Here is a 68,958-nt window from a genome sequence, read left to right as displayed (position 1 = left end):
TGATGAAGGCAGTATCGCCAGCAAATAGTATTGGTTTAAGGATGTTAGAGACATTTGGTAAATCATTGATGTATATAAGCAATAGGAGAGGTTCTAAGATGCTGCCCTGTGGCACTCCTACGGTTACAGTAGAGATGTGGGGGGGGGGTTATGTCATTAATGGCTACATATTGGTGTCTATCATTAAGATATGATAGAATATAGTTATCAGGAAGGCCTCAGATTCAGTAATGATTAAGTTTAAGTAAAAGGTAGGTATGGCTTACAGTATCAAAGCCTGACTGTCAATTATATTAACCTGAATCTAGCAGTTATATTATCCTGAGACTGGCAATTATAAAACTCATATACAGTATATATATATATATATATATATAAAAATAGCATAAATATGTTAATTACATTATCTTGAATCGGGCAGTTTTATATTTATATGGATCTAGAAATTCGATATATGTATATATGAATCTGGCAATTATATATGTACTGTATAAGTAGCAAGCAATTCTATATATATATATATATATATATATATATATATATATATATTATATATACAGTACTGTATATGAATCTGGCAATAATATTAGCCTGATTCTGATATTTGTATTATCTTATTCTGGTATTTTATAAACCAAAACTTTGCATATATATCCCCCTCCCCGCTCAGCTCGTTGTCGCCTTGTGGGGGCTTAGTGGGCGGCTGCCAGAGTGTGATGCTCCTTGGGACAGTCCTCTGTCCTTTTCTAGCCTTGTGCTCCTGCTGCCGTCCTCTCCAATTCTGCTGGGCATCTTTTCCTTTTCCTTCTGTTTCGTTTTTCTCCCCCCTCTTCTCCTATCTGCTTGCCGTTTCCTGCCGACCTTTTGCTCGTTCTGGTTCTTCCCTTGGACTTCTTCTATTTTGACGCCCGGGTGCTTGAGGAGGCATACTCATGCACCCGTAGAACTGCAGTACCCGACGTCGAGAGCGAGGGGAACCTTTTATTGTCAATCCCCACTTCGTCACTGAACCCGATCTCGACGGACTGTCGGTTTCTTAAGGTGGCGTTTGTGGGGCGTATACTCGCAACGCACCCCTAGGAGGCCCCGACAAGATCGGCGATAGCTTCTTGTTGGGTGTCCTGCCTCTAATTGTGGCTCCATGGTGGGTGTGGGGGCACATTCGTGAGTGAATTCTTCTTTCGTCAAGATGATTACCCCTGCTTCGGCTTCTTCTGGTTTACCTTCTCAGGCTCGTGGGGTGGGCGACCAAGCCCCCGAGTCGGTCCGTATTGGAAGACCGGGCTCTGTAGCCTCCGCTGCATTGGGCCCCGACCTTGCTCCTCCTTTGGCCTCTCTGATTCCTTCCTCTGGCTCCCCTCCCTCCTCTGTGGTTGGGTCGAGCCCCAAGCCCCCAGTGGTGACTACCTCGTCCCCTGGCGCGGCTCCTTCTCTAGTTGTAACTACTGCACCTTTTAATCCCTCTCTCTCTGGGGGTTCTCACCACCGTCCTCGTCACGGCCGCCCTCGCTCGATTCCTTCCAGTTCTGCTACCTATCAAGCCTTGTTTGGTCCCGCTTCATGGGCCAAATATTTTGATCTCCTCCCTCTTGATTCTGCGCCTCCTGACGATTTCTCCCTCCATCGACATCTCATTGATTCCGTGGATGCCTCCATTACTTTCAACCCCACTCGTCTCGGTACACGTGTCGTTGCTGCTCCTTCTCAGGATGCTGCTTCCCGCTTGGCTGCCTTATCCTGCCTTGGCGAGACCCCCGTTCGGGTCTCGAAGAACGCTCAGTTGAATGCCAGTGTTGGCACTATTTTGCTCCCGCCCCATGTTGCGACCGGTGTTCGGGACCTGCGCGACTGCCACGACGATATTCGACATATCCTCGCTGCCCAGGGCCATTCTATTCTCCAGGTGGACACGTTTACTCGTCCCCCTCGTGGTAGTCGCCGTCAACCCCTCCGGGTTGTGAAGATTACCTTTGATGGTAGGACCCTTCCACCCTCTGTCATTCTTGCTGGTGCCAGGTGCTCTGTCCAGGAGTACATTCCTTCTCCTCGGCTCTGCAACAAGTGCTGGAGGTTTGGGCATGGTGCCCTCCGCTGCTCCGGGACTGTCTCTCTCTGTCCTTTGTGTGGTGGCGAAGGTCACTCTAAGTCGGAGTGCGCTTCTCCCCAGGCTCGTTGCCTCAACTGCGGTGAGGCCCATCCTACCTTCTCCCGTGCGTGTGTCCATTACAAGCTTGAGGCAGCCGTCCTCAACTTGAAGCACCGGGAGCTTTTATCTTTTCCTGAGGCGAGGCGCCAGGTTCGCCGGCTCCCGCCTTATGCTAATATCTCTTATGCTCGCGTGTTGCGCTCTTCCTCTCCTCGTCCTTCCCGCCTTCCTCAGACTCACAACCGTTTCCGGGCCTTGGACCCTGATGCGCCCACTGCCCCCTCCTCTGTCCCTTTGGGTTCTCTCCCGAAGGATCCTCCTCCTGGTCCTCTGTCTGGGGTTCCCCTTCCTTCTACCCGGTCTGTCGTGTCTTCTGTGTCTTCTTCCTCGTCCCCCTCCGATCCTCCTTCCCATCCTCTTCCTCCATCTATCGGCTCTCCCCACCACCTGTCGGTGCGGGCGGATGTCCATCGCTCTCCTAACGGCCGTCGTGTGTGCTCTCGTTCGGCTTCTCCTGTTGAGACACTGGAATCCGTTGCCCGGTACGTGGTTGCTGGGACACCGGTCTCTTTAAGTCAGAAGCGTAAGCCTGGCTCCTCTCCTTCCTCTTCCCCGGCGGGTAAGAAGGCTTCGCTTTCTTCCTCAGCTCCTCCTTCTGGCTCTGTTGCTCCTTCCCCTCCCGTTTCAGTGCTTGCGCCCCCTGTTCCTGCTATGGAGGTTTCTTTGGCCCCTGCTTCCCTTTCGGTTGCTGCTCTTGCTGGGGTGCGCTCCCTCTTTCTACTCCCCCTCTTCCTGCTGCTGTCCTTGACTGCTCCTCTCCGTTGTCTCCTCCTCCTCCTCCTCCTCCTCCGGACCCTGCCCGCCCACCTCTGATCTGTTCTCCCGTTTCCTTCCCTCCGTCTTTGCTCAGTTTACCCATGCCCCCTAATCATGACTTTGCTGACCCTGATCCCGACCCTGATGTTCTTTAACGTGCTCTGTTGGTCTTTCGCCTTTGTTTCTTCCTTGTTCTCTGTTTTTGTCCTTTCTCTTCTCGTCGTTGTCCATTCTTCAATGGAACGTTCGAGGTTATTACGCCAATTTCCTCGAACTCCAACTTCTGGTTTCGCGGTTTTCGCCCCTTTGTGTCTGTCTCCAGGAGCCAATGCTTGGTGCTCGTCCTGGTCGTTTTCGTGGCTATTCCTTTCTCTCCCCCCCCCCCAGCCATTGCTGGGGCTTCTAATTCTTCTGCTCTCTTGATTCGGGCTGGTGTTCCCTTTGTTCCTTTACTTTTTCCTTCGCCTCTCCATTGTTCTGCTGCTCGTATCTTTGTGGGGAAATGGTACACAGTTTGTTCCATTTATCTCCCCCCGAGTGTCCCGCTCTCTCTTCCTGATTTGAAACACCTCCTAGACTCCTTGCCGGAGCCTGTGCTCCTGCTGGGTGACTTCAATTGTCGTCATTCTCTTTGGGGTGACGTTCTGACGAATACCCGGGGTCGCCTCCTTGAGCCGTTTCTCCTCTCTTCTTCCCTGTCTCTTCTGAATTCTGGTGAGCCCACTCATTTGGACTCACGAACTCGCACCCTTTCTTGTCTTGATCTTTCTCTCTGCTCTTCTTCTCTTTACTTTGATTTCACGTGGCAGGTTCTTGATGACCTCCATGGAAGTGATCATTTCCCCATCCTTGTTTCCTTTTTCTCTTTTCGCCCTTCCCTCTCTTTCCCTAGGTGGCAGTTTGCTAAGGCGGACTGGACCCTATTTTCCCTCAGTGCTACTCTCTCTGACCTCTCCCTTCTGCCACTCTCTCGCTCTCCTCCTTTTTCATGACACTGTCTTCGACGCTGCCCTCCGCTCTATCCCTCGCTCTTCCTCTCGGGGTCCACGGAAGTGCGTTCCCTGGTGGAATGCGGACTGTGCTCGGGCTGTCCGCTGTAAGCGTGCAGCCTGGAAGAAGCACCGCCGTAGGCAGACGACCGATTCTTTTCTTTTCTTTCGGAAAGCGAGTGCGGTGGCCCGTAGGGCCATCCGTACGGCTAAACGTGAATGTTGGGCATCTTACGTCTCAACAATTACGTCCGAAACCCCTCTGGCCCAGATCTGGAAGCGTATCCGCAAGATAGCGGGTAAGTTCGTTCCCGATGTTTCACCGGTCCTTCACCTCCATGATACTCTTGTGGCGGACCCGTAGCAGGTCGCTTCCGAACTGGGTTCCCACTTTTCTTCTGTTAGCTCTGGTCTTCATCTTCCCCAATCTTTCCTTCTTCGTAAACCTGTCCTTGAGTCTCGTCCTTTAGATTTCTGCACTCATCTTCAGCTTCCCTATAATGATCCCTTCTCTCTCTCTGAACTTCGTTCTGCCCTGGCCCTCTGCGGTTCTACGGCGGCGGGCTCCGATGGTATTCATTATGAGATGCTTCGCCATCTCCCTCCGAGCACGTCTCAGTATTTACTGAGTCTGTATAATCGGATCTGGGAGTCGTCGTCAGTCCCTGAGGACTTGCTCGATGCCGTTGTCCTCCCTGTTCGCAAACCGGGGTCTCTGGGTACTTCCCCTAAGGACTTTCGCCCTATTGCTCTCACAAGTTGTGTCTGCAAACTCTTTGAACGTATGGTTAACGTTCGTCTGATGTGGTTCCTGGAACACCATCACCTCCTCTCCCCTTCTCAATTTGGTTTCCGCAAGTGCCGCAGCACGACAGATGTCCTGGTGAACTTGGAGGTCTATATTCGTACTGCTTTTGCTGCGAAGACCTCCGTTGTTGCCGTCCTTTTTGACCTAGAAAAGGCTTACGACACCACTTGGCGTTATCATATCCTATCTCAACTTCATTCTTTTGGCCTTCGTGGTCATCTCCCTCTCTTTCTCCGCAGCTTCCTCTCTCGTCGTTCCTTTCGGGTGCGCCTTGGTACCGCTCTCTCTCCCTCTTTTCAGCAATACGAAGGTGTGCCCCAGGGTATTGTTCTGAGCACTACTCTTTTTCTGGTTGCCCTCAATGGTCTTCTTTCCTCTCTTCCTTCTGGTGTATTCTCCGCTCTCTATGTCGATGATCTTACCCTTTGTTGTCAGGGTGATGATTCGCCTTTCCTTCAACGCCGGCTTCAACTTGCCATTGATGCCGTGTCGTCTTGGGCCACAGGTCATGGCTTCAAGTTCTCTACTTCTAAGACTTGTGCCATGACTTTTACGCGGAAACAGGTTGTTCTTCGTCCCTCTTTGTCACTTTATGGTCATCCCCTTGAATACAAAGATTCCGCGAAGCTTTTGGGGTTATTCCTTGACACTCGTTTGTCTTGGTCTCCCCATATCTCTTACCTCCGTGTTGAGTGCTCTAAGGCCCTTACCCTCCTTCGGGTCTTGTCCCATACTTCTTGGGGGGCAGATAGGCGCACTCTCCTTGCTTTACATTCCTCTCTCGTCCTGTCTAAGCTCGATTATGGTTGCCCTGCTTACTCGTCTGCTTCTCCTTCTACTCTTCGCCGTCTTGATGCTTTGCACCATACTGGGTTGCGTCTCAGTTCTGGTGCCTTTCGTTCGACTCCCATCCTTAGCTTGTATGTTGACACTGGCTTCCTGTCTCTCCAGGACCGCCGTGATCGCTACTGTCTTCGCTATCTTGCGCGGTCCTTGCAACATCCTTCCTCTCGCCTCTGTCGTGCTTTAACTTTTACCCCTCCTGCGGTTCCTGTTCCTCTTCACCACCCTCTTTCTGTCCGGTTATCTCGCCTACAGGATTCTCTTTCCGTTCGTATTTCTGATGTTTCTCCTCGTGTTGTTCCTTCTTTGCCCCCGTGGAGGGTCCCTCTTCTGCGGTTTTGTACATCCTTGACCCGTATCACTAAAGCTTTTACCCCTCCTACGGTTCTAAAACGCCTTTTCCTCGAGCACTTTTCTTCTCACTCCCGCTCCGTTTCTGTCTTCACCGATGGGTCTAAGTCAGCGGACGGTGTTGGCTACTCTGTTGTTTTTCCTGATCGCACTTATATGTGTCGCTTGCCTCCGGAGACTAGCATCTTTACAGCGGAACTTTATGCTATTCTCTATGCTCTTCGTCTCCTACTTTCTCGTTGTCAGTCTTCCTTTGTGGTTGTTGTTGACTCTCGTAGTGCCCCTCATGGCTCTCGGGTCCTTTAATCCGGTTCATCCAGTAGTTGTCGAGATCCAGCATTGGCTGTTTCTCGTTCACAGTAAATTTAAGTCGGTTGAGTTTTGTTGGGTTCCCAGCCATATTGGTGTGTCTTTAAATGAGCGTGCGGATGCTGCTGCCAAGGAAGCTGTCCGCTCTTGTCCCATCTCTCGCAAGGGCATTCCGTATTCCGACTTTTACCCGGTTATCCATTCCTCAGTCCTTTCCCGTTGGCAGGCTTCTTGGTTGTCTGTTACTGGTAACAAGCTCCGTACTCTTAAATGTTGTGTTTCCTCGTGGCCGTCCTCCTTCCACCGTAACCGGCGGTGGGAAACAGCTCTGGCGAGGTTGCGTATTGGCCATACTCGCTTAACCCATGGTCACTTGATGGAGCGCCGCCCTTCTCCTTATTGTCCTAGTTGCATTGTCCCTCTTACGGTCGTGCATGTCCTTCTTGAATGTCCTGACTTCCAGGACGAGCGTGTGTCTTGCTTTCCGACCGCCCCTCGCGGTCACCTGTCCCTCGATAGAATTCTTGGTGACTCGGATACTTTTGATATCGTTCGCCTTATGCGTTTTTGTTCTCGTATTGGCATCCTTGGTGATATTTAGCGCCCTCTGATTATTTTGCGTACTTGATGGTGCTACATAGCCTTCCCGGTTTGGTGCCTTCTTTTGATAATTACTTACTTACTTTGCATATATATGAGTGACTCCAGAATTTGTATTATAATGCGGAGTATTTCATCGAAGGCTTAATTTCTAATATTTATTTAATTTGTTTACAGATGCCATAATCTGACAATTTATTAATATAAAAGGATGTCTGCTTTTAAATTAGTGATTTAAAAAATTTGATGTAAAGTCCTTAGTTTGAATATTGTTTAATTGATAAGTATATTTATGATCATTATTGGCCTGTATTATGAGGTGTAGGAGTAACCTATATGGTTTTCATTGGTCGTTTAATTTCTTGTCTTTATGGGTGTAAATGATGTTTAATTATTATTTATTTAGGCTCAATTATTAGTTCAAATTATTTATAGATTTGTGTATAGTATTGTATTACAGCATAACATATTAATACAGCTGTATTACAGCGTAACTTATTGGTTTCACAGTATCATTACATAGATAGAATAATGTGCAATAGATGGCTCTTAAAACCTGTTAATTATTATATTATTATTACTTGACAATTGTCTCAACATTCCAATTTACTGTCCTCTTACAGTAAATCTTAGTGTTGTTTTAATTAGCACATAAATGATCTTCACGTAATATGGTTTATTTACCCCCATGACAATGCTTCAGTATTTGTAAAGTTATAATTCCCGGTTATTAAGGTAATTAGAGAAATAACAAACCCTGAATATATGAACGTTAAAAGCATTTTGGTTTGTGCAAAATATTCTTGTTTTGCAAGAACACTGGCTTACATCTTATGAATATCAGAACCACTTCAAATTTATTGATAGTTCTTTTTCCACTGCCAGTATTGACATGTCTATTGACTGGTCAGGTCCTGGAAGACCCTATGGTGCTGCTGCTATCCTGGGCATAACAATATGCAATGTAAAGTTGAGGTTGTCAATATTGTATCAGGGCTCACTCCTTCTATACTTGTGTCCTATAGTTATCTGGAGATGATTTCGGGGCTTATCATCCCCACGGCCCGGTCCTTGACCAGGCCGCCTTTTTGTTACACAATCCCAAGGAAGCAGCCTGTAGCAGCTGTCTATCTCTCAGGTACATATTTACTGCTAGGTGAACAGACTCATCAGGATGAAAGAAACTCTGTCCATTTGTTTCCGCCTCCACCAAGGATCGAACCCGGAACCTCAGGACTATGAATTCGATGCAAAGTCCGCTCAGCTGTCAGGACCCTTTGCTCAGGGGCCTGAAAGGTGCTCAATACAATACAATACAATACAATTTTATTTAGGTAAGGTACATACATACAATAAATATTTACAAGGATTGTTTAACTTATAGGTATAGCTAGTACATACAATGCCTAAAGCCACTATTACGCAAAGCGTTTCGGGCATGATAAACTTAAATGACAAGCTTAATACTAATTGAACATAATGAGTAGAATGAAAACAAGAAATGAAAACATAGATGAAAAAGCAGCACAAATACAATTATGTCGACAAACAGCGCTCTTTAAAGAAAAAAAACAGACATTGGTTGACAATAGAAGGGTAAGGTAGGTTACAGGGAATTTATTAGGTATAGCTTCGCTTTTAACTTAAACTGGTTGAGAGAGGTACAGTCTTTAACATGGTTGGGAAGGTCATTCCACATTCTGGGCCCCTTGATTTGTAGAGCATTTCTAGTTTGATTAAGTCGTACTCTAGGAATATCAAAACTGTATTTATTTCTGGTGTGATGCTCATGGGTTCTGATACAACCTTCTGTGAAGCTTTTGAGATCAGGATTGGCATTATAGTTTAGCGTTTTATATATGTATAATACACATGAAAGAATGTGCAGTGACTTAATGTCTAACATATTCAGAGATTTAAGTAGGGGTACCGAGTGATGTCTGGGGCCAGAATGGCTCAGCAGTATTTGATTATGTGTGTGTGTGTATATGCATGGTTTCCACAAGCAATATCAACTGTGCAGATGAGTATGGAAATGTATGATCAGAAATATATCATTTGACTAATTTGTATCATAATGCTGAACTCATGGGGTGGTAGGTGATTTTTAACACTGATTTTACCCGCTAAGATGTATACTTAAATTTGTTTAATGCATTCATAAATACTGAAAATTTTCATAATCCTGCTATTAATGATTAATTTACTATTAACTATAGCTTTGTCTTGAGATAGGAATGGAAGATCTCATATTGGTCATTTTCTTATTGATGATATAACTGGTCACACCTTTAAGTATAAGGCTGTCAGTGATGACAACCTGTCCTGGTATCATCCTGCCATGGCCACCTCCAATATACCTCACTCACAAGTTGCTGCTGCCAAAGATAACATAAACCTCCCTAGAACACACCTAAACGTAGGAAGGCCACTCTTGCTGACCTGGATAATTTTAAATGCCTGCTTAACGAATACTCAAATCACAAGTGATGCAATTGCTTGCAATATTATTCAGTGCAATTTGCATCAGAACAATCTCGAGGACTTTTTCACATCAGTCGTTTAGTGCTAGATAGGGCAGGGGAAGAGAGTATTTATCTTATAACCAACAAAAGAAGTAGTATGCCAGGTTGGAATAATCATGTTAGGGGAAATTCAAAATAGATCTACCTTTTGGCATAACCTACAGAAAGATGCAGGGTGCCCCAGATCTTTTGGCATAACCTATGAAAATATGCAGAGTGTCCCAGACCTTTTGGCTTAACCCACAAAAAGATGCAGGGTACTGCAGACGTTTCAGCACGACCTACGGAAAGAGGCAGCAGGGCCCTAAACCTTTTGGCATAATCTGCGGAAAGATGCAGGAGTGCCCAAGACCTTTTGGCATAACCTACGGAAAGAAGCCGGGGGAGCCCCATTCCTTTTGGCATAATTTACGGAAGGATGCAATGGGGGCCCAGAGATGGTTGGTGGCCCCAGCTCGGGTGTGGCACCAGGGCTCAATATCATCAAGAAAGAGGATTAAGAAAGTTAAAGATAATATTGTGAGATCAAAAGTTGCCGATAATATTTCAAGGAAATTTTTTTATTATTTTTTTGGGTGAAATTAGAAAAAAAAGGTTCATGCAGAGGAGTAACAAAAGTTATAGATGATGTCTCTGGGGCCCAATAATATATGAAATGGTTTAAAAGAAAAATCTTTAACATTGTAGAACACTGCGAGGTGCAGGACAGATGAGACTGAAACTGACCTAATTACAGCTGTATGTGAAACCTGCATGGACCCTGCCCCCCCCCCCCCTAATGTTAAACACCTGCACACAGTAACCCATGTAATGGTTGAGAAAACTTAGAAAGCTAAACAATGGGAATTATAAAATTTTACATAATTAAGATATAGTAATATATTATGATATATTACTGTATTTTTTTTCGAATACAAGGGTTATTACATTCTTGGGCACGCATAGCTTTTTAGGTGAATGTCTATGTGTCTTACAGGCCACACTCTCCCATGGTACATCACCACCATGTGTCTTACAGGCACACTCTCCCATGGTACATCACCACCATGTGTCTTACAGGCACACTCTAACATGGTACATCACCACCATGTGTCTTACAGGCACACTCTCCCAGGGTACATCACCACCATGTGTCTTACAGGCACACTCTCCCATGGTACATCACCACCATGTGTCTTACAGGCACACTCTCCCATGGTACATCACCACCATGTGTCTTACAGGCTCTCTCTCCCATGGTACATCACCACCATGTGTCTTACAGGCACACTCTCCCATGGTACATCACCACCATGTGTCTTACAGGCTCTCTCTCCCATGGTACATCACAACCATGTGTCTTACAGGTACACTCTCCCATGGTACATCACCACCATGTGTCTTACAGGCACACTCTCCCATGGTACATCACCACCATGTGTCTTACAGGCTCTCTCTCCCATGGTACATCACCACCATGTGTCTTACAGGCACACTCTCCCATGGTACATCACCACCATGTGTCTTACAGGCTCTCTCTCCCATGGTACATCACCACCATGTGTCTTACAGGCTCTCTCTCCCATGGTACATCACCACCATGTGTCTTACAGGCACACACTCCCATGGTACATCACCACCATGTGTCTTACAGGCTCTCTCTCCCATGGTACATCACCACCATGTGTCTTACAGGCACACTCTCCCATGGTACATCACCACCATGTGTCTTACAGGCATACTCTCCCATGGTACATCACCACCATGTGTCTTACAGGCACACTCTCCCATGGTACATCACCACCATGTGTCTTACAGGCTCTCTCTCCCATGGTACATCACCACCATGTGTCTTGCAGGCTCTCTCCCATGGTACATCACCACCATGTGTCTTACAGGCACACACTCCCATGGTACATCACCACCATGTGTCTTACAGGCTCTCTCTCCCATGGTACATCACCACCATGTGTCTTACAGGCACACTCTCCCATGGTACATCACCACCATGTGTCTTACAGGCACACTCTCCCATGGTACATCACCACCATGTGTCTTACAGGCACACTCTCCCATGGTACATCACCACCATGTGTCTTACAGGCACACTCTCCCATGGTACATCACCACCATGTGTCTTACAGGCACACACTCCCATGGTACATCACCACCATGTGTCTTACAGGCTCTCTCTCCCATGGTACATCACCACCATGTGTCTTACAGGCACACTCTCCCATGGTACATCACCACCATGTGTCTTACAGGCACACTCTCCCATATGGTACATCACCACCATGTGTCTTACAGGTACACTCTCCCATGGTACATCACCACCATGTGTCTTACAGGCTCTCCCATGGTACATCACCACCATGTGTCTTACAGTCACACTCTCCCATGGTACATCACCACCATGTGTCTTGACCTTGGCACAAGGCGAAGCTTGAAAAACTTCAGAGGTATGCCACTAGACTAGTCCCAGAATTAGGAGGCATGAGTTACGAGGAAAGGCTGCGGGAAATACATCTCACGAAACTGGAAGACAGAAGAGTAAGGGAAGGCATGATCACTACCTACAAAATTCTCAGAGGAATTGACAGGGTTGATAAAGATTAACTGTTTAACACGGGTAGTACGCGAACAAGGGGACACAGGTGGAAACCTGAGTATCCAAATGAGCCACAGGGACTTTAGAAAAAACTTTTTCAGTGTTAGAGTAGTTAACAGGTGGAATGCATTAGGCAGTGATGTGGTGGAGGCTGACTCCATACACAGTTTTAAATGTAGATATGATAGAGCCCAGTAGGCTCAGGAATCTGTACACCAATTGATTGACAGTTGAGAGGCGGGACCAAAGAGCAGAGCTCAACCCCCGCAAGAACATGTAGGTGAATACACACAAATCAATTCAAATCAAATATTTATTCAGGTAAAGTACATACATACAAAGTGAGATACACAACGTTGATGGATTTATAGATAGAGCTAGTACATACAATGCCTAAAGCCACTATTACGCAAAGCGTTTCAGGCAGGAAAAACACTGAGGACTGAAACTTAATACTAATTGAGATTAAAGTATAAATTGTGTTGAGAAAAAAAAAAAAAAAAAAAAAAAAAAAAACGGGGGAACATGGCAGAAAAATAGCAAATATACAATTTAGTCAACAAACAGCATTGTTTAAAATCGTAGACATGGGTTGGCATTTAGGGGTAAGGTAGGTTACAGGGAGTTAATTAGGTAGTGTTTAGTTTTTATCTTAAACTGGTTGAGAGAGGTACAGTCTTTAACATGGTTGGGAAGGTCATTCCACATTCTGGGTCCCTTGATTTGTAGAGCATTTCTAGTTTAATTAAGTCGTACTCTTGGAATATCAAATAGGTATTTGTTTCTGGTGTGGTGCTCATGGGTTCTGTTACAATCTTCTAGGAAGCTTTAAGGTCAGGATTGACATTACAGTTCAGCGTTTTATATATATAAAATACACATGAGAGGATGTGCAGTAACATAATATCTAACATATTCAGAGATTTGAGTAAGGGGTACCGAGTGATGTCTGGGGCCAGAGTTAGATATTGTCCTAATAGCAGCTTTGTGTTGAGTAATTAGAGGACGTACACACACGCACACGCCTCATATCTGTCATTACTAAGAGGGTTAATACCTCCCTCCCCCTCCTCCAACGAGGCAGCGGAAAGCTGACTGGTAATCCGGATATCCGTTGTCTCTCGGGCCAAGGTTGAGACATATTAGAGATATTGATTCTCTTTCGCGCCAGTTTACCCTATTAGTGAAACCTCCGTTCTCTAAATTATAGAGAACGGAGATCGGAGAACAATATAGATGGTAAACTATACCATTCCAGACCTTCCCGGAGACCTTGGAAAGTAAGTCTCACCACGTCATGGTCAGGAATTACAGCTGGCAGCTGAGTGACAGAAAAAAAAATGATTTTTAATTTTAATTTCTGTCTATCTTTAATTCTGTCGGCCTCTGTCTCTGTCTGTCTGTCTGTCTGTCTGTCTGTCTGTCTGTCTGTCTGTCTGTCTGTCTGTCTGTCTGTCTGTCTGTCTGTCTGTCTGTCTGTCTCTCTCTCTCTCTCTCTCTCTCTCTACCCAGCCACTTGGGGTGGACGGTAGAGCGACGGCCGGCCCGGTCTGGTTTCATGCTGTTTGGCGTTCAATCCCCGAACGTCCACTGGAGGTTGGGCACCATTCCTTTCCCTCCGTCCTATCCCTAGTTCTTATATTGACCCCTTCCCAGTGGTTGGACACCATTCCTTCCCCCCGTCCCATCCCTAATCCTTATCCTGACTCCTTCCCAGTGGTTGGACACCATTCCTTCCCCCCGTCCCATCCCTAATCCTTATCCTGACTCCTTCCCAGTGGTTGGACACCATTCCTTCCCCCCGTCCCATCCCTAATCCTTATCCTGACTCTATGCTCTTCAAGATGTTCATTGCTATAAATATTTTTCTCAGAAAGAACAGAAGAACTCACAGAGGGTGCAGTCTTTTGGAACCATCGAAAAATTGATGGACTGGCTCGTGCATTAGTTACTCGACTCAGAAGGGTACTAAAAATAATATATATTTATTTTATTTATTTGTATTTATTTTGAAACTTATTATAATGCATTTATATGTGAAAGGTATTATAATGCATTTATAGGTTAGTTATGTGTTCAGATCATGTACTACATATATTTTCCATTATAAATTAGCGACCATTTCCTTGAATTAACTGCTTGAACTTTTTCAATATATCAATAAGGTTAATTTGTATAAAGTATATAGTATTTAATTAACCTAAATGTATGATTCCGAATTATATCAAATGTGTTCACAGAGAAATCACAGTATCGTGATATATCACGGGAACTGTGATGAGGGTTTGAACCCCATGCACTGAGTGTTCTCAGATGCATGCTCTAGTTCACTACGCCACGACATGATCAGATGAATTGCAACTTGGAGTACTACTGCACCCACAAGGATCCCAAGGCTTCCACTGAAGCCAAACCAGGTTTCACACAATTCCCCCATGAACTCGGTCTCTGTCATTCAGTAGTTCTGCCTTTGATGCCCCCATTTCAATGTCTTTCTCCATGTATTGATATATCACAATAATATGAATTCTATGTGTATTGAAAGGGCCATCAGAGGTAAAACTACTGGAGGACACAGACCAAGTACATGGGAAACTGCATGCACAACCGCCCATGGAATGGGTATGGGGGTGCATAATTAACAAAAAATGAATTGTGGGTTCATTAGTACCCTAGGTTGCAATTCTTTTGACCATGTTGTGGCGCATTCAACTACAGCAAGCATCTGGGAATGCCAAGCCCATAGGTTCGAACCACTCATCACGGTTAATGTGATTTGTTCATTAAATTTATTATATTTTCAAATAGGCCAGAGAGACGGAAATAACAGTTTCAAATGAGATCGACAAACTTGATGTTCAAAAGTCATTGATTCAAGAATGGCGATCTGACCTACAAATGATTTGTAAGGAGTTAGAGTTAAACACTGGAACAACCTCGAGGAACATCAAATATTCTATCGAGGCAGTTGCACACTCTATTAGGCATCGCAAAAATCTGATTGCCACTCATGTAGGTAGGCTTACTATTTATTTGTTAACTCTGAAGCAATTTCTATTTAGCTCTTGTCTATAATTTCTATGTAGGTAAATGATGAGGAAATTTTTTTTAACAACTTTAAAACTTTCAGCCAAAAAACTTTATTTGCAGCATCCAGTAAAATGCGCTCTTCACTCCGGCACAGAAATGAGTGTGACAGGAAAAAGTTTCAAGGCTTCATAAAAATCTACAATAGTGAAAACTGAAATTCTCAGTGAAAAGGATGCAATAGAAGGTATCCTGCCATGGCACAATTTATTGCCTCATCATAGCCAAAATGGTATGTAACTACATCTCATTTTATCAGGGGTTACAATTCGGCCTTATCAAGATAACTAACATTTAGCATGCATAATGGATAAGCTTTACTTATTTTTGAAGTAAAATATCATCACTACTGTTTGTAAAATAGGTGCAGTATCATAATCCGTAGGTTTTTATCAGGTTGATACTGCACAATAAACTATGTATAGTATGTATAATGCAAGTACCTAAACTGTAATTACATTAAATTGAGTTGTAGTTTACTTGCAGTAAATATAATTTTCCTCTTTTATTAGTGTCCCTTGCTCAAAAAAAGAAGGCAGTAGAAGATGTGGAGCTTCAGAAGAGATCCAGAGAAGAGCAACAACACACTGTTCAAGAAATGCTGCATTATCTCGCATATTACAAGAATAAGAGAGAGATTTTAACCGAACATACTGAAGAGTTGTTATGTGGAATTTTTCCTTCATATCTAAGCAAGGTAAGCTAACAGCCTAAATGTGTGTTGCAATTCAGTTCTTCATAAACATTTATCCAGCAGAATTTTATACTTGAGTAAAGTCTTGCTATTTACAACTTTGACAGGTAGACAATTCCATGGTTTTCATTTACTGTACTGGTGTGTTTTACATATATTTGAACTTTTACCGAAAACTTTATTTATTTATTCTAATTTCTTTAGTATTTTCAGGGAAATTTGTAAATGTCTTAAACCCCATTAAATAGTCTATATATTACAGGATCCTAACAAGTACACTATTGAAGAGAAGCACCTATCAACCAAAAATAAGAGTGGAATCTTGGCTCTTTTGAAGCAAGGGCAAAAGTTGTGTTCTGACAAGCTGAGTGATGCAAAGCGTTTATTTGGATACCAGGAAGAGGATGTTGATGTTTCCGAGCCCTACCTGGAGCTTTGTGACAGTGAAGATGATGATGATGAAGATGAAGATTTACTACTAAACTGATGATACAAAAGTTAAGTATAATAAATTTTACCTGATTTCTCTTGCTAATTTCTCTTACTTAATTTCTCTAATTTCTAATTATCCTAGCCCTAAGATTACTACTGGCCTCCATTGCCTTGCCTGCACTTTGTTTCCCCCTTAACCATATCACTCATTCTTACAGGTGTGAGACAGAGAGGTACAAGATCATCCAAGAGGAACAACACCTGAAGCACCCAACATTTGGGTGTTTTAATTAATAAAAACGCCCTTCATGGCTTCACTCATCCTGGCTGGTTTAATTAAAAAAACCTAACCTAAACTTAAGTCATTTACAAGTAACTTAAATACATGGTAAATAAAATCAGGTATTATCCATCAATGGATATAGTCTCTACATCATGCAAGAGGAGCCACACATCTATGGTTCATCAAATAAAACCCTGAGCCCATTCTGTGCCTCTGTAACCCTTTCCACTACCGTCCAAAAGATGGGTATGGAGTGCATAATAAATGAACTAAACTAATTAAAAAAAACTCATATATAATATAATATATATACCTCTAGAGTCAAGGGAGTTAAGTTTTAGGCTGCACAATGAAACTGCTATTGACAATTTAATAACTGCTGCTGATAATGTCTGTCCTGTGACTTTTTTGTAAGCATAACCAAAAGGCTTAACAATCCCTTGCTTACAAAGGGAATACTTAAACCCATTAATAAAAAACATGACCTTGAGAAGAAGTATAGGTTAGGAATTGTCTCCAAAGAATTCTCATGCTCTTCAACAGGTCACTTGAACTCCAAACCTTTCCAGTTATCCTAAAAAAGCGAGTTACCCCCTGTACACAAATGTGGTGATCTCACAGATGTTAACAACTACAGACCTATATCAATCCTGCCTAACTTGTCAACATTTTTTGAAAAGCTACTTGAACTTGAACTCCAAACCTTTCCAGTTATCCTAAAAAAAAGCGAGTTACCCCTGTACACAAATGTGGTGATCTCACAGATGTTAACAACTACAGACCTATATCAATCCTGCCTAACTTGTCAACATTTTTTGAAAAGCTACTTGAACTTGAACTCCAAACCTTTCCAGTTATCCTAAAAAAAGCGAGTTACCCCTGTACACAAATGTGGTGATCTTGTGGTGATTTAGAACTTACCGTTCTAAATACCCCTTCTCCATCTTCCGCAAACATTTCCCCTCATACATCTCCCCCCTTTCCTCCTGTCCCCCCTGTCCCCCTTGCCCATCTTTGTCCCCCTGTCCATCTTTGTCCCCTGTCTCTCACTTTGTCCCCTTGCCCACATTTTCTGTCCTCTGTCCCAGATCCCTTTCCCCCTCTCTGTCCCCCTGTCCCCCCTTTCCATCTCTCTGTCCCCCTGTCCCTCTCTATCCCATTGTCCCTCTCTCTGTCCCCCCTGTCTCTCTCTGTCCCCCTGTTCTTCTCTGTCCCTCCCATGTCCCCGTCCCTCCTCTGGCCCTGTCCGTCTGTCCCTGTCCCTCTGTCTCTGCCTCTCCTCGTTTCTGACATTCTCTGTGTCAGCCTATCTCTCTGTCTCTTTCCTCGCTCTATCTCTGTCATTCTCTCACTGACTTTGCATATCCTTATCTATACGTCTCTGTGTCTAACATTCTCTCCCTGACTCTGTCTATATCTATTTCTCTGTCTCGATCTTCATCTCTTTCTCTCTCTCTCTCTCTCTCTCTCTCTCTCTCTCTCTCTCTCTCTCTCTCTCTCTCTCTCTCTCTCTCTCTCTCTCTCTCTCTCTCTCTCTCTCTCTCTCTCTCTCTCTCTCTCTCCCCTTACATACATACATACATACATACATACATACATACATACATACATACATACATACATACATACATACATACATTTATTTAACACATGTGGTACACGCACAAGGGGACACAGGTGGAAGCTGAGTACCCAAATGAGCCACAGAGAGATTATAGAAAGAACTTTTCAGTGTCAGAGTAGTTAATAAATGGAATGCTTTAGGCAGTAATGTGGTGGAGGCTGATTCCATACACAGTTTCAAGTGTATGGAAAGTGTATGTATTCAAGTGTATGTATTCAAGTGTATGTATTCAAGTGGCGGGACCAAAGAGCCAAAGTTCAACCCTTACAACCACAACTAGGTTAGTACATACATACATACATAAGATATAAAACAGTGGAGGATTCCCAGGTAGAACAATCAACCACAATGCCCATTACCCCTTTACCCTGATGTCCTTAACTACACAACTATACAAGAGTCATTAACACGTGTAATGGCTGATCCCCCATCACGATAGCATAAAGACCAATTGCTTGACCCGCAGTCTGTCTTGCTCCTCAAATAATTTTCGGGTTAACATGAAAACGTCTCTCGAGTTTATCTTTCTAATGTTGTTTTCCCATCTTTCATTTTATCAGCTTAGTTCCTTTATTATGCCCCAATTACTCATCCCTTGAGCAGTAGTTAAACTGAACCCAAATTTAAAAAAAGTTCCTTTTGCTAAGCAAGCTACAGTCTTGATAAGTCAGATATATTGTTTGTTAACACATTTCTCAACAATGAACAGTCAGTTTTATCAAGCTAACATATCCTAACACAACGAGTGAGAGTATTAACTGGTCGAATTATTTTATTAGACCAGTATATATTATTAGATTATACTGGTATAATTATATATATATATATATATATATATATATATATATATATATATATATTATATATATATATATATATATATATATATATATATATATATGTATATATATACACATATATATATATATATATATATATATATATATATATATATATATATATATATATATATATATATATATATATATATATATATATATATATATATATATATATATATATATATATATATGTATGTATGTATGAGTGTGTGTGTACATGTGTATACAACATTAATAATTTTGTAACTAGCGTCAAACATTGTTATTTGCTTAGCTAAACGAACTAGAGGGTTCAGGTCCTGAACCGATTACGTGCCTCTGTAATCCTTTACACCACGGCCCACGGGATGGGTATGGGGTGCATAATAAAGAAAGCAATAGAAGAAATTGAAATTGCATAATACGGTTATTGGCATTCAATAATAGTAAGATAAAGCAATGAGGACCAAATGGGAGACCAGTGATCAGTGTCTTGTATCCCCTGCAATACCTCAAATCCTACCTCACTGACAGGCTCCAGTATGTTTCTGTGAATAATTCAATTTCTCCCACCCTACCCATCAACATTGGTATTCCTCAGGGCAGCATACTTGGCATACTTGGGTATCCTTTGGAGGTGCTTATCCAGTTCTCACTTGAACACTGTGAGGGAATTGCCAGTTATGCCATGCAGTTATGCAATGTATGAATCTATCTATAAGTCCACCAATCTTTGTAAAAATTTCTTGTATGGATGTACCTTACCTAAGTAAACATTTATTTATTTATTATTTATATTTAGGATTCATCAACTGCCAAAGATATTCACATGCCAGTATAATTCTGGCGAGAGAGAGGTTTGGGAAAAGCCGTTATACCAACTAGTCAGCAATAAGGGTGATATTTGTGGGGCACAGGCACGCTCGGCCTGGCCCATTAACCCCCAACTGACACTATAACTACTAGCTACTAGGTACATGAACATAATTACATAATTTACGTACATAATTTAAGGTACATAATTACTAGGTACATGAGGACTGGCCATTGTACTATATAGACCTGAAAAAGTGTAACTTAGCGACAACAAGAAAATATTGAATCACAAGACCACCGACGACCATTCCCTTACCCTGCCATAAACACTGAAATTTGACACCCTACCTCTGGAGCCACCCTGACCACAGGTCCACCAACTACATTTCCCTCCCTCCAACTCTGCCTCCACTTACATTGTACACACACATATTGTACACCACGCAAGTGTGGACTAGTGTGTAAATCTTACTGATACCACACTTAACCTTTATTCTTTCTCAATGTGTTGAATAAAAGGATCTGATTATACCGTTTCATTTCTAACTCCTTTTCTTGGAAGAATGCCACATATGATCGTACACACACACAAGGTCTGTATAGGGTATAGGCAAGGTCTGACAAGGTATACTAGGTGAGTACTAGTTGAGTACTTACACACAAGATATTCTAGGTGAGACTAGGTGAGTATACACACACACGCAACATATACTAAGTTAGTACACCCAGAAACAAGATATACTAGGTGAATACACACACACAAGGTATACTAGGTGAGTACTAGTTGAGTACTTACACACAAGATATTCTAGGTGAGACTAGGTGAGTATACACACACACGCAACATATACTAAGTTAGTACACCCAGAAACAAGATATACTAGGTGAATACACACACACAAGGTATACTAGGTGAGTACTAGTTGAGTACTTACACACAAGATATTCTAGGTGAGACTAGGTGAGTATACACACACACGCAACATATACTAGGTTAGTACACCCAGAAACAAGATATACTAGGTGAATACCCCAACACCAACCTCCTACAGTACACCTCCCACAGTAACCCCAACACCAACCTCCCACAGGTAACCCCAACACCAACCTCCCACAGGTAACCCCAGCACCAACCTCCCACAGGTAACCCCAGCACCAACCTCCCACAGTACACAACACCAACCTCCCACAGTACAGTTCCCACAGGTAACCCCAGCACCAACCTCCCACAGTAACCCCAACACCAACCTCCCACAGTACACATCCCACAGGTAACCCCAGCACCAACCTCCCACAGTACACAACACCAACCTCCCACAGTACACCTCCCACAGGTAACCCCAGCACCAACCTCCCACAGTACACCTCCCACAGGTAACCCCAGCACCAACCTCCCACAGTACACCTCCCACAGGTAACCCCAGCACCAACCTCCCACAGGTAACCCCAGCACCAACCTCCCACAGTACACAACACCAACCTCCCACAGGTAACCCCAGCACCAACCTCCCACAGTAACCCCAACACCAACCTCCCACAGTACACCTCCCACAGGTAACCCCAGCACCAACCTCCCACAGTAACCCCAACACCAACCTCCCACAGGTAACCCCAGCACCAACCTCCCACAGTACACAACACCAACCTCCCACAGCACACATCCCACAGGTAACCCCAGCACCAACCTCCCACAGTACACCTCCCACAGGTAACCCCAGCACCAACCTCCCACAGTACACCTCCCACAGGTAACCCCAGCACCAACCTCCCACAGTACACCTCCCACAGGTAACCCCAGCACCAACCTCCCACAGTACACCTCCCACAGGTAACCCCAGCACCAACCTCCCACAGTACACAACACCAACCCCCCACAGTACACATCCCACAGGTAACCCCAGCACCAACCTCCCACAGTACACAACACCAACCTCCCACAGTACACCTCCCACAGGTAACCCCAGCACCAACCTCCCACAATACACCTCCCACAGGTAACCCCAGCACCAACCTCCCACAGTACACCTCCCACAGGTAGCCCCAGCACCAACCTCCCACAGGTAACCCCAGCACCAACCTCCCACAGTACACCTCCCACAGGTAACCCCAGCACCAACCTCCCACAGTACACCTCCCACAGGTAACCCCAGCACCAACCTCCCACAGTACACAACACCAACCCCCCACAGTACACATCCCACAGGTAACCCCAGCACCAACCTCCCACAGTACACAACACCAACCTCCCACAGTACACCTCCCACAGGTAACCCCAGCACCAACCTCCCACAGTACACCTCCCACAGGTAACCCCAGCACCAACCTCCCACAGTACACCTCCCACAGGTAACCCCAGCACCAACCTCCCACAGTACACAACACCAACCTCCCACAGTACACCTCCCACAGGTAACCCCAGCACCAACCTCCCACAGTAACCCCAACACCAACCTCCCACAGTACACCTCCCACAGGTAACCCCAACACCAACCTCCCACAGTACACAACACCAACCTCCCACAGTACACATCCCACAGGTAACCCCAGCACCAACCTCCCACAGCACACCTCCCACAGGTAACCCCAGCACCAACCTCCCACAGTACACCTCCCACAGGTAACCCCAGCACCAACCTCCCACAGTACACAACACCAACCCCCCACAGTACACATCCCACAGGTAACCCCAGCACCAACCTCCCACAGTACACAACACCAACCTCCCACAGTACACCTCCCACAGGTAACCCTAGCACCAACCTCCCACAATACACCTCCCACAGGTAACCCCAGCACCAACCTCCCACAGTACACCTCCCACAGGTAACCCCAGCACCAACCTCCCACAGGTAACCCCAGCACCAACCTCCCACAGTACACCTCCCACAGGTAACCCCAGCACCAACCTCCCACAGGTAACCCCAGCACCAACCTCCCACAGTACACAACACCAACCCTCCACAGTACACATCCCACAGGTAACCCCAGCACCAACCTCCCACAGTACACAACACCAACCTTCCACAGTACACCTCCCACAGGTAACCCCAGCACCAACCTCCCACAATACACCTCCCACAGGTAACCCCAGCACCAACCTCCCACAGTACACCTCCCACAGGTAACCCCAGCACCAACCTCCCACAGTACACCTCCCACAGGTAACCCCAGCACCAACCTCCCACAGTACACAACACCAACCCCCCACAGTACACCTCCCACAGGTAACCCCAGCACCAACCTCCCACAGTACACCTCCCACAGGTAACCCCAGCACCAACCTCCCACAGTACACAACACCAACCTCCCACAGTACACCTCCCACAGGTAACCCCAGCACCAACCTCCCACAGTAACCCCAACACCAACCTCCCACAGTACACCTCCCACAGGTAACCCCAACACCAACCTCCCACAGTACACAACACCAACCTCCCACAGTACACATCCCACAGGTAACCCCTGCACCAACCTCCCACAGTACACCTCCCACAGGTAACCCCAGCACCAACCTCCCACAGTACACCTCTCACAGGTAACCCCAGCACCAACCTCCCACAGTACACAACACCAACCCCCCACAGTACACCTCCCACAGGTAACCCCAGCACCAACCTCCCACAGTAACCCCAACACCAACCTCCCACAGTACACCTCCCACAGGTAACCCCAGCACCAACCTCCCACAGTAACCCCAACACCAACCTCCCACAGTACACCTCCCACAGGTAACCCCAGCACCAACCTCCCACAGTACACAACACCAACCTCCCACAGTACACATCCCACAGGTAACCCCAGCACCAACCTCCCACAGTACACAACACCAACCTCCTACAGTACACCTCCCACAGGTAACCCCAGCACCAACCTCCCACAGTACACCTCCCACAGGTAACCCCAGCACCAACCTCCCACAGTACACCTCCCACAGGTAACCCCAGCACCAACCTCCCACAGTAAACCTCCCATAGTTAACCCCAGCACCAACCTCCCACAGTACACCTCCCACAGGTAACCCCAGCACCAACCTCCCACAGTACACAACACCAACCCCCCACAGTACACATCCCACAGGTAACCCCAGCACCAACCTCCCACAGTACACAACACCAACCTCCCACAGTACACCTCCCACAGGTAACCCCAGCACCAACCTCCCACAGGTAACCCCAGCACCAACCTCCCACAGTACACCTCCCACAGGTAACCCCAGCACCAACCTCCCACAGGTAACCCCAGCACCAACCTCCCACAGTACACCTCCCACAGGTAACCCCAGCACCAACCTCCCACAGTACACCTCCCACAGGTAACCCCAGCACCAACCTCCCACAGTACACAACACCAACCCCCCACAGTACACATCCCACAGGTAACCCCAGCACCAACCTCCCACAGTACACAACACCAACCTCCCACAGTACACCTCCCACAGGTAACCCCAGCACCAACCTCCCACAGTACACCTCCCACAGGTAACCCCAGCACCAACCTCCCACAGTACACCCCCCACAGGTAACCCCAGCACCAACCTCCCACAGTACACAACACCAACCTCCCACAGTACACCGCCCACAGGTAACCCCAGCACCAACCTCCCACAGTAACCCCAACACCAACCTCCCACAGTACACCTCCCACAGGTAACCCCAACACCAACCTCCCACAGTACACAACACCAACCTCCCACAGTACACATCCCACAGGTAACCCCAGCACCAACCTCCCACAGTACACCTCCCACAGGTAACCCCAGCACCAACCTCCCACAGTACACCTCCCACAGGTAACCCCAGCACCAACCTCCCACAGTACACAACACCAACCCCCCACAGTACACATCCCCCAGGTAACCCCAGCACCAACCTCCCACAGTACACAACACCAACCTCCCACAGTACACCTCCCACAGGTAACCCCAGCACCAACCTCCCACAGTACACCTCCCACAGGTAACCCCAGCACCAACCTCCCACAGTACACCTCCCACAGGTAACCCCAGCACCAACCTCCCACAGTACACAACACCAACCTCCCACAGTACACCTCCCACAGGTAACCCCAGCACCAACCTCCCACAGTAACCCCAACACCAACCTCCCACAGTACACCTCCCACAGGTAACCCCAACACCAACCTCCCACAGTACACAACACCAACCTCCCACAGTACACATCCCACAGGTAACCCCAGCACCAACCTCCCACAGGTAACCCCAGCACCAACCTCCCACAGTACACCTCCCACAGGTAACCCCAGCACCAACCTCCCACAGTACACAACACCAACCTCCCACAGTACACCTCCCACAGGTAACCCTAGCACCAACCTCCCACAATACACCTCCCACAGGTAACCCCAGCACCAACCTCCCACAGTACACCTCCCACAGGTAACCCCAGCACCAACCTCCCACAGGTAACCCCAGCACCAACCTCCCACAGTACACCTCCCACAGGTAACCCCAGCACCAACCTCCCACAGGTAACCCCAGCACCAACCTCCCACAGTACACAACACCAACCCTCCACAGTATACATCCCACAGGTAACCCCAGCACCAACCTCCCACAGTACACAACACCAACCTCCCACAGTACACCTCCCACAGGTAACCCCAGCACCAACCTCCCACAATACACCTCCCACAGGTAACCCCAGCACCAACCTCCCACAGTACACCTCCCACAGGTAACCCCAGCACCAACCTCCCACAGTACACCTCCCACAGGTAACCCCAGCACCAACCTCCCACAGTACACAACACCAACCCCCCACAGTACACCTCCCACAGGTAACCCCAGCACCAACCTCCCACAGTACACCTCCCACAGGTAACCCCAGCACCAACCTCCCACAGTACACAACACCAACCTCCCACAGTACACCTCCCACAGGTAACCCCAGCACCAACCTCCCACAGTAACCCCAACACCAACCTCCCACAGTACACCTCCCACAGGTAACCCCAACACCAACCTCCCACAGTACACAACACCAACCTCCCACAGTACACATCCCACAGGTAACCCCTGCACCAACCTCCCACAGTACACCTCCCACAGGTAACCCCAGCACCAACCTCCCACAGTACACCTCCCACAGGTAACCCCAGCACCAACCTCCCACAGTACACAACACCAACCCCCCACAGTACACCTCCCACAGGTAACCCCAGCACCAACCTCCCACAGTAACCCCAACACCAACCTCCCACAGTACACCTCCCACAGGTAACCCCAGCACCAACCTCCCACAGTAACCCCAACACCAACCTCCCACAGGTAACCCCAGCACCAACCTCCCACAGTACACAACACCAACCTCCCACAGCACACATCCCACAGGTAACCCCAGCACCAACCTCCCACAGTACACCTCCCACAGGTAACCCCAGCACCAACCTCCCACAGTACACCTCCCACAGGTAACCCCAGCACCAACCTCCCACAGTACACCTCCCACAGGTAACCCCAGCACCAACCTCCCACAGTACACCTCCCACAGGTAACCCCAGCACCAACCTCCCACAGTACACAACACCAACCCCCCACAGTACACATCCCACAGGTAACCCCAGCACCAACCTCCCACAGTACACAACACCAACCTCCCACAGTACACCTCCCACAGGTAACCCCAGCACCAACCTCCCACAATACACCTCCCACAGGTAACCCCAGCACCAACCTCCCACAGTACACCTCCCACAGGTAGCCCCAGCACCAACCTCCCACAGGTAACCCCAGCACCAACCTCCCACAGTACACCTCCCACAGGTAACCCCAGCACCAACCTCCCACAGTACACCTCCCACAGGTAACCCCAGCACCAACCTCCCACAGTACACAACACCAACCCCCCACAGTACACATCCCACAGGTAACCCCAGCACCAACCTCCCACAGTACACAACACCAACCTCCCACAGTACACCTCCCACAGGTAACCCCAGCACCAACCTCCCACAGTACACCTCCCACAGGTAACCCCAGCACCAACCTCCCACAGTACACCTCCCACAGGTAACCCCAGCACCAACCTCCCACAGTACACAACACCAACCTCCCACAGTACACCTCCCACAGGTAACCCCAGCACCAACCTCCCACAGTAACCCCAACACCAACCTCCCACAGTACACCTCCCACAGGTAACCCCAACACCAACCTCCCACAGTACACAACACCAACCTCCCACAGTACACATCCCACAGGTAACCCCAGCACCAACCTCCCACAGTACACCTCCCACAGGTAACCCCAGCACCAACCTCCCACAGTACACCTCCCACAGGTAACCCCAGCACCAACCTCCCACAGTACACAACACCAACCCCCCACAGTACACATCCCACAGGTAACCCCAGCACCAACCTCCCACAGTACACAACACCAACCTCCCACAGTACACCTCCCACAGGTAACCCTAGCACCAACCTCCCACAATACACCTCCCACAGGTAACCCCAGCACCAACCTCCCACAGTACACCTCCCACAGGTAACCCCAGCACCAACCTCCCACAGGTAACCCCAGCACCAACCTCCCACAGTACACCTCCCACAGGTAACCCCAGCACCAACCTCCCACAGGTAACCCCAGCACCAACCTCCCACAGTACACAACACCAACCCTCCACAGTACACATCCCACAGGTAACCCCAGCACCAACCTCCCACAGTACACAACACCAACCTCCCACAGTACACCTCCCACAGGTAACCCCAGCACCAACCTCCCACAATACACCTCCCACAGGTAACCCCAGCACCAACCTCCCACAGTACACCTCCCACAGGTAACCCCAGCACCAACCTCCCACAGTACACCTCCCACAGGTAACCCCAGCACCAACCTCCCACAGTACACAACACCAACCCCCCACAGTACACCTCCCACAGGTAACCCCAGCACCAACCTCCCACAGTACACCTCCCACAGGTAACCCCAGCACCAACCTCCCACAGTACACAACACCAACCTCCCACAGTACACCTCCCACAGGTAACCCCAGCACCAACCTCCCACAGTAACCCCAACACCAACCTCCCACAGTACACCTCCCACAGGTAACCCCAACACCAACCTCCCACAGTACACAACACCAACCTCCCACAGTACACATCCCACAGGTAACCCCTGCACCAACCTCCCACAGTACACCTCCCACAGGTAACCCCAGCACCAACCTCCCACAGTACACCTCCCACAGGTAACCCCAGCACCAACCTCCCACAGTACACAACACCAACCCCCCACAGTACACCTCCCACAGGTAACCCCAGCACCAACCTCCCACAGTAACCCCAACACCAACCTCCCACAGTACACCTCCCACAGGTAACCCCAGCACCAACCTCCCACAGTAACCCCAACACCAACCTCCCACAGTACACCTCCCACAGGTAACCCCAGCACCAACCTCCCACAGTACACAACACCAACCTCCCACAGTACACATCCCACAGGTAACCCCAGCACCAACCTCCCACAGTACACAACACCAACCTCCTACAGTACACCTCCCACAGGTAACCCCAGCACCAACCTCCCACAGTACACCTCCCACAGGTAACCCCAGCACCAACCTCCCACAGTACACCTCCCACAGGTAACCCCAGGACCAACCTCCCACAGTACACCTCCCATAGTTAACCCCAGCACCAACCTCCCACAGTACACCTCCCACAGGTAACCCCAGCACCAACCTCCCACAGTACACAACACCAACCCCCCACAGTACACATCCCACAGGTAACCCCAGCACCAACCTCCCACAGTACACAACACCAACCTCCCACAGTACACCTCCCACAGGTAACCCCAGCACCAACCTCCCACAGGTAACCCCAGCACCAACCTCCCACAGTACACCTCCCACAGGTAACCCCAGCACCAACCTCCCACAGGTAACCCCAGCACCAACCTCCCACAGTACACCTCCCACAGGTAACCCCAGCACCAACCTCCCACAGTACACCTCCCACAGGTAACCCCAGCACCAACCTCCCACAGTACACAACACCAACCCCCCACAGTACACATCCCACAGGTAACCCCAGCACCAACCTCCCACAGTACACAACACCAACCTCCCACAGTACACCTCCCACAGGTAACCCCAGCACCAACCTCCCACAGTACACCTCCCACAGGTAACCCCAGCACCAACCTCCCACAGTACACCCCCCACAGGTAACCCCAGCACCAACCTCCCACAGTACACAACACCAACCTCCCACAGTACACCTCCCACAGGTAACCCCAGCACCAACCTCCCACAGTAACCCCAACACCAACCTCCCACAGTACACCTCCCACAGGTAACCCCAACACCAACCTCCCACAGTACACAACACCAACCTCCCACAGTACACATCCCACAGGTAACCCCAGCACCAACCTCCCACAGTACACCTCCCACAGGTAACCCCAGCACCAACCTCCCACAGTACACCTCCCACAGGTAACCCCAGCACCAACCTCCCACAGTACACAACACCAACCCCCCACAGTACACATCCCCCAGGTAACCCCAGCACCAACCTCCCACAGTACACAACACCAACCTCCCACAGTACACCTCCCACAGGTAACCCCAGCACCAACCTCCCACAGTACACCTCCCACAGGTAACCCCAGCACCAACCTCCCACAGTACACCTCCCACAGGTAACCCCAGCACCAACCTCCCACAGTACACAACACCAACCTCCCACAGTACACCTCCCACAGGTAACCCCAGCACCAACCTCCCACAGTAACCCCAACACCAACCTCCCACAGTACACCTCCCACAGGTAACCCCAACACCAACCTCCCACAGTACACAACACCAACCTCCCACAGTACACATCCCACAGGTAACCCCAGCACCAACCTCCCACAGGTAACCCCAGCACCAACCTCCCACAGTACACCTCCCACAGGTAACCCCAGCACCAACCTCCCACAGTACACAACACCAACCTCCCACAGTACACATCCCACAGGTAACCCCAGCACCAACCTCCCACAGTACGCAACACCAACCTCCCACAGTACGCAACACCAACCTCCCACAGTACACCTCCCACAGGTAACCCCAGCACCAACCTCCCACAATACACCTCCCACAGGTAACCCCAGCACCAACCTCCCACAGTACACCTCCCACAGGTAACCCCAGCACCAACCTCCCACAGGTAACCCCAGCACCAACCTCCCACAGTACACCTCCCACAGGTAACCCCAGCACCAACCTCCCACAGTACACCTCCCACAGGTAACCCCAGCACCAACCTCCCACAGTACACAACACCAACCCCCCACAGTACACCTCCCACAGGTAACCCCAGCACCAACCTCCCACAGTACACAACACCAACCTCCCACAGTACACCTCCCACAGGTAACCCCAGCACCAACCTCCCACAGTACACCTCCCACAGGTAACCCCAGCACCAACCTCCCACAGTACACCTCCCACAGGTAACCCCAGCACCAACCTCCCACAGTACACAACACCAACCTCCCACAGGTAACCCCAGCACCAACCTCCCACAGTAACCCCAACACCAACCTCCCACAGTACACCTCCCACAGGTAACCCCAACACCAACCTCCCACAGTACACAACACCAACCTCCCACAGTACACATCCCACAGGTAACCCCAGCACCAACCTCCCACAGTACACCTCCCACAGGTAACCCCAGCACCAACCTCCCACAGTACACCTCCCACAGGTAACCCCAGCACCAACCTCCCACAGTACACAACACCAACCTCCCACAGTACACATCCCACAGGTAACCCCAGCACCAACCTCCCACAGTACACCTTCCACAGGTAACCCCAGCAAAATGAAGCCATGAGAATTATCTTAGGATGCCCAAGAAATACTATGATTGAGAAAATCAGGATGGAGTTGAATCTGCAGAGTATTGGGGATAGAATTGCAGAGATAAATGTAGCTTCTGCCATTAGATTAATGAGAGGTGGGGGAGCTAATGAATTGGTCCTCTCAGTTCAAAAGGTGGGAAGTACTGAACAATGCATGATGAAGAAAAGAGCATATATGAATACCTTATGTTCTAATGTTATTAAGTATGATGTTATTTCAGAGTGTATTGCTGTGCCCAAGAGAAAATTCACACCACCATGGGAGGATTGTAATGTAGATGTAGTAATTACTCCCTTGCAAAAGAAAAAAAGTATGTATGAAATAGGAGAGCTGAGGGCAACATATGATTGTATAATTAGAAAATTGCCTACAGAAAACACTCTACTACATGTATATTGTGATGGGTCAGTAGCTAGGGATGGGAAGGCAGGATGTATATTGTGATGGGTCAGTAGCTAGGGATGGGAAGGCAGGATGTATATGTTCTTAACATTCTGAAACCTATATTGTTTGCTGATGATACTACACTCATCTACTCCAACCCCAACCCACATACACTAAATACTGTAATGTTGTTAATAATGAACTAAAAAAAGTCCACTTATGGATGTCAACCAACAAACTAACACTTAACATAGAAAAGACCTACTACATCTTATTTGGAAGCAAATCTACAAATGCAATTCAGCTTCAGATGACAATGTAAACATTAGCAATAACAATGATGGAAAGTTTCTTGGTCTATTCTTAGACAAGAGACTCAACTTCAGTACCCACATACAACACATAACTAAGAAAGTCTCTAAAACAGTTGGTATACTCTCCAAAATCAGATATTATGTACCTAACCCTGTTCTCATCTCTCTATATTATACACTAATCTATCCCTATCTCAACTATGGTATCTGTGCATGGGGTTCAACCACTGCAAACCACCTCAAGTCCATCATCACCCAGCAAAAATCTGCTATCAGAATAATATCAAATTCTGCTTTCAGACAACACTCAGCCCCCTTGTTTAACTCCCTAAACATGCTAAACATAATCTCACTCCATAAATTCTCTTGTGTCAACTACATTTACAAAACCCTTTTCTTAAATGCAAATCCTGCTCTGAAACTCTTCCTGGACAGATGTAATAGGACCCATTATCACCACACCAGAAATAAATATCTCTTTGATATCCCCAGAGTTAAACTTGTATAAATAAATAAATAAATAAATAAATATGTTTATTCAGGTAAGGTACATACATACAAGTAATGTTACATTAATGGATCGATATATAGATAGAGCTAGTACATACAATGCCTAAAGCCACTATTACGCAACGCGTTTCGGGCAGGAAAAACATTAATATCTAGAACTTAATACTAATTGAGCATAAAGAATAAAATGTGTTGAGAACAAATACAAATAAAGATAAAAAAAGGGGGAACATGACTGATAAAGCAGCACAAATACAATAGGTTGACAAACAGTGTTGATTAAAAAAAAAAAAAAAAAATAACAGACATGGGTTGACAATAGAGGGGTAAGGTAGGTTAGTGAATTTATTAGGTAGTGTTTAGTTTTTATCTTAAACTGGTTGAGAGAGGTACAGTCTTTAACATGGTTGGGAAGATCATTCCACATTCTGGGTCCCTTGATTTGTAGAGCATTTCTAGTTTGATTAAGTCGTACTCTTGGAATATCAAAACTGTATTTATTTCTGGTGTGGTGCTCATGGGTTCTGTTACAACCTTCAATGAAGCTTTTGAGCTTATATGTATGTATTTATAATGTATGTATGTAAACAATGTATTTATTATCATTTATCAATTCTGATAGAAATTACCTACTTAAAATTATCTGTTAGATTACGGACCTGCCTGAAACGCTGCGCATACTAGTGGCTTTACAAGATTGTAAATACTGTACTATTCAATGTATTCTCACAACCCCAATGTACCTACTTGTATATATATAAATAAAATAAAATAAAATATTGTGATGGGTCAGTAGCTAGGGATGGGAAGGCAGGATGCAGTATGCCAAACTGAATTCGTGCGCCCCTTGAGGGACTTGAAGTAGAGGGATAGGGATCACAGGATAAGTATGGGTTGCACAAACTACTGGTAACAGGATGAGTATGGGTTGCACAATTAATTACTACAAAGTGGTTGAGTATGGGGTGCACGTAAATGAAGACTCCCAAGAAGCAAATCAGAGATCAGCCCAAGCTTCATCTTGAGGCAAAGCTCAATGCCTTAAGCCATATTGATGCTCTGTCCACAGAGCATTCTCTCTCTCAAATCATAATAGTACACTAATGGTTCCCTACACCACCCCTCAGGTGCAGCTGCAGCAGGCTTGGGTGACATGATGACTATGGGGTGCACAATAAACTAACACTCACAGAATGAGTATGGGCTGCACAATAAGCTACCTCTCACAAGATTAGTAATAAAGAAACATTAATTTTTTGGGTAGGGTGACTGAAACTCATCCTGGGGTAAAAATGTTTATTTAAATTTATTATAGTTAAATGAATTTAGTAAATTATTCCATATATTGTATTATAAGTGAATTGACACTAAACTATAAATGATACTAATAAGGTTTTAAAAATGAAAAACAGTAAAAATCCTTCATGTAAGATATGGAAGTTGAAAAGTAAATTAACTGTAAACTAAATTATAAACTGTAGACATAATATAAAGTATTATAAGTAAAATACCTATAAACTACCAAATAATAAGGTGTAAGGAACCATTTCTATTGTTTGTCCTTTTTTACCTGTTTCCTCAGGTATTTTAAAATTCCCATTCCGTTGTTACTACACTGTTTTCCTGGTGTAGTTCCCTGTGGTTCAAATTTTACTACTTGTACTTCTTGCTGTTTCTGAATGATTGCTAATGGTAGCCCTTGTTGCACCTGCGGAACTTTTTGTAAATGTTCCACCTGCGGAACTTTTTGTACTTGTTGAATTTCTTGCACCTGCGGTACTTTTTGGACTTTATGCACCTGCTGCACTTGTAGCTCGTCAGGATTTTTTTCCAGGGCATTATCGCTATCACCTTCTGATCCTAATGTAAGTTTATCTGCATCAAGCTTCCTTGTGCGTGCTGGAAAAAAAATGAAAATAAAAAATAAAAAATTTCGAAATGGAAGATCCTGTGTAACAAATTTAATCAGTTACTATGATCGAGCCGCAGAAATTTTACAGGAAAGATATGGTTGGGTTGACTGCATCTATCTGGACCTAAAAAAGGCATTCAACAAAATTCCACATAAGAGTTTGTTCTGGAAACTGGAACATATTGGAGGGGTGACAGGTAAGCTTCTAACATGGATTAAAAAATTTCAAACTGATAGAAAAATGAGGGCAGTAATCAGAGGCAATGTATTGGACTGGAGAAATGTCACGAGTGGAGTACCACAGGGTTTAGTTCTGGCATTCATGGATAAATAATAAATAAATTGTTCATGATTTTTTTAGACAAAAGCTAGAATATGCAGCAGTTGTATGGTGCCCATATCTTAAGAAGTACATGTACAAACTTGAAATGATACAAAGACGTCATGGGTGTCATAGGGGCCCCAGCACACTGGTTTGCTAAAGGGCCCTTAATGCTGTCGAGACCTTATGGGCCCTTGGACCCATTACGTTAAGACATAGTGCTGTATTGGGCCACACACTTTTTGCCATATACATCAACGACAGAGATGATTGAATTGAAATTATATATATATATATATATATATATATATATATATATATATATATATATATATATATATATATATATATATATATATATATATATACATATATATATATATGCAACAATGATCACAAAAACACTGATCCAAGTATGCAGAATAACCACATATGAAAAATAGAAACTGCTTAACGCGTTTTCGGCTAATTCGCCTTCATCAGAGCAAAGTAGAATGAATTTTTCTATTCTATTTCTTTTCAAAGATTCTACTTTGCTCTGATGAAGGCGAATTAGCCGAAAACGCGTTAAGCAGTTTCTATTTTTCATATGTGGTTATTCTGCATATATATATATATATATATATATATATATATATATATATATATATATATATATATATATATATATATATATATATGAGAGAAAATAATAGGTGGTGATATATTTATATATTATGTGAACTACTTACACAAAAGAAGTTAGTGGTGAAGATCTTCTTGTCCTCTTCTTGTATTACGTTTTTTGGTAGGATACCATGTGTCACCCGTGCTGGTCCTTTCTTGTAATAGATAACGATTGATTCATACCCACAGCCACGCAGATATGTTAGCTGAAAAGCAAATAATATTTAAACAATAACACTATCTGGGAAAATGCAACAAAATAAATGTTTGAAGCATAGCTGGGCATGTGCAATAGAACCCATAATAGAATCACAATACCAGAAATAAATATCTTTGATATCCCCAGAGTCAAAGTTATTCTGTGTAAATACTCTATGCAAATAAAGGGACCTTGTCTATGGAACTCACTCGCTAACAAATTTAAAAACTGTCCAACTTCTGCCATTTTAAAAAATAAAACCAAAAAGTACCTAAATTTTTTCTTGATAGTTTCCTAACTAGTGTATTAAACTCGCACTGTATCTTATGAAATCCAATGCCAGAATATATGTGCCTAAACCATACAATTTTTCCATTGTAATCATTGCTATCACCTTATATCATGATTGTTATATTGAATGCATATCTTACTATATTATACCTTGAAATATTCCTCAAATTATGCTACAATTTATATGTTGATAACCCTCAAATTTTACTTTAATGTACATAGTAATCTTTGTGATACTTTCTTACAATGTACCAGCCAATTTTTTCCATTTTTGCTTTAAATTGCCTATTTAAAATTATCTGTTAGATTAAGGACCTGCCCAAAACACTATGTGTGCTAGTGGCTTTACAAGAATGTAAAAACATCAATGCTATGTACTCTCATAATCCCAGTGTGCTATCTTGTATATAAATAAATAAACAAATAGTATGTAAGTACTGTACAGCATTATTCATGTTGATTCTATACCTTATCAAGCAAGTTCAGCATAAGAAGAATACAAATGAATACAACAGATGTAGACAAACTTCAATACCTGATTTTCAATCCTTCGTAGAACCCGGCTTGCTGTATTTCGTTCTAAAGCCTTCTTGCCTTTAAGTAGAAAACAGGCTTCCTCTTCTTTCTTCATTAATTCTCTACTGTTTCGGAAGTCAGACTGGCAGAACTTGCAAACATTGCTTCGGACATGCACACATTGTTTGCAGTTTGTGCATCTCCTCAAGAATTTTCCCTGAAGACCTGAAGGAAATAATTTCTAATAAAATACTTATATTCAAATGACCTATGCTGCAAAAATTATAAGTTAAATTGTTGTTAAAATGTACTACAGTAATTAAATATATTATTTAAATTATGAAATAATCTACATTGCCACTAGTGAGAGCAATGTTAAAAATTTTAGGACTGCATCTGGAAATAACTTTAATTTTGGATGTGATTAACCATGCTGTAACTCGTATAACAAAACTGAGAGGAGTTGCATCCAACAGCCTGATTGACCAGGCTGTTAATTTCAAGCGAATACTATATTATTGGAAGAAAAAAAAATTATATATATATATATATATATATATATATATATATATATATATATATATATATATATATATATATATATATATATATATAATCAATATTGTAACTTTTTTTGTGTAATGACGTTTTCAAATAAAGTTAGATAAATATACACACATACCAAAAGAATAGGGGTGGTAGGAGAAGAAAATATGAAAGTGTTCAGTGAGGATCCACAAGGTCTTCTCTGAGTACTCTTTTTTTTCTTCTCCGAGGCTATGGGTCCCTACACTTGCACCAGAGGTGGTACCCCTCATATATATATATATATATATATATATATATATATATATATATATATATATATATATATATATATATATGACAGTGTCAGATTCACCACCAGCATCATACACCACCAGCACCATACACCACCAGCATCATACACCAACAGCACCATACACCACCAGCATCATACACCACCAGCATCATACATCACCAGCATCATACACCATCAGCATAATACACCACCAGCATCATACACCATCAGCACCATACACCACCAGCACCATACACCACCAGCATCATACACCACCAGCACCATACACCACCAGCATCATACACCATCAGCATCATACACCATCAGCATCATACACCATCAGCATCATACTCCACCAGAATCATACACCACCAGCATCATACACCACCAGCACCATACACCACCAGCATCATACACCATAAGCATCATACACCATCAGCATCATACACCATCAGCATCATACTCCACCAGCACCATACACCACCAGCATCATACACCACCAGCACCATCATACACCACCACCATGTCAAATGGACAGTGTCAAAATTATTCCCACATACTCCGTCACTATGTGATGGAGTATGTTTGGTGAAGTTTTATAGCTGGAGCTGGAAGATCCTGTCGAGATGACTTCTTCAAAGAGACTAATAGCTTCCACACACATTGTGTCTTGAGTCTTCCAGTACTTGGCCTACAGTTACCAGATCTGATTTACAGAAACTAGTGAACTATGGAGATAAGATTGTTAATAATATACTTTTTTGAGATTCATATGACTTGCAGCTTAAAAACCAACCTTATTTTAAAATAGTACACTAAAGTACATAGCAAATTGCGAAATTCGTAGCTTTAACTACTTTAAAGCTAAATTCTCAAGCTTTGAAAATAAGCACAATTTGCTATTTTAAGCGGAATCTGGCAACTCTGATTTAGCATGTAAACATTGACTTGCATTCACAATGTAGTTATTTATTTTTCAACAATTTAAAACGAGTTATGAAAATACACACATTGGTATATTATTGCAAAGGCACTATACTATATATATATATATATATATATATATATATATATAGATATATATATATATATATATATATATATATATACATATATATATATATATATATATATATATATATATATATATATATATATATATATATATATATATATATATATATATATATATATATAAATTGTTGCAAGTCGAGCAACAAATATTTTACATTGAACAACAAATGAGATTGGAAAAGCAGTATTGCCAAAATAGACCCCAGACACACCCTGTGGGTAGTAATGGACCCCCATACCGACCCTATGAGGGGTAGTGGACCCCATAATAACACTATGGGCGATAGTGGACACTATACAAACACTATGGGCGGTAGTTGACTTCATAGAGACCCTGTGGGCGGTAAGGGACCCCCTATCGACCCTGTGGGCGGCAGTGGACCCCCTATCGATCCTGTGGGCGGCAGTGGACCCCCTACCGACCCAGTGGGTGGCAGTGGACCCCCTGCCGACCCTGTGGGCGGTAGTGGACCCCTACCGACCCTGTGGACGGTAGTTGACTTCATAGCGACCCTGTGGGCGGTAGTGGACCCCATACCGACCCTGTGGGTGGCGGTGGACCCCATACCGACTCTGTGGGCGGCAGTGAACCCTATATACTAATCCTGTGGGCGATACTGTACCCTATAGTCATCCTATGGGGGCAATGAACGCCATACATATCCAGTGGGTGTTATTGTACCCCATACTTATTCTGTGGGTGGTTGGAGCCCCATACCCATCCTGTGGGTTATAGTGGACCCCATACTCATCCTGTGGGTGGTATTGGACCCCATACCCATCCTGTGGGTGGTTGTGAGCCCATACCCATCCTGTCGGTGGTAGTGGATGCAATACACATCCAGTGGATGGTATTGGATCCCATACCCTTCCTGTGGGTGGAAGTGATCCCCATACCATTCCTGTGGGTGGATGTGACCCCCATACTCATCCTGCGGGTGTTATTGGACCCCTTACCCACCTAACAGGTGGTAGTGGACCCTATACTAATCCTATAGTTTCCTATAATCCACACCATACCATCTTGTTTGCAGTAGTTTACCCTATATACATTCCAACATAACATCGTTTTCTGTTAGCGTTCCTACAAAACATTCTTTAAAGATTTCTAAAGCACAAACTATGGTATATAATATTGATTGGTGAAGCACTGTTATTCTATGTAATAATTTATTGTGCTTATTATAATTTACTAAGAACAACTAATATTTCTCAAAACAAAACTACGAGCCTTCAATAGGATGTAGATGATCTGTAATATTATAAGAGCATGGACAATAGTAGGTGAATTTCACAACCCATGTGGGACCTGAAAACTACAATTTTCGTTATAATTGAACCAATCACGACTATTCAGCTATCTACGTTGATGGACGAGTACTGTGAGACGTAAATTGGTACGTGAGGAAGAGTTTGAGCCTTGGTAAAAAAGTTAACTGGGAATATATCACATATGTACTAAATCACATTCCACATATTGACTTTAAGCACTAAGTCATATATGTGCTGTCTTGTGTGAGAACGGGTTGCTCAAGCAGATGAGCATCGACATCAACAGAGGAGGTCTCGACCACTGTCAGACGCACCCGCTTCGGCGTTTACCTGCACTCGCTGTAGTTGGGACTGTCATTCTCGGGTTGGCCTTCACAGCCACAGCAGGCGCAGCATCCAACTACACTATAACAACTAGACACCCAGGGCACAACTCCATAACCCGCACGGGGTTGACCTTCACAGCCACAGCAGGCGCAGCATCCAACTACACTATAACAACTAGACACCCAGGGCACAACTCCATAACCCGCATGGGGTGGACCGATGCCTACTTCTAGTTAAGGTAATTATGGCAAAATTATAGTACTAATAAAGACAATCATGTTAATATTATAGTAATAATTAGGGAATTTTTGTAAAATTATAGTAATAATTAAAGAAATTATGGTAATATTATAGTAATAGTTCAGGTAATTATGGTAATATTATAGTAATAGTTCAGGTAATTATGGTAATATTATAGTAATAGTTCAGGTAATTATGGTAATATTATAGTAATAGTTCAGGTAATTATGGTAATATTATAGTAATAGTTCAGGTAATTATGGTAATATAATAGTAATAGTTCAGGTAATTATGGTAATTGTGAGATTTTTATTCTTGACAGGTTATCAAAAGAATTAAGTCCTATTGATGTTACGTTAATGGTAACTACCTCGCAAGAGAGGCAGACCTTAAACAGCAAGAGCTGCCAGTGGCAGATATTTAATCTTAAAGCTTAAGATCATAGGACCGCGGGAGCAAACCGCCAGGCGAAACCACTCGGGTAACACCTGTCACTTAGGTCGCTGGCTCCTCCTAGCTAACAAACTAATAAAGGGTAGCCGACGGATTCTCACCTCTTATTTATAGAAGTGTGGTGCTGTGCAATGGACTCGAGCTTTAGATACAGACTTGATATGAACATAAGCAGGCAAAGCGTTGCAGAATATAAAATGTGGGGCAGTAAAATTGGAAGGTTTGACGTAAACGACCGTTTTCTATAACAAAACAATTTATTCACAAAACAAGAACTAAAACTACTACACAGTGAATTTACGTTACTTTACTGTCACTCCAGTGGCACATTAAAGTACAGCTAATCAACAGCCTGATGGACCCACGGTCTCCTTATCCCGTCGTCGCTGACTGAACAATGACACTAACTGAACAAAGTGGTGCCCACTGGTGACGCAAGCTTGCAATCAATATTGTCACGGCTTCACGGTGACCAATACTATAATCACAAAAACTTGACTGGCGCTCGCTGCCCACAACGAGGTACCAAGTAACAAGGCGGTTAATCCAAGAATGATAACCCCTTATAAAAAAAAATCTTACGTTAACACTTGTCTCTCAGGACAAACAAAACAAAAGTTACTCTAATTGAATTTAAACAATTACGTTAACACACACGTGTCTCAACGACACTTAAATGGCATCAATAACTCGTAAATCAATTAATTACATCAACTTGAAAGTCAAGCATTCGGTGAGTAATTCCCAATTAATTACTGAATACAACAACCTATTAATACAGACGAGTATTGACAAAGCCTACTGTCTCTCAACTGACAGTTCTCTTCCGGTCTTACGACAAGATTACCTTAACGAGGGTAGACTACTGTACCACACACAATGTTCCAATACTCCGTGTAAACAACATCAACACCTGGTGAATTCACTAAGTGGCGATTACTAATTATCTTTAATTAGCTACGAGTGCTTAATCACTCTGTCCGCCGACAGAGCTGATCAGTCCAACGAATTACAGCAGCTTAATTACAGCGCAATTGACTCCGATCATCACAGACCGTCAACCCCTTACGTTAATTACTCAATTAACGACAGCTCGTTAACTCGTTAACACTACGTTAGTCTTCACTTGACAATTCCTCCACTGCGTGAACTTCACTGTGACTGTTGCCTTTACACGTACCTACGTTAATCACAACAATGTTCAACGAACAAGTGACCTCGTTAAGTAAATCGTGACCCCCGGTGACGTTAACTGACTTTAATTCTCACGGAATCCTTCACAGTACACAACGCCTTCCACCAAGGTCAAACTTGTCTATGGTTTACACACGGTACAACACAGTACAACACAGTACATCCTTGCCACTCACGGCAAAACTTGTAAATGACTTCCCCCAGTAAATTATCCACCAATAATTCACACTTTACCACAACACAACAGTAAAATATATAACCAAGGGAAATCTCCCTGTTACCACTTTCCACTGCTGAAAAGAGGGAATCAAATTACAGCGAATACATACACGGCACATAGCAAAATTATAGAAGTAAATAACTCACTTTACCTCTGAATGTGTCACTAGGTGTCTTCACACACGTCATAAATCACAGTTGGGCCCAATCCTCAACTTGATGACAAACAGGGTAGACTCACACGTCTCCAATTCCCATTCACCTCCCCAGGTGGTCACAGGGACAGAGGACAGACGGACCACTGGGGGCGAACCCAGCTTCAGAGTTTTATTACCCAAACGGAAACAGTGTACTTACATTAATGATGTGGGGCCCCTCTTTCACTCACACATACACATCAATCACACTCCCACTGCTGCTGCTGGATGATGACGTAGGCGTCCTCACTTCCTACACGTGGTCAGGTGGAGCACAGGGTTCTAGACCACGGGGTTAGCTCTACACACACACAGAGACCAGGATGGCGCAGACACACCGGCACAGGCAGCCAAGGTTGTGCACAACAGCAGGGATGCGGTACCACGCCCCTTCCACTTGACACGGTACCCCAGGATACGACGGTACACGGTGTTACACGGTACACGAGATGGAGTCCTTCACTGTTCCTCAGAATTATAACATTTAAGGTTTCTCTCATAACACTGAAACCTTTTCTGGCATGTCTCACAGCAGTATCTTCAAGCACAGATACGATCGACGGCGGATGTCGTTTTTGTAGCCCGATAATTAACGCCTCACTCAGTCCAGCTCCTCTAAGATGGCGTCCCACAATTACGCGGCTAGATGACAAGTTCACACGGCTCGATACAAGCCCCTTTCCGATTACCGGATTCTTACGCACGGCACACGGAAAGATAGCAAGATGTAGGCGTGACTTTAGCAACGTTGCAGGCGGTATTTTCCGATGCTTGGCCTAGCACGGGAAATGTCCTGTCCTCAGGCAGCAACGTATTAGGTAAGAATGTCTTTTCCCGCCAATATCATGCCTGGGGTACCCATGCGGTACCCCTCAGCGTCTTGGCCAATCACGGTTCAGCATTTCTGAGGCCCAGGCCCTCAGCCACTCCCGCACCTGCCCCATGACGCTACCCCCCCTCACACGAGGTGGACACGTGATAGGGGGGGTTGGTCTACGGCCGTTAACCCCCCATACCTCCCTCTCTACACTTGTACAAAAATTCCCTGAAATCAACTCCCTCCTGTAATTTCCTTCACAGACCTGATACAGCGATCAGAATGACATCAATGGCTAGCAAATGTCACGGGCTGTCCAACGACACCCAACACGACTGTGGAAAAGTTATATACAGAAAGTTGAATCACGGTGCACATCACTGGTGCACTGTGCAATTTCGTACTTAATTCAGTGCGCGAGAGAGCAGGGAAAATATGTCTCCTGACAGTAATATTATAGTAATAGTTCAGGTAATTATGGTAATATTATAGTAATAGTTCAGGTAATTATGGTAATATTATAGTAGTAGTTCAGGTAATTATGGTAATATTATAGTAGTAGTTCAGGTAATTATGGTAATATTATAGTAATAGTTCAGGTAATTATGGTAATATTATAGTAATAGTTCAGGTAATTATGGTAATATTATAGTAATAGTTCAGGTAATTATGATAATATTATAGTAATAGTTCAGGTAATTATGGTAATATTATAGTAATAGTTCAGGTAATTATGGTAATATTATAGTAATAGTTCAGGTAATTATGGTAATATTATAGTAATAGTTCAGGTAATTATGGTAATATTATAGTAATAGTTCAGGTAATTATGGTAATATTATAGTAATAGTTCAGGTAATTATGGTAATATTATAGTATTCTTTAGGTAATTATCTTATATTCCTTTCAATATCTTATGACATTTAAAAGGTTTTTGATAACTTAAGTTTATTTACTCAAGAGAGGAAAGACTCCTGAATGAAAACCGGACTTTAGATAAAACTTGTCAAATACATATCCAAAAATACAGACTTCAAACGATTGCACACACACACACACACACACACACACACACACACACACACACACACACACACACACACACACACACACACACACACACACACACACATACACACACACACACACACACACACACAAATCACGGAGAGATAGATTGGGAAACGAGGAATCCCCATGGCGGGGAGGAGACCTGGGGAGCGAAGCTGGTAGACGTTATTGACAGGAATTTCCTAACACAGCATGTGAAAGAAGATACTAGGGAAAGAGGAGGGGATACGCCCAGCCTATTAGATCTCATTATCACTCAGAATGTAGAAGACATCGAGCAGTTGGAACATGAAATACCACTAGGAGCTAGTGACCATTGTGTCCTAGTCTTTGACTACATGATGGAGTTTAAAATTGTGACCAAAGGACAAGAGGTCCGGGAAAGGAGACTTGATTACAGAAAAGGGGACTACAGAAGGATAAGGGACTACCTGGGAGAAGTGCAGTGGGAGGAAGAACTTAGAGGAAAAACAGTGCAAGGTATGATGAACCAAGTCATATTGAAATGCAAGGAGGCTGAAGATAGATTTATTCCAACAATAAAGGAAAAAAGCAGGAGGGAATATAATAACCCATGGTTTAATAGACAGTGTCAGGAAGCAAAGGTGAGAAGCAGGAGGGAGTGGAGGAAGTACAGAAGACAAAGGACAGAGGACAACAGGATTAGATGTAACAGAGCTAGGAATGATTACATTAACATAAGACGAGTGTCGGAAAGAAATTATGAGAATGATATTGCAGTCAAAGCGAAAAAGCAACCAAAATTACTACATAGCCATATAAGAAGGAAGATGTCGGTAAATGACCAAGTGACAAGACTGAGGAAAACAGAAGGGGCATATACAGAAAGCGACAAGGAAATCTGCGAGGTACTGAATGCAAAATTCCATGGAGTGTTCACAACCGAGCCTGAGCAGCTCCCATTGTTAGAAGAGATTACCCAAGATGAAAGACTATCAGATAAAGAGGTGACAGCAGAGGATGTAATGAAACAGTTGACAACACTGGATGCAAATAAAGCTGTTGGACCAGACAAAGTATCACCGTGGATACTCAAAGAGGCAGCGCAGGCTCTCAGCGTGCCTCTGGCAATGATCTTTAATGAATCACTTATGTCGGGAGAATTGCCCAGTTGTTGGAAGGAGGCAAATGTCGTACCGATTTTCAAAAAAGGTGATAGGGAGGAGGCACTTAACTACAGACCCGTATCACTGACAAGCATCCCCTGCAAAATACTTGAAAGAATAATTAGGCTAAGACTTGTTGAGCACCTGGAGAGCATTGGGTTTGTAAACAAGCACCAACATGGGTTCTGGACAGGGAAATCATGCCTAACAAACCTTTTAGAATTCTATGATAAAGTAACAAGGATAAGGCAGGACAGAGAAGGCTGGGCAGACTGCATATTTCTTGACTGCCAAAAGGCCTTTGATACGGTACCGCACATGAGACTGCTATACAAACTTGAGAGGCAGGCAGGAGTAAGCGGAAAGGCCCTAGTATGGGTGAAGAACTACCTAACAGGAAGGAGCCAGAGGGTAATGGTAAGGGGCGAAAAGTCGGACTGGCGAACAGTAACAAGTGGAGTACCTCAAGGATCGGTGCTGGGACCAATCCTCTTTCTAATTTACGTAAATGATATGTTTACAGGAGTGGAATCATACATGTCAATGTTTGCAGATGACGCAAAATTAATGAGAAGAGTTGTGACAGACGAGGATTGTAGGATCCTCCAAGAGGACTTAAACAGGCTGCAGAGATGGTCAGGGATATGGCTACTGGAGTTTAACACCAGTAAATGTAAAGTTATGGAAATGGGATCAGGTGACAGGAGACCAAAGGGACAGTACACAATGAAGGGGAACAGCCTACCTGTAACGATTCGAGAAAGAGACCTGGGAGTGGATGTGACACCTAATCTAACTCCTGAGGCACATATAAATAGGATAACGACAGCAGCGTACTCTACACTGGCGAAAATTAGAACTTCATTCAGAAACCTAAATGAGGAAGCTTTTAGGGCACTTTACACTGACTACGTGAGACCCGTCTTAGAGTATGCCGCGCCATCATGGAGCCCCCACCTGAAGAAACACATAAAGAAACTGGAGAAGGTTCAGAGGTTTGCGACGAGGCTTGTCCCAGAGTTACGAGGGATGGGATATGAAGAGCGGCTGAAGGAACTGAACCTAACGACACTAGAGAAAAGAGGGGAGAGAGGAGATATGATAGGGACATATAAAATACTCAGGGGAATTGACAAAGTGGAAATAGATGAAATGTTCACACGTAATAATAACAGAACGAGGGGACATGGGTGGAAACTGGAAACTCAGATGAGTCACAGAGATGTTAGGAAGTTTTCTTTTAGCGTGAGAGTAGTAGAAAAATGGAATGCACTTGGGGAACAGGTTGTGGAAGCAAATACTATTCATACTTTTAAAACTAGGTATGATAGGGAAATGGGACAGGAGTCATTGCTGTAAACAACCGATAGCTAGAAAGGCGGGATCCAAGAGTCAATGCTCGATCCTGCAAGCACATATAGGTGAGTACATATAGGTGAGTACACACACACACACACACACATACACACACACACACACACACACACACACACACACACACACACACACACACACACACACACACACACACACACACACACACACACACATCGCTTACTCATCTGGTTGTGTGAGCGGGAGGAGTCTGGTATGTACCCCTCTCTGGTCAATTAATCAGGTGTACAGATTGAGGTAAAAGATTATCAAATTCTCGTTCAGGATATCGTATATATTTAAAAATCTCCGAGTGGCTCATTTAGGCAGAGGTAACGCATAAGGGATATCTTGACACATACAAGCACGCCCGCCCAAGTACGTATACACGCACACAAGTGTGCACACGCTAAAACACACACACACGTGCACACACACACACACACACACAATTGTTCAGTCAGGGGAAAAGGCATCAACACCTGGGATAGGACCTTACTATCCTCCCCCCTCTTGACCCCACCATCTGACCTGACCTGACTTAGTCGCCATCTCAGCCCCCCTTTCCACCCCCAGTCCCCCGCATCGACCATACACACACTCTTCCCCTCCCCACTCTCCCTCTCTCCCACTCCCTCTCTCCCACTATCTCTCTCCTGCTCTCTCTCTCCTGCTCTCTCTCTCCTGCTCTCTCTCTCCTGCTCTCTTGCTCTCTCTCTCTCTCTCTCTCTCTCTCTCTCTCTCTCTCTCTCTCTCTCTCTCTCTCTCTCTCTCTCTCTCTCTCTCTCTCTCTCTCTCTCCCTCCCTCCCTCCCCCTCTCCCTCCCTCTCTTTCCTTCCCCCTCCCTCCCCCTCTCCCTCCCTCTCTTTCCTTCCCCCTCCCTCTCTGCCCACACACACACACACACCTCCCCCCCTCTCTCCCTCACCCGCTCTCTCCCTCACCCGCTCTCTCCCTCACCCGCTCTCTCCCTCACCCACTCTCTCCCTCTCCTCTCTCTCCCTCCCGCCTCTCTCCCCATCTCCTCCCCCCCCTCCCCTTCTACTTTCTTCTCACTTCAGTGGAAGGGTCGGATCCCCCCCCACCCACCCATTTATCTTTCCCTTTATCACTCCCTTTCTCTCTCTCTTTCTCTCTCTCTTCCTCTCTCTCTCTCCCTCCCCCATCCCAACAGGGTCAAGCATGGCAGCCAGAGGTCCCAGGGGAACAGGAAAGAGCCAAGGTGACGAGATGAAAGAAATGTTCGCCCAGTTTCTGGAGGACATCAAGAGTGAGATGCAAGAAATGATGATGGAAATGAAGAACGAAATAAGCAACCTGAAAAGAGAGCTGACAGCAGCAAAGGAGGAGATTAGAGCCCTCAAAGAGAATGGTATCGAGGTTGAGAATCAGAAAACCACCCAGGGAGAAGGTGATAATAGTTTTCTGGATGAGAATGCCACAATAAAAGCAACATTTGCGGAAATACTAAAAAAAATAACTCTGAAGTAATGACTGCAGTGATGGAGGTGGCCATGAAAGCAGCCACCTCGCAGGAGGCGGCACGCTCCACTAGCCAACTGCTGGAAAGGAACAGATCAGTGGTTGCTGTGGGTATTAAGGAACAGGAAGGATCTAATAGGACAGAGTGGAATGACAAGGACAAAGCAGCAGTGAATGAAGTACTAAAGGCACTAGACATGGAAGGGGCTGAGCATAGCATTGAGAAGGTTTTCAGGCTAGGCCGGTACAACAAAGACCGAGACCAAATGATAAAGATAGTGTTTGCAAACGAGAACACAAAGGAGAAGATCCTATCAAGGAAGAGCTCCCTGAAAAACGTGGGAAAATTAAAAAATGTATTCCTCCAGAGAGACATGACAAGGGAGGAGAGAGCCGTGGCGGCAGAAGCAAGGAAAAGGCGCAGGGCGAGAGGGGAAACCAGGAAGTCACAGCTCCCAACACAACACCCCCAGAGGCGAGGGGGGAACCCACAACCAGCTATCCAGTAACACCAGAAGGGAGGACAACCCCGCCTCCCTCCTCTGCATAGAAAACCCCCCTACCCCAAACCCTCCCTGCCCCCACTCAAATGTTCAGCCAAATCTCCCTCCTCCCACACCCAATCCCCACCCTTCTACCCCTCCCCTCCTCCCGAGTCCTCCCTCCCCCCCTTTCCTTCCCGTCCTCCCTCCCCTTTCACCCCATACCCTCCCTGTCCCCCCCCCCCCCCCTTCACTGGATCCCCCGCCCCTCATCCCAGTATCCTCTGAGACCCTGTTATCCACCTCACAGGTCCTCACTCCCATGGAACAGCCTCCCCCACCAGCAGAACACTCACCAAGGAGGCGATTTGAGAAGGGACAGAAGAAAGTGAGCCTCAAAGCGATGTACACTAACATAGATGGAATTACAAATAAAGCAAATGAGCTTGGAGAACTGGTACTAGAGGAAAACCCAGACATAATAGCCCTCACAGAAACAAAGATCACGAAAACGATAACAAATGCAGTGTTCCCACACCCACAGGACTATTATGTTATGAGGAAAGAGAGAGAAGGAAGAGGTGGGGGTGGTGTAGCTCTGCTGGTAAGAAAAGGCTGGGATTTTGAGGAGATGGATATTCAGGGCTGTGAAGGTTTCAGTGACTACATAGCAGGTACTGTAACAAATGGAGGGAAAAAAATTATAGTCGCAGTCATATATAATCCACCACCAAATGACAGAAGACCTAGACAGGAATATGATAGAAACAACATGGCCACCATTAACATAATAGAAAGAGCAGCTTCTGTTGCTAGCAGGAATGGATCTGGACTACTAATTATGGGAGACTTCAACCATGGGAAGATAGATTGGAAGAATAGAGACCCGCATGGAGGACCAGAAACATGGAGAGCTAAGCTGCTGGACGTGGCAACAAGAAACTTTCTAAGCCAGCACACCAAAGAACCAACAAGAATGAGAGGAGAAGATGAACCAGCAATGCTTGATTTGATATTTACCCTAAATGAATGGGATATAAGGGAAGTTAAGATGGAAGCGCCCTTGGGAATGAGTGACCACAGTGTATTGAACTTTGAGTACCTGGTAGAACTAGGACTTATCTCCCCCCAAAAAGAACTAGGAAACAAAAGGCTGGCATACCGAAAGGGGAATTATGAACAGATGAGAAGTTTCCTAAGTGAAATACCTTGGGACACAGACCTCAGAGACAAGTCTGTACAGGGTATGATGGACTATGTTACCCAAAAGTGTCAGGAGGCAGTAAACAGGTTCATCCCGGCCCAAAGGGAAAAATCCGAGAAGCAACAGAAGAATCCATGGTATAATAGGGCATGTATGGAAGCGAAGAAACTGAACAAAAAGGCGTGGAGGAACTTCCGGAATAACAGAACACCAGAAAGCAGAGAGAGATACCAGAGAACCAGGAATGAGTACGTCAGGGTGAGAAGAGAAGCAGAGAAAATTTTTGAAAATGATATAGCAAACAAAGCCAAGACCGAACCAAAGCTACTCCACAGTCACATCAGAAGGAAAACAACAGTGAAAGAACAGGTATTGAAACTTAGAACAGGCGAGGACAGGTATACAGAGAGGTGTGTGAGGAACTCAACAAGAGGTTCCAGGAGGTCTTCACAATAGAACAGGGTGAGGTCACTGTGCTAGGAGAAAGGGAGGTAAACCAGGCGGCCTTGGAGGAGTTCGAAATTACGAGAGAGGAGGTCAAGAGACACCTGCTGGATCTGGATGTTAGAAAGGCTGTTGGTCCAGATGGGATCTCACCATGGGTACTGAAAGAGTGTGCAGAGGCACTTTGCTTGCCACTCTCCATAGTGTATAGTAAGTCACTAGAGACGGGAGACCTACCAGAAATATGGAAGATGGCGAATGTGGTCCCAATATGCAAAAAGGGCGACAGACAAGAGGCACTGAACTACAGGCCAGTGTCCTTGACTTGTATACCATGCAAGGTGATGGAGAAGATCGTGAGAAAAAACCTGGTAACACATCTGGAGAGAAGGGACTTCGTGACAAATCGCCAACATGGATTCAGGGAGGGTAAATCTTGCCTTACAGGCTTGATAGAATTCTACGATCAGGTGACACAGATTAAGCAAGAAAGAGAGGGCTGGGCGGACTGCATTTTCTTGGATTGTCGGAAAGCCTTTGACACAGTACCACATAAGAGGCTGGTACATAAGCTGGAGAGACAGGCAGGTGTAGCTGGTAAGGTGCTCCAGTGGATAAGGGAGTATCTAAGCAATAGGAAGCAGAGAGTTACGGTGAGGGGTGAGACCTCCGATTGGCGTGAAGTCACCAGTGGAGTCCCACAGGGCTCTGTACTCGGTCCTATCTTGTTTCTGATATATGTAAATGATCTCCCGGAGGGTATCGATTCATTTCTCTCAATGTTTGCGGACGATGCTAAAATTATGAGAAGGATTAAAACAGAAGAGGACTGTTTGAGGCTTCAAGAAGACCTAGACAAGCTGAAGGAATGGTCGAACAAATGGTTGTTAGAGTTTAACCCAACCAAATGTAATGTAATGAAGATAGGTGTAGGGAGCAGGAGGCCAGATACAAGGTATCATCTGGGAGAGGAAATTCTTCAGGAGTCAGAGAAGGAAAAAGACTTTGGGGTTGATATCACGCCAGACCTGTCTCCTGCAGCACACATCAAGCGGATAACATCAGCGGCATATGCCAGGCTGGCCAACATACGAACGGCATTCAGAAACTTGTGTAAAGAATCATTCAGAACTTTGTATACCACATATGTCAGGCCAATCCTGGAGTATGCAGCCCCAGCATGGAGTCCATATCTAGTCAAGGATAAGACTAAACTGGAAAAGGTTCAAAGGTTTGCCACCAGACTAGTACCCGAGCTGAGAGGTATGAGCTACGAGGAGAGACTACGGGAATTAAACCTCACTTCGCTGGAAGACAGAAGAGTTAGGGGGGACATGATCACCACATTCAAGATTCTGAAGGGGATTGATAGGGTAGATAAAGACAGTCTATTTAACACAAGGGGAACACGCACAAGGGGACACAGGTGGAAACTGAGTGCCCAAATGAGCCACAGAGATATTAGAAAGAACTTTTTTAGTGTCAGAGTGGTTGACAAATGGAATGCATTAGGGGGTGATGTGGTGGAGGCTGACTCCATACACAGTTTCAAGTGTAGATATGACAGAGCCCGATAGGCTCAGGAATCTGTACACCTGTTGATTGACGGTTGAGAGGCGGGACCAAAGAGCCAGAGCTCAACCCCCGCAAACACAACTAGGTGAGTACAACTAGGTGAGTACACATACACACACACACACACACACACACACACACACACACACACACACACACACACACACACACACACACACACACACACACACACACACACACACACACACACACATACACACACACACACACACACACACACACACACACACACACACACACACACACACACACACACACACACACACACACATGCTGCACGTGTGGCAACGTACAAGAATAGCGTGTTCTGGGTGTGGCAACACATAGATAAGGTGTTGTGAGTGTTGAGAATTTGAATAAGGTGTTGTGAGTGTTGCAACACTGAAATGGAAAGTTATAAGTGTTGGAACACAAGAAGGAGTTTTGCGAGTGATGCAAAATAAAACGTGTTGTGAGTGTTGCAACAAAACAATACGTAGCCAGGATGGTCACTCATAAATAACATACTGTGAGGGTTACAACATGTTATTACTGTAATGTAACGTTTCAACACATTATGCCGGCATTGTAATACAACACATTATGCCGGCATTGTAATACAACACATTATGTCTGCATTGTAATACAACACATTATACCGGCATTGTAATACAACACATTATGCCGGCATTGTAATACAACACATTATGCCAGCATTGTAATACAACACATTATGCCAGCATTGTAATACAACACATTATGCCAGCATTGTAATACAACACATTATGCCAGCATTGTAATACAACACATTATGCCGGCATTGTAATACAACACATTATGCCGGCATTGTAATACAACACATTATGCCGGCATTGTAATACAACACATTATGCCGGCATTGTAATACAACACATTATGCCGGCATTGTAATACAACACATTATGCCGGCATTGTAATACAACACATTATGCCGGCATTGTAATACAACACATTATGCCAGCATTGTAATACAACACATTATGCCGGCATTGTAATACAACACATTATGCCAGCATTGTAATACAACACATTATGCCGGCATTGTAATACAACACATTATGCCGGCATTGTAATACAACACATTATGCCGGCATTGTAATACAACACATTATGCCGGCATTGTAATACAACACATTATGCCGGCATTATAATACAACACATTATGCCAGCATTGTAATACAACACATTATGCCGGCATTATAATACAACACATTATGCCGGCATTGTAATACAACACATTATGCCAGCATTGTAATACAACACATTATGCCGGCATTGTAATACAACACATTATGCCGGCATTGTAATACAACACATTATGCCGGCATTGTAATACAACACATTATGCCGGCATTGTAATACAACACATTATGCCAGCATTGTAATACAACACATTATGCCGGCATTGTAATACAACACATTATGTCGGCATTGTAATACAACACATTATGCCGGCATTGTAATACAACACATTATTTCTTTGTTGCAACATCACAACACGTTATTTCAATGTTGTCACACGCAATTATATTTATAAGTACTGCAACATTCAGAACACATTATTTATGTTGTAACTGTAACAAGAGGTTATTGCCTTGCAACACTCACACCGCGTCATTGCTGTGTTGTAACTGTAACAAGAGGTTATTGCCTTGCAACACTCACACCGCGTCATTGCTGTGTTGTAACACTCAAAGCACAGTTTACAGTGTTGCAATTTTGCAACTATCATCGTGTAATTATTGTGATGCAACACTCACAACTCAAATTGCCATCAAGTGTTTAACGTTGTATTCTTGCCAGATATTAATGTTTTATTGCAAATATGTAAATTTTATAAAAGTTAGCGATTGAATAAATAAACAAAAGGTGATAGAAAACAAATAACTGACAAGTGATTAAATAGATGTATATAAAATAAATGAATAAATAAAATGTGACTGAATGAACAAACTATGTTAGATTAAATAAAATGTTATTTAACATATATAATAAAGTTGCTGTAATTGACAAACATAACGAGATTGAACATTTAAAATGTGATTATATAAATGAAAATTGCGAATAAATAATTAAAACTGAATTATTATGTAACTAAATGAAAATAGGAAATGTCAGCCACTGAGAGTTGGAACTGGTGACCGCGTGAACACCGGGTCCAACTGGTGACCGCGTGAACACCGGGTCCAACTGGTGACCGCGTGAACACCGGGTCCAACTGGTGACCGCGTGAACACCGGGTCCAACTGGTGACCGCGTGAACACCGGGTCCAACTGGTGACCGCGTGAACACCGGGTCCAACTGGTGACCGCGTGAACACCGGGTCCAACTGGTGACCGCGTGAACACCGGGTGCAACTGGTGACCGCGTGAACACCGGGTCCAACTGGTGACCGCGTGAACACCGGGTCCAACTGGTGACCGCGTGAACACCGGGTCCAACTGGTGACCGCGTGAACACCGGGTCCAACTGGTGACCGCGTGAACACCGGGTCCAACTGGTGACCGCGTGAACACCGGGTCCAACTGGTGACCGCGTGAACACCGGGTCCAACTGGTGACCCCGTGAACACCGGGTCCGACTGGTGACCGCGTGAACACCGGGTCCGACTGGTGACGGCGTGAACACCGGGTCCGACTGGTGACCGCGTGAACACCGGGTCCAACTGGTGACTGCGTGAACACCGGGTCCAACTGGTGACCGCGTGAACACCGGGTCCAACTAGTGACCGCGTGAACACCGGGTCCAACTGGTGACCGCGTGAACACCGGGTCCAACTGGTGACCGCGTGAACACCGGGTCCAACTGGTGACCGCGTGAACACCGGGTCCAACTGGTGACCGCGTGAACACCGGGTCCAACTGGTGACCGCGTGAACACCGGGTCCGACCTCCCAGTCTGGCCACGACTCTTCCTGCTTAATGAAGAACTCAACAGTCATACATTCATCCACTTCATCATACATCATCAACTGACAACTGAGGCGTGAGAAGACAAAATCAGGAAGGAAAAGTCTCTGAGGAAGCGAGGTAAGGTAAGGTAATTATGAGGTGAAAGTACTATCTTGAGGTTATCTTGAGATGATTTCGGGGCTTTTTTAGTGTCCCCGCGGCCCGGTCCTCGACCAGGCCTCCACCCCCAGGAAGCAGCCCGTGACAGCTGACTAACACCCAAGTACCTATTTTACTGCTAGGTAACAGGGGCATAGGGTGAAAGAAACTCTGCCCATTGTTTCTCGCCGGCGCCTGGGATCGAACCCAGGACCACAGGATCACAAGTCCAGCGTGCTGTCCGCTCGGCCGACCGGCTCCCTACTTAATCATACTAGGCCAGTATGATTATATAGCACTTGGAAGGGATATTAAGATCATCTGGGATATATAAGGACGAAGTGAAGGAATGGAAAGCTAACACTTGGACCATCGGGGATCGAACGCGGACCCTGCAAGAATCGAGAGGACGGAGTGGTGTAACGGTGCCCAAGCACTGGGACCATCGGGGATCGAACACAAACGTATTTTATAAGCAGCACAGATCTAATAAATTTCAGCAAACTGAAGTGTACACAGTTGTTCTCACCAGTTCTTTAAGGTTTATCAGTTAGTTATTGAACTTAGTTAATGAATCAATATTAAAGTTATGTTTATCAGTTAGTTATTGAACTACGCGTGGAACCCGTAGGTGCGGGACTCTGAAGTCCTCCTCCTTGGGCTCTAGCAGCCCCAGGCTCTGCTTCAGGAGGCTGGGGTCGTTCTTGCACTTGCTGGGGTGGTTCTTCTCCGGCCCCGACCACGGCGGTCTCCGGGTTATGAGTCCCTTCACCAGCTTCCAGGTCACCTCCGGAGCTCACAGTTCCTGCGACGGTGCTGGAACCAATCGTATTGGCGTTTGCCTTTCCATTGGAGACTTTCGGCGCCGTGGAGAGGGGGGACCTGCTGCATGGTTGACAGCTTCTCCCCCGTATCAACCTACCCTGGCTTTGTGCCCTGGAGAGGCCACTCCAGACCGACAACCAGAGCGCAACTCCATAGTCTCCTGAGACTGATGAATGTCTGCTACTACTACGACTAGAAGATATAGGTAATAATATATATGTAATAGTATTAGTTAACACAAAACTATATATTGGAGGAACTCTACAACCTGTAATAAGAAGTCTTGTACTTTGAATGTAACCAATGTTGTAACTCTTTTGTGTAATGACATTTTAAATAAAATAAAACGAAAAATAAAAAAAGTACAGAGGTGGTATGAGAAGACAATATGTGAGTGTGCGCGGGTGCCCAACAAGGCTTCCCCGGATACTGCATGTCGTCTTCTTCGAGGTCGAGGGTCCTACAAACGCAACCAAAGATGGTACCCCCCCTCTATATATTTATATAACCTATATCTATAAAATAGAATGTTTATCCGAGGTTGGTGACCAGACACTTGGTGGGACCAGCCTCGCCCAGCTTTCCCAGATGAGTCATGTTGGGTAGGGGAGCGTCATAGCCTAGTCGGTGTCGGCCGAATTGTAATACTTTGAGAAATATCGGCATTTATATTAATAACCTAAGACAACCGTGCAGTAATAACATCTATGTAGGAGAAATCCACAAGGGCCGTGACGAGGGTTCGAACCTGCGTCCGAGAGGATCCTAGAAAATGAAGTAAGGGCGAAGAGGTAGAACGGCTTATTGACAGAGCTCGGGTGCATGGGGGGAATTGTGTAAAATCCTGGTTTGTGTCTCGGAGAGGCTGCAGGATCCAAGTAAGATCAGTAGAACTTGTGGTTGCAATTCTTTTACCATGTCGTAGCTCAGTCGATTAAGGCAGCGTCTGGGATCCTCTCGGACGTAGGTTTGAACCCTCGTCACGGCCCTTGTAGATTTGTTCATTTGATGCATCACGCTATTGTGATTTCTGTGTGTAATCTATGTAGGAGCTTATGATATATTAATAGCAGTGCTTATAAGCAACACATCCATCCTCCATCGTGCATATATTTATTTATATATTTATTTATTTATTTATATATATACAAGAAGGTACATTGGGTTTGTGAGAATACATTGGATAGTACAGTATTTACATTCTTGTAAAAGCCACTAGTACGCGCAGCGTTTCGGGCAGGTCCTTAATCTAGCAGATAATTTTAAGTAGGTAATTTCTATCAGAATTGATAAATGATAAAGATACATTACAAGAGAAAAATGAGATGAGAGAGATAAGTAAGTATATTAAAGCACATTGTTATATTAAAGCTCTGATTGATTACATTGACAGCTTGATTAGTAATTTAAACAAGATTAATAGACACCATACAGCAGATTGACAGCACATATAAGACAGCAATGATCACAATGGTAAAGATGTTCAGAATGGGTACATAAAGATTGGGAGACTGGGTAGCAATAGATACAGATAAACAAGATTTATAAACACCATACAACAGATTGGCAGCACATATAAGAAGACAGCAATGATCATAATGGTAAAGATGTTCAAATTGGGAACATAAAGGTTGGGAGATTGGGTAGCAATTGATACAGTGCAATTTTAAGGCAAAAAGTGAAAAACTATGAAGATGAAATTAGGTACTTTTTAGTATTGATTTTGAATGATGTAAAAGTTGGACAGCTTTTCAATTCAGTAGGGAGTGAGTTCCATAAACTGGGTCCCTTTATTTGCATAGAGTGTTTACACAGATTAAGTTTAACTCTGGGGATATCAAAGCGATATTTATTTCTGGTGTGGTGATAATGGGTCCTATTACATCTGTCCAGGAAGAGTTTCAGACAAGGATTTGCATTTAAGAACAGGGTTTTGTAAATGTAGTTGACACAAGAGAATTTGTGGAGTGAGATTATGTTTAGCATGTTTAGGGAGTTAAACAAGGGGGCTGTGTGTTGTCTGAAAGCAGAATTTGATATTATTCTGATAGCAGATTTTTGCTGGGTGATGATGGACTTGAGGTGGTTTGCAGTGGTTGAACCCCATGCACAGATACCATAGTTGAGATAGTGATAGATTAGTGCATAATATAGAGAGATGAGAGCAGAGTTAGGAACATAATATCTGATTTTGGAGAGTATACCAACTGTTTTAGAGACTTTCTTAGTTATGTGTTGTATGTGGGTACTGAAGTTGAGTCTCTTGTCTAGGAATATGCCAAGAAACTTTCCATCATTTTTATTGCTAATGTTTACATTGTCAATCTGAAGCTGAATTGCATTTGTAGATTTGCTTCCAAATAGGATGTAGTAGGTCTTTTCTATGTTAAGTGTTAGTTTGTTGGTTGACATCCATAGGTGGACTTTTTTTAGTTCATTATTAACAACATCATTTAGTGTATGTGGGTTGGGGTTGGAGTAGATGAGGGTAGTATCATCAACAAACAAAATAGGTTTCAGAATGTTTGAGACATTAGGCAGATTATTAATGTATATAAGAAATAGAAGAGGTCCCAAGATGCTGCCCTGTGGCACTCCAACGGTTATTGGTAGAATGGGAGAGATTATATTATTGATGGCTACATATTGGTGTCTATCACTAAGATAGGATTGGATATTGTCCAGTGCATGGCCTCGGATTCCATAATGATGGAGTTTACATAAGAGGTAATCGTGATTAACAGTATCAAAGGCCTTTCTCAGGTCAATGAAGAGTCCAATTGGAAACTCATTTTTGTCAAGGGCTGAGTAAATTATATCAAGGAGACTAATAATTGCATCGTTGGTACTCTTTTGAGAGCGGAAGCCAAACTGACAGGGGCTAAGAATGTCGAATTTTACGAGATAGGAGTAGAGCTGTTTGTAGATAATTTTTTCAAATATTTTTGATAGTATGGGTAGGTTCGATATTGGTCTATAGTTGTTTATGTCTGACGGATTACCTCCTTTATGAACTGGCGTTACTCTTGCTTTTTTAAGGATATCAGGGAAGGTATGACACTCAAGGGATTTGTTGAACAGCAGAGCTATAGGTGGGGCAAGGGCATGGGAGGCGCTCTTGTATACAATGGATGGGATTTCACTGATGTTCCCAGCTTTGGTTTTTAGTGAGTGTATGATAGACACAACATCTGACGGGCTGACTGGTGAGAGGAGAAGAGAGTTTGGATAGCTGCCTGAGAGATATGTGTTGATATGTGTCTGAGTCAGTGGGATTTTACTTGCAAGGTTAGCACCAATCGATGAAAAGAAGCTATTAAATTCATTCGCCATTTCTAAGTCAGATGACAGTGTAAGGCCATCCTTAGAGAGTGTTATCTGGTTGTGGGAGTGTTGTTTAGTTCCCAGGATGTTAGAGATGGTATTCCATGTGCTTTTCATGTTGCCTTTTGCTTCTTTGAATCTTGTCTCATAATATGAAAGTTTTGCTTCTCTTATGATACTGGTAAGCACTGATGAGTACCTTTTAACTACTTCCATTGAAACTAGGCCACTCCTAAATTTCTTTTCATATTCATGTTTTTTGTTGATTGATTTAATTATGCCACTTGTGATATTGATGTAATGGACAATTGGATAGTAGAATTTGGATAAACCGGCAAAGGTTTTGTCAAATCAAATGTTTATTCAGGTAAAGTACATACATACAAGGTGAGATACAAACATGTTGTTTTATTTATAGATAGAGCTTGTACATACAATGTCTAAAGCCACTATTACGCAAAGCGTTTCGGGCAAGGTTGGCCCGAACCTTTGTATTTGTTTCTCATAAAACCTAACGTAACTTACCATCCAAGGTCTAATACATGCTAACTGAGGCCAAATATAGTACATATATATATGTTATACTAGGCCTAGGAATATATATGTTTGGTTTTAGCTGTATTTTTTCCCGTCTATAAGGAGAATAGTACCAAGTTCTACTATGTAATTGTCCATTACGTAAATATATAATTTATATGTACGATGCTCTACATAGTTACAAAATGTACAGGAGGATGGATTGCATTCAATAAAGATAAAAACATTTCTTTTGGTTTGTTATGGTAGGAAAAAATTAGACTGTAGCAGAGCGTAGTTTCGATCTACGGACCTCTAGTGGGATTATGGGTCCAGCACGCTTCCACTGCGCCACTCTGCTCCACAATACATAGTTATATGACTCTCAATATTAATAATTAGTATAATGTAGTATTAGCAAATTACAAAATGGTATAAGTTTTATGATTTAATAAATATTGTCAATATTCTTTGTTATTAATTTTAGCTCTTTGAAGGGAAGGGAAGGGAACTATCAGGGGGAAAGCGCCAAACCATTACAACTATATAGCACTGGGAAGGGGTCAGGATAAGGATTTGGGATGGGACGGGGGGAAGGAATGGCACCCAACCACTTGGACGGTCGGGATTGAACGCCGACCTGCAAGAAGCGAGACCATCACTCTACCGTTCGACCCAAGTGGTTGGACACTTGGAGTTTACTTCAATGGTTTATGAAAACAAACATTTAAAAAGTCAATGTAAAAGTAAAAATGTTTCCGCCCGGGATCGAACCGGGGACCTTGCGCGTGTGAGGCGCACGTGATAACCACTACACGACAGAAACCTGAAGTATAGTGACCTGTTATTATATGGACCAAATCTGGTTAATTGCTACCGAAGATGCACATAGTTTTTCTTCAGCGATGTAATATGATCAAAACACATTAAGGAATTATATAAATTATAAAATGTTTAATAACGAAACTAGAGAAAATCCTGTTTTTTTTTTTGTTTTTTTTTGAGATATATACAAGAGTTGTTACATTCATGTACAGCCACTAGTACGCGTAGCGTTTCGGGCAGGTCCCTGGAATACGATCCCCGCCGCGAAGAATCGTTTTTTCATCCAAGTATACATTTTACTGTTGCGTTGAACAGAGGCTACAGTTAAGGAATTGCGCCCAGTAAATCCTCCCCGGCCAGAATTGTTTTGTATATCTATATCTTGTGTTTTGTATAGTCCATGTTTATATGTTTTTTTCTTTAATCTCATTTATTACCTAGGTTTCCTAGCCTAGCCATACTCCCTTACTCCATTGTACCCCTGTAAGCCCCTTTTGTGTTTGTTTGGTACAGTATTGTGTACATTTTTTTCTTTTTGTTTTTCTTGTTTTTCCTGCAATCAGCTTTTTTTATGCAGTCAAGTATAGTCCCAGAACTTAACCTTTTATCCACTATCTATGACAATAATCACTTTAATGATCTAAATTGCAGATATTTTGCAGCACATGATGTAAACAATGTATTAACTCATAATCACAATATCTCTGTAATCAATTTGAACGTTAGATCCCTAGGTAAACACTTCGATGATGTTAGTGCCTTGATTGAAGCTATTGATAACAAATTCTCTTTTATTATACTTACTGAAACATGGTTGAAAGATGATACTACTCAACTCTTTAACATGCCTAACTACTCAGCAATCCACAACTGTCGTCAACTTCAGAGAGGTGGTGGCACTGCTCTTTACTACCACCAAGAACTAACATGCTTAAAAGAAATTAGAACTAGAGACTGCTATGGGGAGTATATCTTCGCCTGCTTCAGAGTCAAGGGTGCCGAGTCTATCCTGTCTGTGGGTGCAGTTTATAGAATTCCTAACACTGATGTGTCCAAATTCAACTCAAACCTTAGAAATCTAATACTTGATAACAGACTGAACAAAAACCACCTAATTATCGCAGGGGACTTTAATATTGACCTCTGCGAGCCAGAACACCCTACTGCTGTTAGCTTCCTCAACTGTATGAATTCCTGCTTCCTCATACCCTTAATCACTAGACCTACTAGAATCACTGATAGCACTGCCACGACTCTAGATCACATCTGGACAAATATAACCTCTCCGCTTACTTCAGGTATAATCACCGATAGCACTACAGACCATTACCCCACATTTATCTTAACTAACATTAGCAAACCACCTCTTGAGTCAAGAGAGATACGTTTTAGACTACACAATGTAACTGCTATAGACAATTTTATAACTGCTACTGATAATGTCAACTGGGAGTCCGAGTTAGGTAACATAGAGGACATCAACCTAGCAGTTCAATCTTTTCTTCAAAAAACTCTTAGCCTTTATAATACCCACTGTCCTATGCTTACAAAACAAGTCACAACCAAAAGGCTTAACAATCCCTGGCTTACAAAGGGAATACTTAAATCTATTAATAAAAAACATGACCTTGAGAAAAAGTATAGGTTAGGAATTGTCTCCAAAGAATTCTCAAAGAATTACTCATTATTGCTATCTAAGATAATTAGACGAGCCAAAACTAAATACTACGAATATAAATTTACCCAAATAAAGAGCAACATTAAACAAACATGGAGAACAATTTCACAAATATTGGGATCAAAGAAGTCTTTAAATAACAAACCGACTCTCCTGTCTAATAATGATGGTCAGCTTTCAGCCTCTGATTCTGCTATTGAGTTCAATAGGTTCTTCTCTTCCATTGGTTCATCCCTTGCTAATGATATTCCATCTTCCAGTACTGACATTAAGGACTATCTTACAGGGAACTATCCCCAGTCTCTGTACCTAAAGCCTATTAATTCCATTGACGTCAATGAGATAATCCTTTCCCTTAAAACCAAGTCTAGTGCCCTTGAGGAGATACCAACACTAATCTACAAAAAAGCCTCCAGATCTTTAGCCCCTGCTATTGCTTTGCTCTTCAACAAGTCACTTGAACTCCAAACCTTTCCAGATATTCTAAAAAAAGTGAGAGTAACGCCTGTCCACAAATGTGGTGATCTCACAGATGTTAACAACTACAGACCTATATCAATCCTGCCAAACTTGTCAAAATTTTTTGAAAAACTAATCTATAAGCAGCTTTACTCATATCTTGCCAAACTCAATATACTTAGCCCTTGCCAATATGGCTTCAGGCCCAAAAAAAGCACTAACGATGCACTTATTAGTATGCTTAACTCGATTCATACAGCTCTTGATAAAAATGAGTTCCCTGTTGGGTTATTTGTGGACCTGCGTAAAGCTTTCGATACTGTCAACCACCAAAACCTTCTTAAATTACATCATTATGGTGTCAGAGGACACTCCCTACAATACCTCAAATCCTACCTTACTGACAGGCTCCAATGTGTTTCTGTGAATAATACAATTTCTCCCACCCTACCCATCAACATTGGTGTTCCCCAGGGCAGCATACTTGGCCCTCTCCTCTTTCTCATCTACATTAATGACCTTCCAAATGCCTCCCAACACCTCAAACCAATCCTATTTGCTGACGACACAACCTTCATTTACTCCAGTCCTGATCCCCTTGCTCTAAATGCCACAGTAAATACTGAGCTAAATAAAGTCCATCTGTGGCTAACTGCCAACAAACTCACCCTAAACATTGACAAAACTTTCTATATTCTGTTTGGCAATAAATCCTCTAATCAAATAAATCTCAAAATAAACAATACCCAAATTTGTAACAAATTAGATGGCAAATTCCTTGGCATTCTCATTGACCACAAGCTGAATTTCCAGGGACACATTCTAAACATATCAAAAAAAAGTTTCAAAAACTGTGGGCATTCTTTCTAAGATCAGATATTATGTACCACGCCCTGCCCTGGTGACTCTCTATTACTCACTTATCTATCCATATCTCAACTATGGTATTTGTGCTTGGGGCTCTACTACCCAAAATCACTTACGTCCTCTAATTACTCAACACAAAGCTGCTATTAGGACAATATCCAATTCTGGCCCCAGACATCACTCGGTACCCCTACTCAAATCCCTGAATATGTTAGACATTAAGTCACTGCACATTCTCTCATGTGTATTATACATATATAAAACGCTAAACTGTAATGCCAATCCTGATCTCAAAAGCTTCATAGAAGGTTGTAACAGAACCCATGAGCACCACACCAGAAACAAATACAGTTTTGATATTCCTAGAGTACGACTTAATCAAACCAGAAATGCTCTACAAATCAAGGGGCCCAGAATGTGGAATGACCTTCCCAACCATGTTAAAGACAGTACCTCTCTCAACCAGTTTAAGTTAAAAACGAAGCTATACCTAATAAATTCCCTGTAACCTACCTTACCCCTCTATTGTCAACCCATGTATGTTTTTTGTTTTTTTTTTGTTTTTCAAATCAACGCTGTTTTAATGTAATTTTCTGTAATAATTTGTAATTGTATTTGTGCTGTTTTTTCAACAATGTTCCCCCCTCTTTTACCTCTATTTTTATTTGTACTCAATGCATTTTTTTCTTTTTACCCATTAGTTTTAAGCTTTAGTCAGTAGTGTTTTTTCCTGCCCGAAACGCTTTGCGTAATAGTGGCTTTAGGCATTGTATGTACTAGCTCTATCTATAAAGCCAACAAACTTTGTAAAATCTCTTTATGTATGTACCTTTGCCTAAATAAAAATTATTATTATTATTATTATTATAGAATACGAACCCATGACATAGCGCTCGCGGAACGCCAGGCGAGTGTCTTACCACTACACCACGGAGACTGTGTTTTATGTGTGTACGGGGTGTGTGACGTCACGATAACATGAGAGGTTTAGTTTAGTTTAGTTCACTTATTATGCACCCCATACCCATCTTGTGGGAGGTAGTGGAAGGGGTTACAGAGGCACATAATGGGCTCAGGGACTGAACCCCACAATTCACTTAGCTAAGCAAGTTTCAATCTTGATAAGTTAGTTACAAAATTCAGTATAAGTCGTCACGTCATAAACGGGTTCGTGATTGACCACAAGTACGGTTTCTAAATTAAGCAACTGACATATGTGGAGAGCTAGTGTTACAATTTCCTGCCCGAAACGCTTTGTATAATAGTGGCTTTAGGCATTGTATGTACTAGCTCCATCTATAAATCGATCAAATTATGTAAAATTTCTTGAATGTATGTACCTTACCTGAATAAACATTTTATTATTTTATTTAATTGATATGTTTGTCCTGCACAACGCCCCCCCCCCCCCCCCTCCAGTGGGCAGCGGTGGATAGCTTATAGTCACTTGGGTACTACCTACAGTTAGCAAACTGGGGATATTTGGCAAAAATTTCTGGTAGCAGATCATTTTGAATTAAATATTTACACATCTCTGGAACATTTGTTATAGGAAGCAGGAGGAAGTGTTATAAGGGCTTCAGAGAGCGGGAGGAAGCAGGAGGAAGTGTTTTTAAGGCTTCAGAGAACAAGAGCGAGCGGGAAAAAGCAGGAGAAAGTGATTTTAGGGCTTCAGAAAGGGGGATGAAACAGGAGGAAGTATTTTTATGGATTCGAAGAGCGCGGAAGGGATTGTTGTTAGGGCTTCAGAGAGTGGGAGCGAGTTGCAGGAAGCAGGAGAAATAATTTGTAAGGTATGTGCTTCATGAGGAAACAGGACGTGGTGTTATTAGGGCTTCAGAGAGCAGGAGGGAATATTTTTAAGGCTTCAGAGAGCGGGAGGTAGCAGAAGGAAGTATTAATAGGGTTTCAGAGAGCGGGAACGAGTTAGAGAAAGGCGAAGGAAATATTAACTGGGTTTCAGAGATCGGGAGCGAGCATGAGGAAGTATTTTTATGGGTTCAGGGAGTGGTAAGAAGTGTTACTAGAGCTTCAGAGAGCGGGAGGAAGCAGGAGGAAGTGATTTTAGGGCTTCCGATGGCGGGAGCGAGCGGTAAGAAGCAGGAGGAAATATTTGTAAGGTTTTAGAGAGCGTAGCCTCCGTAACACAGTTGGTTAGCGTACAAATGTTTCTCGCTGTTGGGCTCTCCACATGTCAGTTGCTTAATTTAGAAACTGTACTTGTTGGCGGTCTCGAGCCCATTGTTGATGTGATGATGTGCATTGAATTTTGTAACTCTCTCAGCAAGATTAACGTGCTCAGCTAAATGAATTGTGGGGTTCAGTCCCTGAACCCATTATGTGCCTCTGTAACTCTTCCCACTACCGCCCACAGGACGGGTATGGGGTGCATATTAAATGAACTAAACTATAAACTAGGGTTATCCCATGGAATTGTCTAACTGGCGAAGTCGTTAAATACCAAGATATTACCTCAGTTCAAAATCTAAATAGAAACAGTCCTCATGAACCATGGAGGAGGGGGGGATCTTTGACAAGCCGATGGGTTCCACTATCCGTCGAGGACACTAGAGACAGGTAAATTCAGGCACAAATCTCCCACGTTCGTTATTGTGCCTTTATTTTTTAACATATAGCTAGCTCAACCTGTAATTTGTAATTACTTATATTGAAGGGGGTAGCAAGACACTGCTATGTACCTACATTTGTAATGAAAAAATATTATTAATACACTAAAACAATATCGTAGCAGAGCGTAGTTTCGATCTACGGACCTCTGGGTTATGGGCCCAGCACGCTTCCACTGCGCCACTCTGCTGCTCATATAAATTGGATGATACATTTTATACATCTTTTATAATATTATAATTGGTAATATTTTCTTCATAAATAAAAGTATCAGTGTTCCTGCGCAGTAACGCACCAGTACGCACTGATCTTGCGCATGTGATGCGCACATCATGGTTACTGGGCACAGCCAGCTGCGTATGACATACATCATAGCATGGGTATGTGATCACTGCTGCACACGATGAGTATGGGTTCACTACCACTCATGAACAGGACATGTATTGGAGGCACTAACGCTCACAGGATAGGTATACATAATAATAATAATAATAATAATCTTTATTTAGGTAAGGTACATACATAAAGAGATTTACAAAGTTTGTTGGCTTTATAGATAGAGCTAGTACACACAATGCCTAAAGCCACTATTACGCAAAGCGTTTCGGGCAGCATGGGGTCTACAGGATAAGTATGGGATCCACTCAGCCCTGGAGGCTGATCTGTCGTGTTTGTTGAGGTCTATAGCAACTCTTCTTGCATGTAAACATTCCAAGCATAAGAATTATATTTAGTGTCTGGACCTACATTCATCAGTCAGTTACGCAAGTACTTACGAACATGTTATCTCAGTCTTTGGCGACTTTACACATATTAAACAGTTGATGAGCTCCAAAGGACTGGGAGGCAGTTTATAATTATATATAATTTTCTAAATTGTTGTGTTATGCCGCCAAAACTCGGTATGTAGATGTTCAACCCGTCCTCCTAATAGAGCGGCGCCTTTTGACGAATACTCTTCCCAAGATCAACAATTGTCGAACTAGAAAATGGTAGCGGCTCGTGAAACTGCAGCCCATCCTCTTGTGTTGGTAGTACTTATAGTAACGATGAGGACCAAAGTTAATATATCGACGAACAACGCAATTAGAAAGTAGAAATCTTAACTATTGAATTTAGACAAACCGGAAAAGGTTTTGTATTTATATTGCAAAGACAACTTTAACTAACTGAACCTTCCTAGGCCAAATACGCGCAATCTGAGGCCTAATATCGTACATATGTGTGCTATATTAGACCTAGGAACATATATTTTTTTTAGCTTTATTTTTTCAGACTATGAAGTGATTAGTACTATATACTTCACTTCCGACTATAAAGAGTCTATAATTAAGACTATAATTAAGAATTCAGACTATAAAGTGATCAGTAAGTACTATTATGTAATGACTTAGTACGTCAACGTTTGTACTATGGAGCATATACAACAACTACTGTGTAAACAGGAGGATGGGTCGCGACGTTGACATACTGTGCCGTTCTCTGTTGTGTTAGGATAAGGTCACTTACGCGCGAGAGTTTGTTGACGTTGGCAGACTTGAGGAGGACGGGCTGGATCACGGGGCAAAGTGTGACATCGCTGTCAAGTGTGTTATGTCGGTCTTGTCTGAGGTCAACCCCTAGAGTTGGCCTAAATAATCGCCCCCGGGTAGGCTCGAACCACCAACCTTTCGGTTAACAGCCGAACGCGCTAACCAATTGTGCCACGGAGGCTCGAGAAACGTTCTTAACAAACTTGTAATAAGGCGGAATTACTTAGATATCAAGTGTAATAATTATCTGAGTTTACTTGAGAGCTACTAATAGTGGCCTCGATGAGGACAGGAGGCCGGCGGCTTGTCGAAGATCCCCCATTTTCCCTAATTTTCCTCCTTTCCCCCCACAAAAAAGAGTAACAACAACAAAAAGACTCTGGGGTTGGAGTCCCTGTGCCTTCTTCTACCAACTTCGAGGTTAACTCCGGAGCTGGAGCCCCCTGGGGGCAGTTCCTTGTTACCTTCAACCTCGTTCTGACAGTTCCTGCGACGGCGCTGGAACCTGTCTTATTGACGTTTGCCTTTCCAATGGAGACGTTCGGTGCTGTGGAGAGGGGGACCTGCTGCATGGGTGACAGCTTCTCCCCCGTATCAACCTACCCTGGCTTTGCGCCCTGGAGAGGCCACTCCAGACCGACAACCAGAGCGCAACTCCATAGTCTCCTGAGACAGATGGGCGCCTACTACTTGGATGGTCCACCAGTTTTTACATTCTTGTAAAGCCACTAGCACGAATAGCGTTTCGGGCAGGTCCTTTATCCTAATACGGCTAAGTCCTAAGATTAATATTAATCTTAATTAATAACTCCAGACAAGCCAGACGGGGCATGGTGGCTCCCATACCAGGAACGGTTGAGGGCCCCAGGACTAACACAGCAAGCCAGACGGGGCATGGCGGCTCCCATACCAGGAACGGTTGAGGGCCCCAGGACTAACACAGCAAGCCAGACGGGGCATGGTGGCTCCCATACCAGGAACGGTTGAGGGCCCCAGGACTAACACAGCAAGCCAGACGGAGCATGGTGGCTCCCATACCAGGAACGGTTGAGGGCCCCAGGACTAACACAGCAAGCCAGACGGGGCATGGTGGCTCCCATACCAGGAACGGTTGAGGGCCCCAGGACTAACACAGCAAGCCAGACGTGGCATGGTGGCTCCCATACCAGGAACGGTTGAGGGCCCCAGGACTAACACAGCAAGCCAGACGGGGCATGGTGGCTCCCATACCAGGAACGGTTGAGGGCCCCAGGACTACCACAACAAGCCAGACGGGGCATGGTGGCTCCCATACCAGGAACGGTTGAGGGCCCCAGGACTAACACAGCAAGCCAGACGGGACATGGTGGCTCCCATACCAGGAACGGTTGAGGGCCCCAGGACTACCACAACAAGCCAGACGGGGCATGGTGGCTCCCATGCCAGGAACGGTTGAGGGCCCCAGGACTAACACAGCAAGCCAGACGGGGCATGGCGGCTCCCATACCAGGAACGGTAGAGGGCCCCAGGACTAACACAACAAGCCACAGTATACAGAACAGTGTACAGAATAAAGAACTCCGTAAAGTACACAGAACAGCATACAGTACACAGAACAGCATACAGTACATAGAACAGCGTACAGTATACAGAACCCCGAACAGTATACAGAACCCGTACAATATAAAGAACAGCATACATATATAAAGATACATATAAAGAACAGCATACAATGGGTATAAATTGGAATAGTGACTGCCCAGACAGGTACAAAAGGAGTGTTGTCAATGCTTACGTCGACCGTGCTCTAAGCCACAGCTCAGGATGGAAAGAAGTCGATGAAAAACTCTGTAGAGTAAGGCAAGTCCTAGTCAACAACGGCTTCTCTAACGGTTTTGTTGAAGACATCATAAAAAGAAAAGTAAAATGCCACGCAACTTCTGAAGAGTCAACCAACACAACACTTGTACCCCCAATTAGACTATTTTACAGGAATTTTTTTTAGACGGCTCATAAAACGGAGGAAAGGGTCCTGAAAGATATTGTTGATAGGAACGTCATCCCTACAGACAAAAATCAGAAAATACAATTGATAATTTATTATACAACCAAAAAAAACGGCCAAT

At 44.3% G+C, this 68,958-nt stretch overlaps 1 long non-coding RNA gene and 1 other non-coding gene across 2 annotated transcripts; one reads left to right on the top strand and one right to left on the bottom strand.

Moving 5' to 3' along the window:
* The first annotated feature begins 15,149 nt into the window (after positions 1–15,149).
* Positions 15,150–16,455, top strand: LOC138352851 (uncharacterized). The gene is made up of 3 exons (XR_011222923.1): positions 15,150–15,296; positions 15,577–15,761; positions 16,021–16,455. It is a non-coding gene; the product is annotated as an uncharacterized lncRNA (long non-coding RNA).
* A 48,984-nt stretch (positions 16,456–65,439) lies between these two features.
* TRNAM-CAU (transfer RNA methionine (anticodon CAU)) lies at positions 65,440–65,511 on the bottom strand. The gene has a single exon. It is a non-coding gene; the product is annotated as a tRNA-Met (tRNA).
* Positions 65,512–68,958: the final 3,447 nt, after the last annotated feature.

Source organism: Procambarus clarkii, chromosome 55 (assembly GCF_040958095.1).
Source record: "Procambarus clarkii isolate CNS0578487 chromosome 55, FALCON_Pclarkii_2.0, whole genome shotgun sequence".
In the NCBI taxonomy this organism is placed as follows: Eukaryota; Metazoa; Arthropoda; class Malacostraca; order Decapoda; family Cambaridae; genus Procambarus; species Procambarus clarkii.
Note: the sequence above shows the minus strand (reverse complement) of the source record. Positions and strands in the feature narration are given on the sequence as shown.